Here is a 60,948-nt window from a genome sequence, read left to right on the forward strand (position 1 = left end):
TTGATTTCAGTCCAGTTATTAGACTTTTACCAGTAGTCTGTCGCTGGGATCTGATTGATCCATCAGGGCTGGTAAGAAGTGTAACTGTGTTGTAAGGAATATAAGCAAGGTGTGTGTTTATATTAAACACCCGATTTTGTGTCTGAGTAACAGGTCTCTGACCCACACAGGTATTGTATGTACTGTGCCATACTGCTGTACAAAGTGCTCCATATTATACTTGCCTACTATTGAAAAATATAGAATCTTCTGTATACTTCATACTGTTTCGGTATATACTACAGTGTGTGTGTGTGTGTGTGTGTGTGTGTGTGTGTGTGTGTGTGTGTGTGTGTGTGTATATATATATATATATATATATATATATATATATATATATATATATATGAAAGAGCCAATGAAATGAAGTTAGCATCTAACCAGAAGTGCATAAGTGGCCTGTTTACAATAAATAAATAGCAGTGTGATAAATAAGAGTATGGGGTCCATGTACAGGGTTGAGGGTGAATAATGTACAGAAGGTGCAGTAGGTAATAATATATGTATATATAGTAATATACAATATACTGTGTAAAGATTGTGCATAGATGTCAGGGAAATAACATGATTAAATGACATAATATAGTTATGTAAGTCTGAATGTTGTTTGATACAGTATATTCAGAATAAATATGGGTGGATTATACAGTAGTGTGGTGAAAAGTTATGAATGGTGTGAAAAAGCATAGTGGATAAGCAGTGCAAAAAAATACGAATCCAGAAAGTAACAATACAGTAATGTATTTTGACTTTGTATGATGATCAGCTGTTCAGTGCAGCAACAGCCACCAAAAGCTCATCTTTAGTCTGTTTGTGTTGCTCTGAGGCACTTGTAGCTTCTGCCCGATGGGAGAATGGTGAATAGTCCATGGTTGGGGTGAGAGTTATCTTTGATTATGCCCCTTGCTCTTTACAGACAGCATTTCTTGTAAATGTTCTCCAAAGTGTGTAGCTGAATGCAAATGATTTGTTGGGCAGTTTTCACCACGACCTTCAACACCGGCTTTACAGTCCAAAGCAGTGCAGCTGCTGTACCACATTGAGGATGTAGTTAGTGAGGATGCTCTCAATAGTACAGCAGTATAAGTTTTCCAGTATCCTGTAGCACAGACAGGATTTTTAAGTCTCCTCAGGAAAAGTAGTCGCTGTTGTGCCTTTCTGATCAGGATAGAAGAGTTTAGGGACCAGGTGAGATCCTCAGAGATGTGCACTCCGAGGAACTTAAAGCTGGGTACACACTCAAAAGCTCTGTTGATGTAAATAGAAGCGTGAGTGTGATTGCGTGAGTGTGATTTCTGGCTCATTAAAAGTCCACAATGACCTTCTTTGTCTTCTTGGTGTTGTGTTCCAGGTTATTGTTCTCTTACCATGTTACTAGGTGCTGGAGCTCCTCCCTGTAAGCCGGCTAATCATTACACCTAATCAGGCCTATCACCAAACTTAATAATGCTGTTTGAGGCAGTTGTAGATGAAAAAGGAGTATAGGAGACGGAACAATACACCTCCCTGAGGAATCCCAGTGCTGAAGGTGAGACTAGAGGAGGTGACTGTGTTCAGTTGGACAGACTGTGGTCTGTTTGTAAGGAAGTCCAGGGTCCAGTTGCAGAGATTTGTGCAGATGCCAAGTTGTTTCAGCTTCATGATTAGCTTGAAACATCTAACTGTGTTCAAAGCTGAGCTGGAATCAACAAACAATATCCTAGCATAAGTGCCAGGGTTGTCCAGGTGAGTCAGGGCAGAATGAAGCACTGTAAAAATGGCGTCCTCGGTTGACCTATAAACTGGTATCCTCGGTTGACCTATAAACTGGCATGGGTCCAGAGTGGGTGGCAGACAGTCTTTAAGGTTGGTAAGGACCAGTCTTTGAGACTTGAAGCGGGTGGGGACAGTTGCTTGGGCCAAGGGCTGATCTAAGTTATCCGTGAATAACTCAGCCAGCCACACATGTTCTGTTTACACAGCCAGGGATGCCGTCAGGGCTAGGTGCTTTCCAGGCATTGACCCTGCCCAGGTAACACATACTTCAGAGGTGGATATTGTGAGTGGCTGCTCACCTGGAAATAGCTCTGCCTTGAGCATGGGCTCCATGTTCCCTGTTTCAAAACAAGCGTAGAAGAGGTTGAGCTGGTCGGGAGTGAAGCATAACTGGTTGGTGGTGCCCTGCTAGGTGGTTTGAGGTCAGTGATAGCGTGAATCCCTTGCCACATGTGTTGGGGGTCAGCAGAGTTCAAGTGCTCCTCAATCTGCTGTTTGTATGCTTGTTAAGCTTTGCAGATTTCGCTCCTCAGATTGGCTCCAGCAACGCTGCAGGTTTCCCGCTCTCCAGACCTGAAGGCTGTGTTCTGCTCCAGTATATGAGTAAACTGTTTACTTCAGCTGCACATAGATCTACTTGTTACTACATATTCCTACTGTGTACTACATATTGACACACTGCCCCAGTATATATTTTATACAGTATTATTGACATTTTATATATTACATTCTGCTTCATTATAATCTGTATATTACATACTTTTGAGTATATAATGCATTCTAGACTGTTGCATATAATACAAACTGCTCCTATATATACTGTATAGCAGTGGTCCCCAACCCCCGGGCCCAATTGGTACAGGGCCGCACAGAAAGAATACATGACTTACATTATTTCCGTTTTATTTATTATATGGTTCTGAACAACGTTTTATTTTAGAAAATTATCGGATTCTCTCCGCCACATCTGTCTATGACTTACTCTTGAAGCATGTCAAGATGCTTGTCTCGGTCACATGTCTTACCTCCATCCTCTGCCTTCTTAAAGGGGCTCCGCCGCTAACACATAATACGTTACTGCTAAATTCAAACCCCCAAGCTAGCAAAATGAACAAAAAACAACACAGTGGATTCACGATTATTATTATATTTAGAAAATACCAGTTTTTATGCTGGTCTTATCATTTTATTTTGTTGTATTTACCCACCACTCCTTAAAGGCCAGTCCGTGAAAATATTGTCTGACATTAAACCGGTCTGTGGTATGTATATATATATATATATATATATATATATATATATATATATATATATATATATCATTTCTTGCCCAATATAGTCTTAACTAGGGCTGTAACGATTCCTTGAGTAACTTGATGCTTAATTTAGTCCATTCAAATAAACACGTAGCACTGTGTTTCCCACTGACTATTATTACTGACACACTACCTGCTAAACTCTGGACCGGTAACCCAGAAGATGCTGCAGAACTGAAAAATCGAAGAACGAGGAGAAACTAGTAAGGGTTAAGGAAAAGATTCAGGCCAAAGAAAATGGCAGAAAGTTTCCAAAGTTTGGGATCATTTCAAACTAAAACACTGTACAGTGCAGTTACCGTTTTTAAAGTCATTTGAAATGGATTTTTATATTTTTATTTATATACAGTGCTTCCAAAAAGCCCCTCCGCAGTGGAGCAGACAAGAAAACCACATTGCGATACTGTGGGAGATTTAGTAAATAAATATATGAGCAGGAATTAGTGAGTTACTTGTTAAGAGACCTGTCTGATTTTCTCCCTCTTATTTATTATTGCTTTTTAATAAAGAAAAAAGTACTTTCGATCCGATTACTCGATTAATCGATGGAATAATCGCCAGAATACTCGATTACTAAAATAATCGATAGAAGCAGCCCCAGTCTTAACCCAATCATCCTTTTGAATTTTATAAACAAAATCCATCATCAGTTTCCTAAGAGCAGTTTATACTCCAGCCATTCACATGTCAGCATGAAAGCAGTTCTGATGCTCTCTAATAAAGATTTGTTTGACTCAGCCTGTAAAAGCAGGTGCGAAAAGGAGAAATCAATACTGCAGATGTCTCTGTGGCTCTGTCATAATAGTAAGACTTTTTTTTTTTAGCTGAGAAAAGAAAATTACAGCCTTCACATCTTCCATAATGCAGCAGGTGGGCTTCAGTGAACCTAACATCATCTTTTCAAATGCAATAAACAGTGCTCCATGATGTGAGACGGCTCTGAACAGATACGTAGTTGATGTACTGTAAGAAAAAACAAAGTCAGGATAAAGAAATCTGTGATTTTCATCATTTTATCTTGGTATCTCCTTATAGTTTCTGTATTACTTTTGAATTTAAGACTCAGGTGTGATACAGAAATCAAAAATGTGCCATGGAGTATATTGACTGGATGAATAGTTAAGTACTGCCCCCTTGTGGTTTGAATAAGTGCTTGGATTTTGGATGACATTAAAAATGAGTAAGGATCTCCTTAATATTGAGAATATCATTAAAATCCAGGTATAGTGCTGTAATAGATGTATTTATTTGGTTACTCATATTGTAAGGAATTATAATCCGTTAAAAATAAACGATGATGCAAATCTATGGGTAGATATACAGTACAGACCAAAAGTTTGGACACACTTTCTCATTCAAAGAGTTTTCTTTATTTTCATGACTATGAAAATTGTAGAGTCACACAGTCCAAAATCTAGTGGAATATCTTCCCAGAAAAGTGGAGGTTGTTATAAAAGTAAATGGGGGCTAAATGTGAAATGGGAATATTATGGTCAGGTGTCCACAATCTTTTGTCCATATATTGCATTTTTAAAAGATTATGATGTTACAAATGGAAAATAAAAGATTGTGGAAAAAATATTTCAAAAATCCCCATTTTGCATTTGTAAAGAATGAACGAAGGAATGATCTCATATTTTCTTAATTAGTATGCATAACATATTAGCAAGACCTTGTGAACGTACCTGATTTCGGGAGCCGGGGCAAATCATTCAGTGCCTTTCAAAACCTTCGGGGGGGAAAAAAAAAAAAAAATGTAAAAGTAAAGATAATGATGATGAAAATGAACAGGTCTTCTCCGAAAGCATTAACTGAAATCAGAGTTATTCAGATTAGGGAGAATGGAGACCATTTGTTATCTCGCTTGTCTTTTCCTGACCTCCAGTCATTTTAATCAAATTCCGGAGGGGGGGTTAGTACGCAGGTAGATGTCTAAATTTGGCAACAGTTAAATGATTATGTCTCTCCAATCCCGAAGGTGGAGAAATGATTCATTGATGGTGCATAGCTAATTAACTGTAGATACACACACACACACACACACACACACACACACACACACACACACACACACAATTTCATAGTACTAACTAATCGTAATAGCTTTTACAGTGAGCCTGTGCCTTTGTGCAGCCCTGTTTTTGGCTGGCAGTATTTAAAGTGCTGTGAATCCTGAGATATTTTTCTGCTCGTGTTTGAGAAGAGTGGTGACTGGGTTTACTAAAGACTTCTGATCAGCCCTAACCAGTCTGATCATTCTTCTCTCGTGTCTTTTATTGAGGCATTTCTTCCTGCAGGACCTCTATTTTGCAAATTGCAGTCAGTAAAAGCAAAAGACAACCACAAAAAAAGGCTTTTTTTTTCCCCATTTTAAAATTACCTATAATTCATACAGTGATGACAGGAACTCAGTGAATATCTTACTAGTAATGGGTTCTGGGTCCAGCGCGTTTTGTTCCTCACGGTCACGAATACATGAAATGCCTAGCGCTTTTCAAGGTCCATTCGACATTTCCAGCTCACACCTATTCACACAGTCTATTTTGATCGCTGTCCCAAACTGACCGCTGAAAGGGTTCATTTTCATTCCACTGCCTCAATTCTTATCTGACTGCCAGCTGAGGGGGTGTGTGTCTGCGCATCAGCACCCAGGAGAGAAAATGGCATAAATTTAGTCTGACATGACTGAGCTGAAATCTCCTCGGAGGGTAGCACGAGTAGCCGCTGTCCGAGGCCGAGTGGCCTTAATGATGGCCAGAGAGAGTTTGGGATGTAAATATGGTAAACGGTTGTCCTAGTTTGGTGCAATGAAATCTGAAATCATTTCAGAAATAAAATAACTAAATAAAACTAAATGTTTATACCTATAATATGCATTGATCCATCATATAATAGTGATTTTTTTTGTTTTGCTAATTTTGGCCTTAAAGTATTCTTTCTTTTTTTTTTTATTTTAAATGACCTATAATTTATACAGTAATGACAGGACCTAGTGAATATCAGTAAGTTATGGGTTCCAGTGCCATCGCTTTTGTTCTGCACAATCGCAAATAAAATAATGTTTTTGTGTTAAATCAGTGTTGTTTTGGCAATGCTTATTGTTGTTTTAGTGTTTTTTTAGTTTTTGTGCTTCTTCATTGTTGTTCTGTTGTTGCTTCATTGCGGTTTTGGAAGGCAGTAGCTCAGCGGTTAAGGCAATTGACTCGATGGATCGAAAGGCCTTGAGTTCAAATCTCAGCACAACCAAGATGCCAATTCTGGAACCTTGAGCAAGACCCTTAACCCTCAAATGTCCTGTTAGTCAGGATACAGGCAAATGCTGTAAATGTAAATCTTCGTTGTTTCATTGCTGATTTGATGTTGCTTCCTTGTCATTTCATTGTTATATATATTTTTTTTTTTTGCTTTAATTGTGCTTTAGTGTGGATCCGGTCTTGTTTCAGTATCCTCTCTGTGTTTGTCCGAAATCTTATTGCAACAAGTAAATGATAAATGTTATTTTTATACTAGTTTGTGTGTTTTTGTGTGCTAGTCTTGATCACAACCTTCACTGAACAATTCAGAAAAAGCAATTCTTAGCTTAAAACAGATTGAACTGACCTCAGACTAGGATCCCAAATAAAGAATGGTAATGTGTTCATACAGTCCGATGAAAATCTGCAAAGTATTTGGAGGTCTTTTTTTTTTTTTTTTATGACTGACTTATTTCTTCATTGACTTACAATGAAGAATTGCAATTAAAAAAAAACTTTGGGTTTGCATTGGCTGCCATAAGCTCAGCTCTTAAAAAAAAAAAAAAAAAACACCAGATAATTTTCAGATCCTGAGGCTTTGTTTTGTCCTTCTTATTTTTTTATTTAGTATTTAAATGGATGCCAGACTACAATTCGATACAATGGCACTCAAAAAGGGTTTTTACCACAAAGAGGCATTAAGGAAAATTCTGATATAAAAATCTTATAAGATATTGAAATGAACCCATTCTGAGATGACATGAGGCATCAGGAGCGTACCAAGGAATTGTTTGTAATGTGGTGGTAGAAATGACATAGTGACAAAGTGTTGATAGTGTTCAAAGTGTTCTCAGTTTAACATGTATATGGACTATATTTGGAAACATGTAGTAATAAAAATACAGTCTTTGTGCAATGCTAATTGGTTTTCTGTCATAACTACCCAGGTGTATGTGCTTTAGCTCATTTTGTAGAATTTACTCAGACACTTGGTTCCCTGTGGGGACAGTCTGTGTGCCAGGATATTGGCTCTACTGTGTGAGTGTGTGTTTTGGATGTGTGTTCTGTCTCCTTTGGGCTTTGGCACGGAGACAAGTAGGAAAGAGTCAACCAGACCAAAGAGCCGAAGAAAGCGTGAGGAAGCAATAAAGGGTGTCACATCTGTCAGAGTGTCTACTGTTGCCCGCCCATATGCCCTCCCCAAAAGACCCACACAATCCTCCAGTGCCTCAAAAACACGAAAGTGACCTAATTAAGCACAGGATGAGAGTAAAACACAAAAGAGAGAATGAAATCAGGTGTAACCTGGAGCCGAAAAGGAGAAGGACTGGATTATTAGAGTGCTGAAAGTCAACTCCGTGAGCCTCTTGGTGATACTTTTACTCTTCAAGACTAATGAGATATGTAACGCTACAGATTTGAAATCTTCAATTGAACTCCATTCTTTTTTGCATTATTTTGCTTGAATTATTAATAGACCATTAGTAGGAGATAATTCTTCTTTTGGACAGTTTCGGGAGCCACGGCGAAGATCACGGCAGGAAGGCAATAGCCGAGAAAGGTGAAACCGAAATAGCACAAAGACATTGTAGAGACATGTCTCTGGAGCGCTACAAACAATGACAGCGTGTGAGCTTGTGAATGTGGCAGACAGCGGGACGTAGGCAGCTTCGAGTGAAGACAGGAGGAACTTTTGCCACACATGGGCATCATGATCGTGTTCTTCAAAGACGAGTGGGAGGTGGAGGGTTTGCAGACCGTCAGCATTCTGTTGGTGGTCTGCAGCTCCTTCAGGCTACTGCACTTTTTGGGCTTAATTGATTTTGCCTCTGGAGGTAAGACACTATAGCTGAGATGCCCACAACATATCAGAAACTTGTTCTTTTAGCAGGTTTCTTTTTTATCTGTTTGTATGTCTGTCCCAAATGGCAAAGTGTTGGAAAGGGAAATACTTTTATTTGAGAAGGGGTGTGATGGTAAAAGGAGGTAAAAATGTCTTTTCCGACAAGATACAGATTCCCTAACAAATTAATCTCTTTTGATACGAAAGGTAACTGATACCCAATCATATATTAAACCATTTCCTTCTGCAGAATAAGCTCTCTATTGTTACTTTCCAGCAACCCATGACAGGAATAAACGTAATTTCATTCCCTCCAGGCTCTAAAAGCTGGGATTGATTGTTCGTGTACGGAGCGTTGTGTCTTCTGTGCTTTCAGTAAATTGAAATCGAACACGTCTGAGCAACTGCATGTCCGTTTTATTTCTCAGGACAAGTGGTACACTGGACTAGACGTGTTCTAGGAGAATTTTAACCTGGTCTGGGAAATAAAACGTGCTAAATCAATATAATTTTTTTGGCAGGTATCATGTTTGAATACTGCACTGACATCTCGTACCTCATCGCAGAGGAATAGTGGTAAATAATTACGCTAGAGATTACGCTGACATAGTGGTGAAAATGAGTAACTTTAGGGTTTTTTAGTTTTTAAAGACATTTGGAAAAATCACCAGTCACAAACCAATTAAATATACAAGTTCTTCTTATTTTCAACTTCTTACTTTACTTAAAAGGCTTTAATCCCAACATCATTAAATGAGAAAGCGCTGCCTATAAATGTCACCTTGGACCTTTTGTGTAAATAATTAATATATATATTGTAAATGTGAAAACATTTGAAATATAATAGAACATAAATGATTTTTATTTTAAATTTCTAAATTAAATCTAGAAAGAATATACAGACAATTATACTGGATTTCTTCTAATAATTGTTCAGTTCAATCCGATTTGATTTGTATAGCCATTTAAACAATGGATATTATGCCAAAGCAGCTTTACAGAAATAAATAAATTATAAAATGTGAATTTTTGCCTCATAAAATAGTCCCTAAACAATAATTATCCGTATGAGCAAGCCAGTAGTGACATTGGTAAGGAAAATCATCTCTGATATGGTATGAGGAACGTTGAGAGGAACCAGACTTAAAAGGGAACTCATTCACGCCTGGGAATCCCAGCTAGTCACTAATTCATAACTGTTAATGGTAATTGTAGGTCCTAAGCTATTTTAGCATACTGTGTATATTCATCTTCATGGTTCTTGTGTTCAACCCTAATCAGTAATCTCATGGAATTTAGTCGGTTTATTTGGAACTATTATAAGTTGCACCTAGTGGTCTCCAATTGAAGAGAATTATAAGTGTAGAATTGTAATTCTATACATCATTTTAAAACAGCCTCTTCACCTGTTTATTGCATATTGAGGATATTCATTTGGTCTTTGCTGTAAGTTCAACTCCATGGCTATGTGGTGGTCTGTCTAGACAGATTACTATAATTACATATCTCTTTAAAATCCATTTCTAAATGCTTTTAGTTGTTACATTTGAATCAATAGACATTCTTACTTATTGGAGTAATGGCTTAATGTAATTATTCTTTTTTTTTTTGCTGCATCCTTCAATCACAAATATTAAGTCTAGTCTGCTTCGGCTTCTCATCCTCCTGCAAGCTGCTGCGTATTTATCTTAATTTAATGGCATATTCCTGTTTATAGTTTGTGCTTTTATATTGTGCTTTTTCTCAGATTAATTAGTTCATTCTGTTGAGGGATAATAATTGGTATATAGATTATGTATGCATTGCACTCATTCTAACAACAATACTTGTAAAAATGAGCGCACATGTAATATTGTATTTGCATATTTTAATTCATTAATAATAGTTTGTTTTGTTGTGTTTTTTAGTAGCTGTGTTTATACTGCATAATCTTACATATATTAATATACAGAGTTTACAGACTTATGTACCATACCCTGTCCACGTGATTCTCTCCATGGTATAGGAAGTTTGCTAGATTCAATGTGCACTAATTTGCAGGAAATGTGTGCCAGACACAAATACCCTGATCCCACACCTGAAACGGGACTTCTATTGGATTTTGAAATTAGCTCAACGTTCTTAGACCATGCTAAGGGGCAGTAGGTGGTCTTTATTGCCAAAAGTGACCATCCAAATCCCTGGCAAAAATGGAGTGTTTACTGTAGATGAATGAATTGAAATATAAGCGCTGTTATTTGTATACTGGTTATAGTTTTTAAAGATGATCAGTCTTTCACGGAGGAGAAGCTTAAACGTTCTTGTGATGATATATACATTGGGTTAAGTGCGATGCAAAATAGGCATATTCTGCTACTCCCAGCATCACAGGGTTGCTTTATTCAGGGTTGTTTTGCTGAAGAGTAGAAAAAGTGAATTTAAATAATATTTGGTTTTCAGCCTGACCAAAAATACTTTTCGGGTTACATTTGGAAAATAGATCAGTTGCTCATGAAATGTGATGATATTTCTCTAAAGCCCGGTCAGCAAAGTCCATTGCAGAGTGATGTGCTGCATGTTTCTGACATAAAATACAGGGGGTCTGTGTGTATGTGGGCCTGCATATCATTTTTACTGTTTTTATCATAACTCCTGTTTAAGCTTCAAAGGCAATATCAAGCTTGTATGACATCTTTTAGACCATTCCATAGAAATCACCAAATATCATGAATCTGTGTCATTTCCGACTGCATTTCCCATTTGTGTCCATTTTTTTTCTATACACAAATTGAGTAACTGAACTGAAGTTTGCAAAAAAAAAAAAAAACGGATGCATGTAACCAGTTGGATTTGTGGCATAGTGTCACAGGGTCCTGGGTTCACTTCAGAGCTCAGTTCAAGTTTTGTGAGATTTTTGTGTGCTGGCAATGTGGGTTATTTCATAGGTTTCCTAATATGTGCCATAATATCACACGAATAGACATTGTATTGCCCCTGACTGTAAAAGAATTTGTGCATGGCACCCTGTGATAAACTGGCTTCCTATATCTGGTCAATTTTGCCATTTTACACTTTGAGGACAGGCTCCAGATCAACTGAGCCCTGATTTGGATAAAGCAGTTATTATAAACTCTTTCTAGCCAGAATACCTGGTAATTCTGTCCATTCCCAGTGCCAGCCAGGGTTAGACAGATCCCCCTGTTGAGTCTTGCTTCCACAGTATTTCATGTCCCTCTTGGTCTACTCAGTAAGCATCTCTATATCTGTAATACTGCAAAAGCTTTTTAACCCAACGGTTTTTCCTGCTCTTGAGTGAATTTTTGACTAATCGGATCAACAAGCAAGAACTAGATTGAACAGGATGTGTTAGAAAGGTTCAAACATCATAACCCTTCCTTGAAGCCAAGCCTAGTGGCTAGAGTTCAATCTGATCCACCTTCTGCAAGGTTGGTGTCAAACCATGGTGGAAAAGCCTCAGTTAGATGTTATAGCGTGTCTAGTGGGTTAGGGTTTGGGTTATACATGGGGTTGAATCAGTTCCAGCTCCATACCCTAGACTTCTGGAGGACTATTCTGTGGTCAGTGACACTCCAGGACCAGAACTGAAAAACACTAATCTTTTCTTTATTGGGAACAGCCAGGAATATCAGCCATACAAGACCTACACCAGGTTTTAGTGTGTCTTTCTTGTCTGTCTTCATTGGTGTCCTTGGCAATAGACTTCCATACATTAAATAGTCTAAATGGCCACTAATTGACTCTTGACTTTGACATCCAGGCAAGTTGCGACCAATAGGAACTATAATCTATTTTTATTAATGAATTTCTGAGGGCATCAATGTCATAATACAATTCAATAAACCAGCCAAATTGTTGTATCTTTAATCATATACTGTAGCACGTTAATTTGACCTGCCACCTCAAGCAGAGCCATTTCAAACTATTTTAAAACTCAAGTATTAACTTCATTAGATCATCTGACAAGCAGATGGATTTTAAGACACCTGACATTTCTTGTGGCTCTTTTCCAAACTGTTGCAACAAAGCAAGAGTCACACAATTGTATAGGATGCCTTTGGATGCTGGATAATAAAATGTTGCATTCACATGTACTTGGAAACCCAAACCTGCAGTGCCTCTGTGCACAAAGCTAGCTGCTCAGATATGGGTGACATGGTTTGGAGAGGAAAATCTTGCGTGGCCTGCTATAGAGCGCTAATCTCAGTCCTACTGAACACCTTGGAAATGAACTGGAACACTGATTGCACCCCAGGCCTCCTCACCTCACCTCACCTACATCAGTACCTGACTTCACTAACACTCTTGTGGCTGATTAACACAAATGTCCACAGGCACACTTCAAAATCTAGTGGAACATCTCCCTAGAAGAGTGGTGGTAACAGCAATTTAGGACTAAATTTAGAATGCAATGCTCAAAAAGCACATACTATATCACTTTTGGCAATATAGTGTACCTTCCATACTACAGCCACATTCAGGCAATAGGCTTTAAAGCAATACCACTGTTGATTAATTCACTCCACAATCACTCCTCATAACACCATAAGTCAAAAGTGTGGGCTGCACTCACCAGTCAGTTCTTTCTGTTGGGTCATGTTGTTTCCCAAACGAACTTTACATACAATTTGCCTGTTAAATGAATGATTTTGTGGTATTGTGGTGCATGCATCGTGTGTGTGTGAATGTGTGTGTGTGTGTGTGCACCCTCCGCTGATCTGCATGTGTTTCCTTCTGTGCTCTCTTTTTCTAACCCTCTATTATGGTTGATGACTTACAGGAAACACTCCCAGCCAAAGCAAAAAAAGTATTAAACAGCGGTTCCTCAAGCTGCTGCCCTGCTGTGTGCCCAGTGTCACTCCCTCAGTCAGTCAATGCAAGTGATTCACCACTACCTCACTCATTTTCCTCCATATAATGCATCATATCATTATTACTATCATTATTAAAATATGATTAAATAGCAGGTTCATAATTCATTTCACATTATTTGGGGCCGATATTTAAAAGTCCTTAGTATTTAATTTGTTGACAATTATTTTTGCATTTAAATTTCAGAACAAAGTGTTACAAGATATGTTTTCTCTCCGAGAGGGTGGGCACTTGTAATGACATCCTCCAATCAAAATTTGATTCTATTCATGATACTGGCTTTATGATTTTGATCCGATTCAATTCTCCGATTATTTTGAACAAAATTCGAATGAAGAAACATATACGTTTTTGCAATGTGTATGTATTTGAACGTTTCAATTCAATTCATTTTTATTTGTATAGCGCTTTTAACAATGAACATTGTCTCAAAGCAGCTTTACACAGATAATGTGGTGATTAAACGTAAATATGTTCTTTGTAAGTATGTTTGTCCCTGATGAGCAACTGTGGCAAGGAAAAACTCCCCTAAATGGCATAAGGAAGAAACCTTGAGAGGAACCAGACTCAAGAGGGAACCCATCCTCATCTGGGTTGCACCAAATGTCCATTTGAAGCAGATATACAATGTTGCGGGGTACAGTGATGATGATCAGAAGCAAACTGTATTCCTGAGTCAGTGTAGCAGACTGTTGACATTAACTACAGTCCAATCCGTCCTCAAAGCACCCGTTCTACTCCGGAATAACATGGAACCACCCAAGGTGTTGATGAGAGACCGTCCCAAGCTGCACAGAAGTGTGAAGATCCACGGAGGGGAGAGGGGCAGGAACAGTGGTCACTGGAGCCTCAGGAGCATGTTTAACTCGACCGAGAGAGAGAGAGAGAGAGAGAGAGAGAGAGAGAGGGTGACAGGAAGAGAAGGATATGGATTATTAAGTGTCCCTATTGGTGTATGAAAGTTAATGTCACTGTGCAGTTTGGACTCCGGCAAGACTCGCTATGGCAGCATAACTAAAAGGGAGAACCAGAAGGTAACACAGACATGAGGGATCTCTGGGATAAGAGACGACCCACCACACCACTGTCAACAAACCTGAGTGAACGTGTGAATGTGAGGGGACGACAGCATACAAATATACCAGTTCACCAAACACTCTATATCCATGCTCCCTCCAGATCTGAGCCTTTATCTAAGAAAAATCTACTGATAAAAGGCTTGACTAAATAAATAAGTTTTCAACCTCGACTTGAACACTGAGACTGTGTCCGAGTCCCGAACACTGGTTGGAAGGCTGTTCCATAACTGTGGGGCTTTATAAGAGAAAGATCTGCCCCCTGCTGTAGTCTTCATTATTTGAGGAACCAACAGATAGCCAGCACCTTTTGATCTAAGGAGGCGTGGAGGATCATACTTGTACAGAAGTTCACTCAGATACTGTGGTGCGAGACTGGTTAAAAACAGGGGTGATGTGGTCATATTTCCTAGATCTAGTGAGTATCAAACTATGAGCAGAAGTCAAGTCAGGAGTCAAGAAGCTTTTATGGTCATTTCAACCGTATACAGTTAACGCAGTACACAGTGAAATGAGACAACGTTCCTCCAGAACCCTGGTGCTACATTTAACAACATAAAGCTCTACATAACAGAAAACACAGAGCTGAGGACTAGTAAGTGTCCTCGCCACATAAAGTGCATGGTATGCAAACATTGCAGGACAGACAGTGCAAAGACGACACTAGACAGTGTAGGACAAATACACAAAACACAAAATAGCGCCGCTAGTAAACCTACTGTATATTATACAGTGCGGTGTTTAATGTTGCAAACAAGATACTACGCTGTTGCACTACTTCACCATAAACAAACAAAATAAAAAAAAATACATTTATAAATTTCATCTATTAAAATTTAGATTGTAATGATCAGTGTCCTTCTCAGGGACAATTAGAGTTCCAAAGTCGGCTAAAATGGCCAATTTGTAGCGATACAACGTGTTGAAAATTGCAGTTCAGAGCTACTGGGCTATCTTTTCATTACTGTGGTATCTGTTCAAAGGCTTTTTTCAAAAGAACGGGCTTTTTAGACATTTTAACTTTATGGGTGTGCAGATTGGTACAACTGGTGTTTAAATAGTTCAAATGTATTGCATGTATGGGTAATAGAATTCTGTGTGAAATGCAAATCACACATTTTATACTGAACAAAATTATAAACGCAACACATTTGTTTTTGCCCCGTTTTTCATTTGTGATTTGCAAACAATATTTGAGAGAAATAGGCCTTTTGTGTACATAGAAAAAGTCTTTGAGTTCAGCTCATGAAAAATGGGGCAAAAACAAAAGTGTTGCGTTTATAATTTTGTTCAGTTTAATCTCGCATATTAACTTCGCACTGTTCATATAAAGATGAAATGTATTTGCTGCTGATTAAGGAACATGTAGTCAGTTTATATATTTTATAGTGATTACTAAAATTGCACACACATTTCTATTCAAAGCTCAGACATAAGAAAAAAACATTGCTGTATATATTTATTTGCAAAACAAAATATAGTGTGTGTGAGGTGTGAAGGTTTTATAGAACTGAGGTTTGAAAGTGGTGGTAAAGGTGTGATTAAAATGTTTTTACACAAACGTTGATTTGACTTGCTTTTTTACTCTAAATATGCATTTCCTGCTAATGGACTCTATTCTGATGTTTACCTAAATATTTTTTACTACATTTAAATATGCATTATTTAGCTAGGCACTGTTATATGTTTAATTTTTTTTCAACAAAGATACATAATATTAGTGCTGTCAATCGATTAAAATATTTAATACACAACTTAATCGCACTAAATTAGCACTAAAACTAATACTCTAATCAACATGGGCATGGACAAATATAGATGCCTTTTGTAAATGTATGTTTAGAATAGAATATAGAATAGCCTTTATTTGTCACATATACATTAGAGCACAGTGAGATTCGTTCTTCGCATATCCCAGCTTGTTTGGAAACCGGTTTTAGAGCGCAGGTTCAGCCATGATACGGCGCCCCTGGAGTTTTAAATTACTGAAATCATCAGGACACCAAACAGAACTTTTGCTGTATTTCCATTTGCTGAATGTGCGCTTCATGACTGATTTCGGTGCTTGATTTGAGACTTGGTGCATCAGTAAAAACAAATGTTTAGCAATTAAAATGAATTTTTTGGTGAATTTTATAAATGTTTTTTTCTTTTAGCTTTTTTATGTTTTTATTTTTTAATTGTAAAACGGAAGTGCGTGCCACATTAATTGCGTGTTAATATAATTTGTGAACACGGCAATTTTGACAGCCCTAATAATATATATAATAATATATATAATAAAAGTAAAATAAATACAAATTCTTTTGTAACTGAATACAATAATTTACCTTTTTTAAACATGTGAATTATCTGATGAACTTGTTTGTGTCTCACAGACAGCATCGAGGATGATTTTGAACTCTCCACTGTGTGCCACCGGCCCGAGGGTCTGGAGAAACTGCAAGAGCAAACAAAGTTCACCAAGAAAGAGCTGCAAGTTCTCTACAGGGGCTTTAAAAATGTGAGACTTTCTGCTTATTCATTGTTGGTTACTGTGTCAAATCTGTATTCCAGCGAATTTTCTATTCTCAAAAATACCGATAAGAATTGTAACATGCGTTTCAGCGCGTTTTAACATGGGTGTAGTCGGGAAAATGAGTAACTGTATGTACATGTTCATGAAAAATGCACATCCTTTTTGAACATTCTTTTATTTATATATTTTTGTGGAAACTGCTGCCAATTTGAGGAGCAAATAAGGGACACTGTATCAGTGTCTGCTGTTCATCTATAAGATGTTTCCCAAAGGTGTTCAGTAGGGATGAGATCAGAAGTTAATATCAGGCCTTTCAAGATCTTCCTCTCCAATCCATGTCAACCATATGCAATTCAATTTTATTTGTATAGCACTTTCAACAATGAACATTGTCTCAAAGCAGCTTTACAGAGATAATGTGGTAATTAAAAGTGAATATGTTCTTAAGTAATAAGTTTGTCCCTGATGAGTGAGCCGGTGGCGACTGTGGCAAGGAAAAACTCCCCGAGATGGCATATGGAAGAAACCTTGTGATTAACCAGACTCAAGAGGGAACCCATCCTCATCTGGGTTGCACCGAATGTCCATTTATAGCAGATATACGATGTTGCGGGGTACAGTGAAGATGATCAGAAGCGAAAAGAAATCCTTAGTCAATGTAGCTGACTGTTAACATTAAATACAGTCTAATCAATCATATCTTCATGAAGCTGGCTTTGTGCACAAGGCCATAGTCCTGCTGGAACAGTTTTGGGTCTCCTCGTTCAAGTGAAGGAAAAAGTTAATGCTGCTGCATCCAAAGACGTACTTTACAATTGTTTGTCTCCAAACAATGTCTGGTCACTTTATACGAACTTTTGTCTGTATAGTATAACATGCTTTTTTCGTATAGTATTGTATTGTTAGCTATATAAATAGCTAGATAGCTACATATAAACTATAGTGTTACATACTATATATATTATATATACTATAATATACTTTCTCGGTGAACTATTGTAACATATAATGAAGCTGGTTCCAATTAGCAGCAGTCCAGTCCATGATTCTGGTGTAGCACCTCTTTAAAAAATCCCAGTCATAAGACAATTGTTAATGATGCTCAGAATGTCTAATCTGACAGTATTAAAAACCTGTTTTACGAGAAGGTGGGATGTCAGGAGGAGAACAGTTGGAATTTTAAAGTGATATTCTTACATATCTGAAGGGAAACCAGCTCAAAATCGCTCCATTGTGAGCAGGAAAATCTAGGATCAGGTAGATACTCGGCTAAGCAGAAAGCTCGTGGTGTTAATTTTGTCAATGAAAAGTTTCTACGATTTTCACATTCAGAGGGAGAAGTCAAAAGCTGGGAATTTGCGGAAAGGTTGAGAACGGAGTCAATCGTTGAAAAAGTAGTTTCTTTCAATGATGTCAGTTAAGAATTTGTTCTTTTCTGCTCTGACTGCATTTTTTGAAATGCTTTTAATGAGGCAGTCAGCATTTCAGACAATATTTGGAGCCTGTCTTTCTTCCATTTCCGCCCGAACCGTCGTCAGTGTTGCCGCAATCTTCGAATGTCACTGTATAACCGTGGCTGAGGCTCATGTTGAGAATGAACAAGCTTTCTAGGTGCAATAATATATATATTACAAGTTCTGTCAAACGGAAAAAAAAAAAAGCCATTTTACGTATACAGTACTGTATTACCATTATACTTCATTTTATAATTACGAATTACATTTTGATTAATACATTTTATTATTGCAACATAAAACTCCATAAAAACTATTCCCTATAAGTTTTTTGGTCTATCTTGCCAAACCAATGAGTTATGTGGCAAATGCAAATCTGATAAACCTGGGGGTGCCAGATTCTAACCGCGGTAAAGCGGGGTATTACTGTATAAACACAATTTGTTGCAGTGGTGTAGCTAACCTGTTGCTAAGGTCAGAGCAATGCAGTTTAACTTGTCTGTAGTAATGGAAAGGAAAGCTTAATCAATAAAATTTATTTCTAGTTTTCAATATATTCTTAGATAGAAGAAAATTACATTTTGGATTGTTGCTTGGATTGTTCTCCGGATCTTTTAAAGGTGGAGATCACATTTAAATCAGGTTTAAAGATGATCAAGCCGTATTACCTGGACCTGTTTTCAAATAACCACATCTCACACAGCAGGGAGGAGTTTTAATCCAGTCATGACGTGTAAATAGTCATGCCACTGTGAACAACACTGAACTCCCAGTTCACACATCACCTTCCTGCCTGCTTTAAACAAAGATTCAGTGTCGAATTTGTGTTTCAGGAATGTCCCAGCGGCGTCGTGAACGAGGACACCTTTAAGGTTATCTACTCTCAGTTCTTCCCACAAGGGGGTGAGTCAGCACACAGTACATGCAACTTTCTATGTATCCTCTGAATACTCTTCACTCTGTCTGACCCAACATTATGATAATAAAAAAAAAGACAATTTTTATTTATAACCCTCATGCGTTATTATTGTATAATATTTGTGGTTCCATGGGAAAACCCAATCATTACGAAATGTTGCCATTTTTTGCATGTACCACTAAAAGCTATAGGCATTCATGAACAGAAATATGTTTTTCTTTCTTTTTCAACCAAGATTATCCCCCTCATACCCAACACTGTACTCCAGCGCTCACAGAGTGCATTCTGGCTCACGGCGCACGTCCTGTGCAAACCAAGCGTTAGTTCTGTGTTTTTGATCCGATTATCATGTTCTCGTGCTTTACTTTAGTCTTCTTGTTTGCTGAGCCTGTTTACAATTTTGGATTTCAATTTGAACTTGCATGCGTTATTAATATTATTAATAAAATGTTCTTATGCTGTAGTTGCATCCACGTGTCCTCATATTACGTTTTAAACTATGACTAACCCACTGAAATTTGGTTTAGAACTGCATTTGAATTTATTAGACTTAGGTCAAGTTTTGTGACCTTAATAATGTAAGGAAATCTATGACTGCTTTTAGTTCCATGTAAATTTTATTTTTTAAATCGAAGATTGCTTGAATAAATGTCATAGCAATTTTCGAAAATAGTCAAAATTAATAGAATAAAGTAGCAACAAGATTAAAGTGGTAGTATTTTGAGAAAAATCACAGAATTGCGAGTTAATTTTAGCTGTTTTACATAAAAAGTACGTGGAGGATTTCCCAATAAGGAAATTTGCAGTCGTTTGGCGCATCAGCACAGAGTTATAAATAGTAAATGGACACTGCAGTGGTTATGAAGGAAACTTGAAAAACATTTAAGAAATTGTACCTGTGTGCTGTTTCAAGAGGAGATGATGTTTCTCAAGAGCCTATGAGGATGATGATCAAAGAAATTGACCATGAAGGAGTTGAACACCAGAACGTTTTTCAGTCATTTTCAAGGGCACATGGCACTAAAACGCCATCGTAGTAGAAATTAAACTTAACTAGCATCTTTACGTAGTGCCTGTTTTCACCGCTATATTTGTTCATATTGTTTGTTATTTACATAATGCAATTATTTACCTAAATGCAGTGAGGTCAAGTTGGTGAAATCCATATTATGCTTTTCCGCAGATTCAAGTACGTATGCACATTTCCTTTTTGAGGCATTTGACACCAACAAGAACGGATCGGTTAGTTTCGAGGTAAGTCCTGTTCAGTCACTGTTCTAGGTCAGTAGTTCTTAAATCTTTGTAAATTCTTGAAAATGGGTATCTGCAATACCCGTGCTCTACTAGTGTTCTAATTAATTATTTCATAATTGATAATGTTTCATATCAAACAGTTTTGCATGTTTCTCGTGCGTAGGATACGGGAACCATATTAATCATAACCGCCATTTTCTGCTCTTTTTAGGACTTTGTCATCGGCCTGTCCATCATCCTCAGGGGGACCATAATCGATCGGCTCAACTGGGCATTCAATCTCTACGATCTCAATAAAGATGGTTGTATCACCAAAGAGGTGAAACTAACATCGATATTTGACAATGACGCCAAATTGATGGTGGACGAATAGAACTTGTTCATTTTTATGTCTTTGGCTTTTAGGAAATGTTAGACATCATGCAGTCAATCTACGACATGATGGGGAAATATACGTATCCCTGCATGCAAGAGGACGCTCCCAGAGAGCACGTCGAGAGCTTCTTTCAGGTGAGCCACACAATCCATGGTATTTGTCAAATGCTGTAACTATTCTATACCGATTTGTTCTTAGTTTGTATTGAATACATATTAAGGTACAAATACCTTCCTGAATGAATGCTTTAGTCTTCAGATTTTTTTCAATCTACTATTTCTTTGCATATAAGGGTAGATAAACAGTTGTTTGTCAACCCCAAATAACTTCTTAGTTTCTAGGAATTTTCTCAAGCATATGATTTTATACTGTTTATTTTTCCCAGAAAATGGACCGTAACAATGACGGCGTGGTCACCATTGATGAGTTCATCGAGTCATGCCAAAAGGTTTGTAATTACACCAAAACAGAACATAACCGAAATCAATTCATCTGTTATCATCTGCCGAGAGAAAATAGGAGCAACATTACCTCACAATATTATTTTTTTTATCCTAAATCTGCAACAAGCAAATATAAGAATATACTGTATATACAGTAGATCAGCCATAACATTCAAACCACCTTCCTAACAATGTGTAGGTCCCCATTGTCCCCCTAAAACAGCTTTGAGATATCGAGACATATTGCTAAAAGTTTGCGGACACCTGATCATTAAGTATACTATGTGCTTTTTAAGCAATGAACCTCACATTTCATGGAGATGGAGTCAGTTTGTAGGGCCATTTACCTCTCTGAATAAACATGTCACACCTTAAGCCATTTCTGAGCAATATTTGCAGTGTGGCAGGGTGGATGATCTTGTCATTAGGGATGAAAATTATATCAACAAAAATGGCAAGATCCAATGTCTTCCAGAAGATACCGTTTTCACCATCACACTGCTTTTCAGGCCATCTTTTTTCCCCTGACAAGCAATGCACATGGACCAGAAAATGTTAAATGAAAGATGATAAAGAAAATGTGGTTTTACCAGATCAGGCCGTACCTCGTTTTGTTGCTCAATGGTCCAGTTGTAATCCTCATGTGCCTATTGTAGGCACTTTCTGCAGTGGACAGGGGTCAACATCAACAAAGGTACTCAGAGCCCTACACTTCAAATGATGTTTTCTTTTCAGAATGGATTGGTTACGTGCAGCCTGAAAGTGCCCTTGCAATGAGCTAATCAGTTTTTATTCCTGTCAGATGTAGTGCTTTAATGTTCTGGCTGATCAGTGTGAAAGTCAAAAGTCTGTTGGGACTCTAAGTTGAGTTGATCTAGACCTAAAATATCACAAACCAAAATGTACCTTTAGAAAGGTTTACAAAGTGCTACAAGATATCAAATCATACATCATTTCACTGTCAGTAAATCAGCTTTTCCACCTGACAAATTTCATTATTATATGGCAGGAACATTCAGGTGTCTCATGTGTCAGCATAGCAAATAGTATAAGCTTTAACTGAACTGTAGGTATCGGTGCCTCAATATCAAGTAAACCTTTCAATGTCGCTCTACCATTTCTTCTCTACTTCTGTCTGTTTCCTCCACCCATTTCTCCAAGGACGAGAACATCATGCAGTCCATGCAGTTGTTTGACAACGTCATTTAGGGCCACGCTCTATTCAACAGGACGGTGCAAGAGCCTCAGAAAGGTGATCACGACCTCCAAACTGGTCACCTGGAAAGCTACACTCCTCCATATCTCCTCTTCACCCAGCCAGAGGCCCACCGTCATTCGGTTTTCTTTCTTTCTTTTTCCCCCCAGAGACATTGTGGAAGATGATGCACCAATTCTGGCTCCTAGATAAACTTCAATAACTTGTTTTTCTTACATTCCTGAAAGCATTAAACACATTAGCTGGACTCGTGATGAAGCCAGCTGGACACTTTCACATTTAACAGGAAACTCGGAGGAACAAAAAGTGACGATAGAAGAGAAAAAGAAGCGACCAACATCTAGCTAGAATCTATGGCCGATGGTGGAGTTTTTAATTTGATATGGTTTTTTTTTTTTTTTTAATCAACAGACATTTTTCTAACCGCATGATGTCAAATTATCTACACTATGTAACGTATCTTTTTGCCGAGCTAGTCCAAAGCTTGTCTGTTGTCAAACGGCCATCCAAATGTGCCTCGCTCAGACGGCGTGTTGTATTGTGCACCATTCGAATCCCTCCATTCAGCAGCCAATTCAAATAGAAACGTACACTTTGTACATTCCTGGAAGAGTCTGTAAGAAAAGAAAGGGGCTCCTTGGCCTTCAAGATCTTAGCAGTTCAGGGGTTTTTTGTTCCCTTTTCCTGGTAACAGAGGTTTTGTCCTTTTCAACCCATGAAGTGTCTCATTAGGTAGAGCAATTCGTCATGTATCTTTGTAAAAACAGCGGAGTGGAGCTACGCTGCGTTAACGCTACCCTGCGTCAACGCATATTAAATATAAATCGTGAACTCATTGCTGCTGGTAGGAGCCACTAATGATAAATTCAGTATATTACATCATCCAGGCTTTTTTAAATGTATTATTATTAATAACAATCATGTATCACTAATTCGAGCATAGGAAGCTTTGTGATGCCTAGGGACCAGAAAGCTTGTCTAACATCAATATTAAAAAGGGTTTTGAATTAAAACTATGAAATAATATTTATAGTGGAGCAACAAATGAGAAAAATGATATATTACATAATATATAATACAAAATTGAATCTCATTAGATTGGAAATTTAAAGTCAAGCTTAGTAATGTGTTTGCATTTTTGGGAAAAATGTGCAATACCTTACCTTGCATATGTCTTCTTTTTGTCATGTCACAACCTGTAACTGAAATGAGATCATTTTGGAATTCTTACCGTTTGAGATGTGAACTCTGCACATCTGTATTCTGAGATTTTCTTTTCTTTGGCAAAAGTTCAATCAAATGGAGACAGATGTTGTACAGCGATTTTTAAGTCTTGTACACAAATCTCAATCAGTTTGTGATCTACATTTGCACCAACACACCTTCTTGGTTTTGAACTGCTATAGTACACCTTTTGGCTATTCACAAGATGAGCCTCCAGCCCAAGTCCAGAGGTGGAAAAGGTTTTCCTTTTGGCTTTGTCAAGTATTCAGGTCCATCTATCTCACTAGTTTTCTGTCCTTGTTGAAGGAAAAGCATCTCCACAACATGACGCTCCCACCAGCATGCTTCATTGTGTGGATGGTGTTCTCAGGGTGATGAGCAGCGTTCATGTTTTCATCAAATGCAGAGCTACAAGGCCACAGGGTAAGACCAAACCAGACTTGGTTGCTGCTCTGGCTAATACCCTCTTTACCTGGTCAATCGATTTCAGTGTGGTTTTTAACCCGAGATTCTTTTCAAAGCGATATCTCAAGAACGATTGTTGAAAGTATGCCGAACTTATGATTGTTTAGGATTTGTCATTGTAATGCTGTTATTTTGATAGCTCCTTGGTCTTTATGACGCTGTTTGTTTGGGTCTGCGTTACAACAAATTCTTTCCGATCAGCTCTACACAGGTTTTGAGACGAAAGGACACCAAAAAACACCATAGACTTCAATATTTAAGCAATAATTTTGAACGAATCTCGTCCAGTATGGCCACTTTATCAATTCACATCAGTGTGGAGTGGCGATGTTTAGTTATCTTTCGAAGAGCCAATCGTGAGCACCATTTATTTCGAGGTTTATGCAAATGTTCTTTTCAAAATGCCACAAGAAATGAAGAAAAAAAATGAATAAAATAAAGACCGTGTCCTCATTAGAACATTTTCCCCTCCTGAAAGGTCAAACAATGGCAGATGCTCCAACACGGTCCTGTCAACATTTTTCTCTCGGCTTACAAGGACAGAGAGGGTGCGTGAAAGGTTTGTTTAGAATGTGGAGACTTCCTTTCATTCCAAAAGAGGAATGAAGGGAAAATGTTTACCCTTATTTAAAGGTGTGTTACTGACATCAGTCTCTCATAATTGTGTGTCAATGTCCTTTTAAGACATAAGAAATAGTATTCCTATTAGGAAGGAATTTCATAGTAACATCAGTCCAAAGAATTTATTTGCCGCCATAATCAGAAATAACAGAACAAATTTTACTCACAAATTCACTGACCAAACATATATTAAGGTTGTCGTTCATCTACCAAATTTATTGTCTGAAGCCTATCAAGAACATGTTCTTGCGTTCACTCCGATATGTTCGTGTGTCTTCTGTAATGGAAAGAAAAAAAAAAAAGCTCATTCGTGTCGACTAGAATCGTCTGCAAAAAATGTAATTGGATCTCGATTTTTGTTGGAGCACAGCTTCTTGTCAGAGTTTCCCAAAATGCATTAGTATTTGTATTTATTTCCTTTTAGATCCCCCACTTCAGCATCAATGGACAGTGTTGTTCATACTCGCATGAAAAGTAATAATCTGCTGTATTAACCATTTCTTAGGTAGATTGTGCTGCAAAACGAGTAAAGATATCCTTGTATATTTTGTACAGAGAGTATAATAAAAAAAAAAAAAATAACTACAACTGCTATGCAATGACGGGCGAAGTGTCTAAACTGTTGCAATGTCTTTGTAGTAAACCATAGTATTAAACGGATATCATATGATCACATTACTACTGATGTACTGCTTCCACTTTCTCACATTTCCCAGATCCTCAGACACTCCGTCGTGTTGCTGTGTGAACCCATTAGAAGCATGACTGCTTTAAAATTGATGCGATACACAGCTGGGAATGATTTTAGGAGAAAATGTGCTGTTACGGGAAATTAATATGGCAAATATCTGCAAAGATACAAGAGCCAATTAACAAGAATTGGGGATGTGCATATTTTGGTTGCTTTGGAGCGTTTCTCGATCGTTCATAATATTTGCAAGCTTGTAAGTGAATTTCTCAAAAACTGTGTGTACAAACAGCACAACACTGGATTTCTTTCATTCTTTACTTTTCTCAAAATCTTCAGTTCATCTGTCCAACAGTAAGTATTTGCGCCTTATTGTTCACAAACAAGATCATCAAAATGTTTATTACTTCTTGATGGAAACTCTAGTTTGGATTTCAATGACAGAAAATGCACGAGTCTGAATTTCTTCTGTGTTGCATCTATGAATTTCACAGCACAAATGTACACATTACTGTATGTGGCCAGGCAGGATTCACTTTGTACTGTACTTGTGTTTATTGTTTTGTTTTGTCTGTATTCGCTCGCCAATTGAAGGTTCACGAGATTCGTCTTTGAACTGTTTGAGAGAACCAGTTGATCATTGGTTGATCTGAAGCCGTATACTCGCCTTTATTAGTCACATTTAAGATTCATCTGTACATTTTATCAGTTTGAAGCCACATTTACATGTGAAATGAATTGTGAAGGGAAAAAAGCTTGACTGATGATTTAACCTGGTTTAACCATTTTGCATTTATCGATGCCGAGATGTTTGGGGGGTTGAAACTAAGGTCGGGTAAACTCAGGTAAAAACCAGTATCATATATTTTAAGGAATCGCTTGAATAAATGTACCGAAGCGTTTGAAATGATGTGAAGGGTTGAACAAATAGTTTTGAGAATTTCATTTCCGATCTGGGAAACGCTCTAGAGCAACTGTGTACAAAACAAATGACTTCTTGCTATTTCTCTCCCTTTCTCTTCAAGATTAGACAAGAAAATGGAAGTTTGTGTGTCATGGAGTCTCTCCTGTGGTTAAAAACTAATCGTTACACAGGATTCGCACTCGAGACCCCTTCCATAAATGTTAAATGAGACCTCTCTATACAGAAGAAAAAGATGTGTTAAACAAACAACAACAAAAAAAACACTGACCCATCAGGAACGTAAATTGAAATTCCATTACCATGCTTTTATTTCAACCAAAAACATCACTTAGATACTGTACATTGTTCTTGATTGTAAAATTGGTGCATGGTTAAGAACTGCTAGAGGTGTGTGTGTGTGTGTTCATTTTAATTTAGAATACAATTTACAAAATAACTGTCCCATTTAATACACTTCAAATATTTATTTTGTATAAGTTACTATTGATTGTAAAAGTAGACACACCCTAAATTTTGCAAGAAGGTAATGGGCATTTAGAGGTACACTATATGGACAAAAGATATTGAGATCTAAGACCTAGTAAAGACCTTTGGGATAAATTGGAACGCTGCTGTAGATCAGTAACTGACTTTACTTGTGCAGAATGAGCACAAATCTCCAACATCTAGTGGAACATTGCAGAAAAGTGGAGGTTATTATAAAGAGCGAACGGGGACTGATACTTTTGTCCATATGGTGTAGCTGGGAATATGAATACATTTACATTATGTTAAGAAAGGAAATGCAAAGTGGGACGGGCGTTCAAACTTTTGCATCTGCGTAATAAGTGCTATTAAAAGAAATTGTGTAATTCTGACATATGAGTGGCTCCGATCTTCTGAGGAAGAACATTTATGTGTATTTTGCACTTTTACCTGTTGGTTGACAGCAAACAGCTGCATGTTTCATTGTAATAAACTATAAACTGGCAGTTGACGCCAGAATCTGAGGTTTCGTTACCAGAGCAACTTTAAAATGCAGGTGAAAGATTGTGAACTACTTTTGGAAATCTCTCTCGAAAGAAACCGGTGTTTGACACAATAACAGTACAAAGTCTTGAAGAAGGAACTGAGGAATTATTTGGCCACTTTTCGTAGTTCTGCAAGGACCCAAATGGCGAAAGTAAGCAGAGCTACGGAGCCGGATTGGTGTGTGGCTGCCAGGGAAGTTGGCACGTACAGGAGCAAAGTGCTGATCCCAAGGGCCACCTACAACAACAACGACAACAGGCAATCAAAATGAGGCGGGATTAGGGTCTCATACAAGGCTTGCTTTTTGATCTCTTTACTTCTGATTCTATTCTGATAAGTCACATCCCTCATGAGGCCTGTTCATTTTGTTCTCCCTCTCGCTCTCTCACATACATACATTTTTTTATTTATTTATTTATATAATGCGCATAGATATTCGTATATATGCATATATATTCTTAGATATTCGTATATATGCATATATATTCTTAGATATTCGTATATTCATAGATATGCAAATATATGCTTAGATATTCGTATATATGCATAGATATTCGTATATATGCGTAGATATTCGTATTTATGCATATCACAGTGCTACAGGTATTACCTTCATTATTAAAGGAACATAGAACACAACAAAACCATGGCCTGCTTTATATATATATATATATATATATATATATATATAGATAGATAGATAGATATAGATATTCATATATATGCATATATATTCTTAGATATTCGTATATTCATAGATATGCAAATATATGCTTAGATATTCGTATATATGCATAGATATTCGTATATATGCGTATATATTCGTATTTATGCATATCACAGTGCTACAGGTATTACCTTCATTATTAAAGGAACATAGAACACAACAAAACCATGGCCTGCTTTATATATATATATATATATATATATATATATATATATATATATATATATATATATATATATATATATAAAAATCTCAAGTCGCACAAAAATATGCAAAAGAAAAAGAAATGTAAACTTAAGCAGCCTGAAGAAGTCTATTATACTCCATGTTCACATCGCTGTGAGGATTTCAGCCACTATTTTAACATTGCAGAGAAAACTGTTGGTTCTGATTGCAGTGTCCCATAGATGTGACCCTTTAACTAAAAAGGATGATTCAACCCACAGTAGTTCTGCATCTTCAGTCTCTACAGTTCCCACTTACTGCCCCTCTGGTCTTTGCCCTGTCACTTCTCAATCTTTGTGACAGCTTACCTCAGGGGCGAGGCCATATATACACTTAAGTGCTGTCTTAATAAATGAAAACTTTGTCAAATTCTTCAAAGGTATAACCTTTGATAATCTTTGAATGATGCTATTTAATTGGTTTCTGAATTGTTACATCAAATGTTTGCTTATATAATGATATTACAGGTTTACCTGATTGGTACAACGCGAGGTACAACGTCTGAAGCTACAGATATTACCGTCATTATTAAAAAAGGAACATAAAAAAAAACCATGGCCTGCTTTTTTTATATCGTTTGAGTTGATGTTCTATGTTCTGAAAAGTTCCCTGTTCATGTCCATGTTCATCATTTACACAAAAAGTCAAACTCAAATGAAACAAAACCTGTTTGTTAATTGTCCATTCCTTTTCCGTTCATATTTAAACTAAAAAAGCAGAGTAGCGGGGAAAATCGTCTTAAATTTTAATCGTCTTAGACTGAGCATCAAACTTAAGCTTAAGAGTCACCTAAATATTTAAAATCACTCACTTCCTTCCTTCATTTCCTCTTGAACAATTTTGGTTTTGAATACATCTGTGCTTTGTTATTCAATGAAAAACACATTGATACTGTTTTGTTGTAATTGAAACAATTATCCTGCAGCCACTGGGAAACAATTCCGCAGCCATGAGAAGATTTAGCAGTTACATAATAAACTGTGTCATCTGCACCCATTTGACAGCCAACCTCCATGGAACTTCCAGGTAAATCGTTTATATATAAACAAAATGGTAGCGGACCCAATATTGAAACTTGTGAGACACCTAACTTGGATTCTTGTTATAATGACCTTGCACCACTAATTTTAATGCACTGCTGTCTATGACCTAGGTACGATTTAAACCATTTCATTTGAATAAGTTTATTTTAGATTCTAAGTGAGAGTGCCTTTTTTTTTTTTTTTTTTTTTTTTTTTTTTAAAGTTACCAAAATGTTCTATTGGCCTTAATGTTTTTAAGATATCTTCGATATCTTCACCTTTTGAACTGTTTCATTGATTAATAATGTTACAGATTTTATCTTTATTAACCTGGAGAAATATAAAAACATGAATTTCTTACATCATGTGATTAAAAAAAATTGAATTCAAATCACGGTAAGTTCTTCTACTGAGTTGACAAAAAAGGTATTTTTCAAAGCATCAGTACTAAACCTTTCCATTTATATTCAGATTTGTTGCTGTTACTTTGACTACATTTCTGGTTAATTTATTCATATGCTTCCAAATAAGTGGAGTCAGCAAATAGCTGCATTAAATCAGATGACTTTGCTTTTCTAAGTTCACTAATCACTTTGTTTCTTAAACCTTTTAAAATTGATATATCTGAATGAAGATTATTATTTATTCAAGGAAAAAAAAGTTTCTCCTGTTACTTTTAAAAAAACATGTAAACTTCTGGTTTGTATTTGAAAGTGGGTCCATGATAAAATAAAATAAAAACACTCATTTAGATTATCAATTTAAAATGTAACATTACATAAACAAACATTTTCTGCTTAGGAATTCCATACCCTGCTTCTGTTGACCATACCCTGAACTACCCTTTTTGTGGCATGTGTTAACTTTGCTCGTACACACACAGTGGTTCTTGTATTTCTGTTTGAGGCTTATCTTTTGCAGGCTCAGCATAACCTTGTGGAGTTGTCTCTCCTAACTTTCTCTTCTGTTCTCACACGCTCACACACACACACACACACACACCTGGCAGCCCACCCCATTTTATTCTCCGTCTCTTTGGAAGTATATCTTCATGTGTGAGACAATAAACTTTGGAACTTCTCTCTGAAAGCCGACTCGTGTGTTTCATTGAGACTTCCCCGTATACGTAGAAGAGCAGGGATCGAGCGGAAAGGCTGAATTCAAGGGTATCCTGTCCGGGCGACAGAAGGCAATCCTGCCCAAGTGGCAGAGGATAAAACACTTTCTTACAAAATCGTTGTTTTATAAATTTTCTGAAAGTCAGTGTCGACCTATGATCAGCCAAACTTGTTAACAAAATTATCAATAACTGGCTCTGGTTTATTCGTAAAAATGAAATCCATCGGTATATTACTATTTTGTGTAATTCTGTAGGGCTCGTCATCATTGATGCAACATATTTAGATGCAATTTAAAAAAAAGGTTTTTCTTACTATTATCCAACCAATTTCTATTAAAATCTCCCAATTGATTTGTTTAATGCATCAATTAAACAATTTAAGCAGTTTATGGAAATCATGGAAAAACGAGGCAATATGAGAAGGGCGGGTTGGGGGTAATAAGACTATAATATCATGACCAATGGGCCAAACCAAAAAAACATTCCAGGAATCCAATATACAGTATGGGAAGAGACTCATTACATTTGTTTTACTCATGAATCCACCCGTTTTCTGGCTTTTATTGATTTCCAGATTCAGTTACAATTTTAGCCACTAGAGGTCATATGTTGTATTGTAATGTGATTGCATTTACACTACACAGACATAACCATCTACTATTTGGGGGAAAGGTTCCTCCCGATTTGTGGACGTTTGTGCCTTTAAAATCAATTGTTTTCACTCCTACCCATATAAAAATAAATAAATAAATAAATAAAAATATCTTCATGGAGCTGACTTTGTGCACAGGGGTATCATCATGCTTGAACAGGTTTGTGTCTCCTAGTTCAAGTGAAGGCAAAATATAATGCTCCCACAATCCTGTACAATTGCCGCCTTCAGCTTTGTGGTAACAGTTTGGGGAAGTACCACATACGGCTGGGAAAGGACAGGTGTCCCAATACTTTTGGAAATAAAGTGTATATTCCTGAAGACATTTCTTTTTTCATTTCCTCAGCTCGGGGTCCGAAAGTGCATGTAAGCAAGAGGTTATGTAATCTGCACTGTGTTTATCAATACAAAAAAAAAAAAATTAATTATAAATAAATTATTTATATATAAACAATCACAGCACTGAAGCCAGTGATTAGACCAATATACACCCTTGTATGTGTGTATTATTATGCAAATATGATTTATCCAGCCACTTTGACCTCATAGTAGGTATGAACCTCAGCGAACGATTTTCTCGCACTTTGATAACGGCGAGCGTTTTAGAGCCGGCTGTGAAAAGAACATTCGGAAAGCAATGTGTCGAAACTGTAGCTTAATCTCTAATTATTTTTGTTTGATAGGTCTTTATTCAGAGTCGGATTTCAGAATAATATATTGTCGAGATGAAGGGCGTTCGGAATCTCACGCATCAAACCAGCGTGATGTCGCTTCTCTAACGCACCTGAAAAGAGTAGTAAACGCTTGTAATGATCTATAATCCCGCTATTCACTGTCCCTTGTTACTCGCACTGTAGTTACCCGGTTGTTTATTTCAGAATGTGTGAAATGAAGCACTGACCTGTGTGTATGCCATGGCAGTCAAGCAGCTGATTGCAAGCTTTGTCCTCCTCGGCAGCTGCATGCGTCTGGAGAAGAGGAAGAGGCCGCTGATGGCTGCTAACGCGCTAATTCCCTGCCGAAAGATAAACGATTTTTTTGGGACTAAACAGGAGGAAAACCAGGCTACAGCGAGACAATTAGGATTTGGACTTAAGTGGGACATTGTGCATAGTTTGAGATCTTTCTCTGGCGCGTTATGCCGTGTTTATATTCCTAAATAATAAAAATCAAGATGTTTGAAATGGAAATAAATGCAACTGGTTAAAAAAAACAAAGATACAGACAAGTGGATGGATGGATGATCACTGAACACTGAAAATAGTGGAACAGCATAAAAATAGCTGTACGAGTGAATAAATGAGAGTCCAGATATGAGTCAATGAGCAAATAAGTGTTAAATGTCCCCAAATAGTGATAACCAGGTAAACATTGTGATTACTGTCGATACAAATGACCTCCTACATCTTCCACTGAAGGAGCATCAGTGGAGTGGGTCATGGAGGGGATGCAGTTTATTGTCCAGAATGGCTGTGAGCTTATTGATTATCCAGTGAGCATATCAGCCTCCTTCATCAGTTTGTTTAAAAGAACCTGCTTACAAGTTTTACTGGCTTTTCTTCACCTTATTTTGAGGGATAACACACTGTTAGATTTGTGCATTTATTTCACAGAGTTCTCTTCACTTTAGTCTCACAAAAAACATTACCTTTTATTTACTGGTTGTTGATTTGTGAATGGAGCAGTCATGTGCACTCACCAGTATGCGGTGGTCAAACTGGACAGTGGTGGGGTTCTCGAAAACGTTCTTGATTGTAGGAGAGAACGCCAGAAGATCGTCTGGGATCCAATATTCACCCATTTTTGGGAAAGAGTTGTAGACTAAACCAGCGTCGAGACCGGCGACAAAGGCTCCTGAAAAGAAAACATCACACTCATCCTCCTACTTATCCTTCTAATCCTCTTAGTCGCCCTCATACCCCTTTACTCTGCCTTATCCCCTTTACTCACCCTCATCCCCCCCTACTCGCCCTCATACCCCTCTACTCACAATCATTCTCCTCCCTTAATCAGCCTCATCCCTCTACCTATCCTTCTACTCCTCTTACTCGCCTCACCCCCCTACTCACCCTCATCCACCTTACTCGTTCTCATCCCCTTTACTCGCCCACATCCCCTTTACTCGCCCTCATACCCCTCTACTCGCCCTCATACCCCCACTGCCTCATCCCCTCTACTCGCCTCATCCTCCTCTCCTTACTCGCCTCGCCCCTTACTCGCTCTCATCCTCCTTACTCACCCTCCTCCCCTTACTCGCCTCGCCCCTTACTCGCCCTCATCCTGCTATCTAGCCTTCTACTCCTCTTACTCGCCTCACCCCACTACTCGCCTCATCCACCTTACCGCCCTCATAACACTCTACTCGCCTCCACCTCATCCTTTTACTCGCCTCCCGTGCCCTTACTCGCCTCGCCCCTTACTCGCTCTCATCCTCCTTACTCACCCTCCTCCCCTTACTCGCCTCGCCCCTTACTCGCTCTCATCCTCCTTACTCACCCTCCTCCCCTTACTCGCCTCGCCCCTTACTCGCCTCGCCCCTTACTCGCTCTCATCCTCCTTACTCACCCTCCTCCCCTTACTCGCCTCGCCCCTTACTCGCCTCGCCCCTTACTCGCTCTCATCCTCCTTACTCACCCTCCTCCCCTTACTCGCCCTTATACCCCTACTTATCCTTCTACTCCTCTTACTCGCCTCACCCCACTACTCGCCTCATCCACCTTACCCGCCTCATAACACTCTATTCGCCTCCACCTCATCCTTTTACTCGCCTCCCGTGCCCTTACTCGCCTTATACCCCTCTACTGCCCTCATACCCCTCTACCGCCTCGCCCCTTACTCGCTCTTATCCTCCTTACTCACCCTCACCCTCCTCCCCTTACTCGCCCTTGCCCCTTACTCGCCATCATCCCCTCACGCCCTCATCCTGCTATCTAGCCTTCTACTCCTCTTACTCGCCCTCACCCCACTACTAGCCCTCATCCACCTTACCGCCCTCATAACACTCTACTCGCCTCCACCTCATCCTTTTACTCGCTCCCGTGCCCTTACTCGCCCTTATACCCCTACTTATCCTTCTACTCCTCTTAGTCGCCCTCATACCCCTTACTCACCCTCATACCCCTTGCTCTGCCTTATCCCCTTACTCGCCCTCATTCCCTCTATTTGCCCTCATACCCCTCTACTCGCCTCATCCCCTTACTCGCCTCGCCACCTTACTCACCCTCCTACCTATCCTTCTACTTCACTTACTCGGTCTCACCGACCTACTCACCCTCATACCCCTTACTCGCCCTTATCCCTCTGACTCGCCTCATACCCCTTACTCACCCTTATCATCCTCCTCCTTCCTCGCCCTTATACCCCTCTACTGCCTCATACCCCTCTACTCATCCTCCTCCTCCTCTTACTCGCCTCATACCCCTTACTCTGCCTCATCCTCTACTCACCCTCCTCCCCTTACTCGCCTCGCCCCTTACTCACCCTCCTCCTCCTCTTACTCGCCCTTATACCCCGCCCTCATCCCCTTACTCGCCCTTATACCCCTTACTTGCCCTCATACCCCTTACTGCCTCATCCTCCTACCTATCCATTTACTCCTCTAACTCGCCATCACCCCCTTACTCGCCTCATCCCCTTACCTGCCCTCATCCTCCTACCTATCCTTCTACTCCTCTTACTGCCTCATCCCCTTACTCGCCCTTATACCCCCACTTATCCTTCTACTCCTCTTACTGCCCCTCATACCCCTCTACTCGCCTCATCCCCTTTCCTGCACTTATCCCTCTTACCGGCCCTCATCCTCCTCCCCTTACTCGCCTCATCCTTCTACCTATCCTTCTACCTCTTACTCGCCTTCATCCCCTCTACTGCCCTCATCCCCTCTATTCGCCCTCATCCTCCTCCCCTTACTCAGCCTCGCCCCTTACTCACCCACATCCTTCTACCTATCCTTCTACTCCCCTTACTCGCCTCATACCCCTCTACTGCCCTCATCCTCCTCCCCTTACTTGCCCTCGCCCCTTACTCGCCCTCATCCCTCTACTCACCCTCCTCCTCCTCCTCCTCCTCCTCTTACTCGCCTCACCCCCTTACTCGCCCTCATCCTCCTACCTATCCTTCTACTCCTCTTACTTGCCCTCACCCCTAATCGACCTCATCCTCCTAACTATCCTTCTACTCCTCTTACTCACCCTCATACCCCTTACCCACCCTCATCCCCTTACCCACCCTCATCCCCTTACTCGCCTTATCCACCTTACTCGCTCATCCCCTTTACACGCCCCCATCCCTTTTATCCGCCTCATACCCCTCTACTCGCCCTCATCCTCCTCCCTTACTCGCTCTCATCCCCTTACTCACCCTCATCCTCCTCCCCTTACTCGCCTCGCCCCTTACTCGCCTCAACCCCTTACTCACCCTCATACTCCTACCTAGCCTTCTACTCCTCTTACTTGCCCTCACCCCCTTACCCGCCCTCATAACACTCTACTCGCCTCACCCCCACTCGCCCTCATCCTCCTCCTCTTACTTGCCCTCGCCCCTTACTGCCTCATACCTCTACTTATCCTTCTACTCCTCTTAGTCGCCTCATACCCCTTACTCCCCTCATCCCCTTACTCTGCCTCATACCCCTCTATCCGCCTCATCCTCCTCCTCTTACTCACCCTTGCACCCTTACTTGCCCTAATCCCCTTACTCGCCTCATCCTTCTACCTATCTTTCTACTCCTCTTACTCGCCTCACCCCCTACTGCCCTTATCCACCTTACTCGCCTTCATACCCCTCTACTGCCCTCATCCTCCTCTTTCTTTACTCGCCTCATCCTCCTCCCTTACTCACCCTCATCCTCCTACCTATCCTTCTACTCCTCTTACTCACCCTCATCCCCTTACCGCCCTCATCCCCTTACCTGCCCTCATCCTCCTACCTATCCTTCTACTCCTCTTACTCGCCATCACCCCCCTTACTCGCCCTCATCCTCCCACCTATCCTTCTACTCCTCTTACTCGCCCTCATCCCCTTACTCACCTCATCCTCCTACATATCCTTCTACTCCTCTTACTCGCCCTCATCCCACTTACTCGCCTCATACCCTCTACTCGCCTCATCCTCCTACCTATCCTTCTACTCCTCTTACTCGCCTCACCCCTTACTCGCCTCAAACCCCTTACTCGCCTCACCCCTCTACTTGGCCTCACCCCCTACTCGCCCTCATAACCCTCTACTGCCTCATCCTCCTACTCCCTTACTCGCCCTCATCCCCTTACTGCCCTCATCCCCTTACCTGCCCTCATCCTCCTACTCCTCTTACTGCCCTCATCCTCCCTTACTCGCCTCACCCCTTACTCACTTTCATTCCGTCTACTTGCCCTCATCCTCCTCCCTTACTCGCCTCACCCCCTTACCGCCTCATACCCCCACTTATCCTTCTACCTCTTACTCGCCTCATCCCCTTACTCACCTCATCCTCCTACATATCCTTCTACTCCTCTTACTCACCCTCATCCCCTTTACACGCCCCCATCCCTCTCTATTCACCCTCATCCTCCTCCTTCCTCGCCCCCTTACTCGCCTCAAACCCCTTACTCGCCTCACCCCTCTACTTGGCCTCACCCCCTACTCGCCCTCATAACCCTCTACTGCCTCATCCTCCTACTCCTCTTACTCGCCCTCATTCCCTTTACTCACCCTCATCCCCTTACTCGCCCTTATACCCCTCTACTTGCCCTCATCCTCCTCTTTCTTTACTCGCCTCACCCCTTACTCACTTTCATTCCGTCTACTTGCCCTCATCCTCCTCCCTTCCTCGCCCTTATACCCCTCTACTCGCCTCATACCCCCACTTATCCTTCTACTCCTCTTACTCGCCCTCATCCCCCTTACTCGCCCTCATACCTCTACTTATCCTTCTACTCCTCTTAGTCGCACTCATTCCTTTACTCACCCTCATCCCCATTACTCGCCCTCATACCCCTCTACTTGCCCTCATCCTCCTCTTCTTACTCACCCTCACCCCTTACTCACCTCATCCCCTTACTGCCCTCATCCTCCCCTTCCTCGCCCCCTTACTCGCCCTCATCCCCTTACTCGCCCTCATCCCCTTACTCGCCTCATCCTCCTCCCTTCCTCGCCCCCTTACTCGCCCTCATCCTCTACTTATCCTTCTACTCCTCTTACTCGCTATCACCCCTTACTCGCCCTCATCCCCTTTCCTGCCCTCATCCTCCTACCTATCCTTCTACTCCTCTTACTGCCCTCATCCCCTTTACTCACCCTCATCCCCTTACTCGCCCTTATACCCCTCTACTTGCCCTCATCCTCCTCTTTTTACTCGCCTCACCCCTTACTCACTTTCATTCCGTCTACTTGCCCTCATCCTCCCCTTCCTCGCCCCCTTACTGCCCTTATACCCCATTTATCCTTCTACTCCTCTTAATCGCCTCATACCCCTTACTCTGCCTCATCCCCTCTACTCGCCCTCATCCCCTTTACTCGCCTCGTCCCTCTACTCGCCTCGTCCTCCTACCCATCCTTCTACTCCTCTTACTCGCCTCATTCCCTTTACTCACCCTCATCCCCTTACTTGCCCTTATACCCCTCTACTTGCCCTCATCCTCTTTTTAACTCGCCTCATCCTCTTTTTAACTCGCCCTCATCCCCCTCTACTCAGCCTCGCCCTTATACCCCTACTTATCCTTCTACTCCTCTTAGTCGCCTCATAACCCTTACTCTGCCTCATCCCCTTTACTCACCCTCATCCCCCTACTCCTCTTACTCGCCTCATACCCCTCTACTCACCCTCATCCTTCTACCTATCCTTCTACTCCTCTTACTCGCCTCACCCTCCTACTGACCTCATCCTCCTACCTATCCTTCCACTCCTCTTATTCACCCTCATCCCCCTTACCCGCCTCATCCCCCTTACCGCCTTCATCCCCCTTACCGCCTTCATCCCCTTACTGCCTTCATCCCCTCTACTCGCCATCATCCCCTCTACTCGCCCCTCTACTGCCCTCATCCCCTCTACTCGCCTCATCCTCCTCTTCTTACTCACCCTCATCCTTCTACTCCTCTTACTCGGCCTCTCCCCTACTCACCCTTGTACCCCTTACTTGCCCTCATACCCCTCTACTCGCACTCATACCCCTCTTACTGGCCCTCATCCCCCTTAATCACCCTCATCCACCTTACTCACCCTCATCCTCCTACCTATTCTTCTACTCCTCTTACTCGCCCTTAAACCCCTTACTCGCCCTCATACCCCTTAGCTTAGCTTGCTATTCGAACAACTGTTTCACCTGTTTTAAGTGCTCATTTTGACCCAAAGGTGATGGTCCTAACCTGAGAGAGCTGTAAGGAAGACCAGAGCCCCTGTGCCTTTGGCGAACCTCCTGAGCTGCACAATTCGTCTGGTGTCAGGAAGCTGTGTAAAAGAAATATTTTGTAATTAAAGGGTGTTTGGGCTTCATGTAGAACCTTGTAGGGGTGTGTGTGGGTGTGTGTGTGTGTGTGTGTGTGTGTGTGTGTACCCTGTTCACAGGAAGCATTAGTGTGAGTCCTGTCCAGAGACTGCCGCAGTACAAAAGAAGAGCTGAACCCAGATGAGACGCCAGTCTGTACTGACTGACACGGGGAACGTCATACGAGTCTGGTTTCTCCTCCAGTCCACTTTTCACCATGTACCAACCCAGCAGACCCTATGAGCAAACAGAAATACACATTAAACCCACAAAGCAGTATGACATATTCAAGGGGTAATAGTCAATATATTGATACAAACACGGCTGGACACACCATGCTCGTGTGTACCAACATCTGAGACCATGTAATGCTATGCAGAGTATAATAGTAGTAGTATACCCTGAGAGCATTTCACAATTATATGAATTATAAAATAAATAAATATAATGTCAATAATATAAAGTACAAGGGCAGTGTCTACCAGACCTGAGATCCCCTACAATAATCTGTCTCATGAATCCCCTGAAAAATCCCTACAATTCCACATATTGAGGGAGTGAATGAATGACGGATAAAAGGAATGACATGAAAAGACATGTTAGTTTGCTAAAATAAGTAGAACAATTAGGTAGATCATATCTTTAAAAAATGTAACATATATACACACACACACACACACACACACACACACCTGTATTACCCAAATGTGGTCTAACGAATGTACAATAATGAATTAAATATTCTAATTTTTATATTTTATTTAATCAATTTAATTTGTGCCAATTTAATTGATAACACAATTTAAATCAATATAATAATATGTATTGCATTGACATGATTTTTTGTATTTTATTTTTTATAAGACATAATAAAATATAAGAAGTGTATATTTTATTTAAACAGGCATTTTATTTTTACTTGTCTCAAAAATGTAAAATGCTAAGATTCACAAATGTAAAAATAAACTGTGTTAATAAAAAAACTTTTATTTTTGCATTTATTCCTCCTACATGTACAGAAATGTGACCTAAAAACGCGAGAAACGCACTGAACCATTAATTTTGTGTACCATTACAACTTATATATATACGTAAATTGCTGAAGCTGTAACAGTTTTGCTTGCTAGCCTTCAGTATATTAATAAAACAATAACAAAATGTGTAGTTCAATTATGAAACTCTACTCAGGTGGCAACTTGTCCACGTCAGTGATGTGGCCTATTCTTTTTTCTCCATCCATGTAACTCGTCATATACAGGAATAATCTTAACATCTGTATATTAAAACATGCTTGAGAAAGCTGTCTTTAGCCTTAAGCACAGCAGCAGCATTCGACACCAAACCCTATCTACAATCCATAATCATTACATAAACTCAATGTCTTTCATATATTGTTTTTTAAAAGTATGGTTTATTCACTGACAGGTATATACAATATAATCGGGCAATGGAGCTACCTTGGGGTAACCATGGTTACAAAGTTCCTGCAAATTCCTGAGACTCATAAAACACAACAGATTTTTATCCGTTTTGGTTTTGGGCTAGAAAGTTTTCTTTCAGCATTTTGTTAAACTAAGGGCAGAAATCTAAGGACACTTAACTCTGACCCATACGAGGGCTAAAATGGATAAAAACCTGCCTCGGAAGGGAGTTCACAAGATTCTTTGCAGATTGTTCAGATTTCTAATGAAAAAGTAACTACAGTGGAACCCGGTTATCTCGCCCTCGGTTATCTCGACAACCCTATTAAGTCGACATTTTTGAAGTGGAACCGCCAAATTCTCGCTTTTTCTAAGCATTTTTTATCGGTTATGTCGACTTTTTTTATGTCGCCGAACCCTAATATCTCGAGCACAAGGGGGGAAAAATTAGAAATTTTAACGTCAGTTATGTCGATCGGCGCTGTGCAGCCGCAGAAGAACTTCATGAGTGGCGGAAAAATCAAACCTTACAGATACTACAGGTGTTTGTATTGTATACTGGTGAATCTCTGCTGTTAGTAAGTGCACATATGCATTTTTTTTGTTAAATGTTATGCGATGAACGGGAGCGCGGCGCTCCCGGCTTCAACTCCTTACGGCGCGCGTTGCTCCTTACCGAGAGAGCCGTGCTCCTTACCGGCGCGGGCGAGCAGGGTAAGGAGCGCGGCTCTCGGTAAGGAGCACGGCTCTCGGTAAGGAGCACGGCTCTCGGTAAGGAGCACGGCTCTCGGTAAGGAGTTGAAGCCGGGAGCTTCAGAGAAAGCGGCCGAGAAAGCACCTGCCACGCCCCCTTCGGCCATTCACGTTTGAGACTTTTCTGTCCCTCGTTTTTGGTTTCGGGTTCGGTTTTGGATCTTCCGGGGGTTTTTTTCCGGCTTCGCGCCGTGCCGCCGGTCCGCGATGCCGAGGTAAGTTTTTTCGGACACTTTGCTTTGTGTGTTTGTGCGGATTACTTCAGCCTGATGGTCATAAGTTTTCAGAAACTTAGTTACTGTTTTTTTTCTTTTTTTCCACATGTGGACTAAATGTGAGACGGCACGGTGCAGCCGCTGGTTTTTTTTTTTTTGAGCGATCTGTGTGTTTATAATGTTGGAGAATATAATAAAGGTTTGTATGGAGAATGGACGGTGGTTTGTATTGTATACTGGTAAATCTCTGCTGTTAGTAGGTGCACTTATGCCTTTTGTTGTTAACAAACGTATGTACATTTTTATAGCATGCCTTCATCAAACAAATCGCAGCAACGCTGTTGTGTAAAAAAAACCCTTCAAAAACACGTGCATGCACATTCTCATTTATTAACGCACATCATGTACATAAAGAAATTTCAAGCACGTTAATATACTGCCACCATTTTGTTTTCGTTTATCTCGATCATCGGTTACTTCGATGCTTTTTGGCGACCCCCTACGACATCGACATAACCGGGTTCCACTGTATTTTCCCTTGCCAAATATGTTCTTACATTTACAGCATTTGCCAGATGCCCTTATCTAGAGCGACTTACAATTCATACAACTGAGCAGCTAATGGTTAAGGGCCCAGCAGTGTCAGCCTACTAGTGCTGGGATTTCAACTCATTATGTTCTGATCAGAAGTCCAACATCTTGACCACTGAGCTACCACCTCCCCCAAATGGTCTTCGCTAGTTGGAGATTTTTTTCCTGATTTTGTGATCCAGTTCATCAGGATTTAAGTGCAGTGACTGAACAGGCCTTTCTGAATAACACTTACAGAGTTTGGGCTTCGGGGTTATAGTTTGTTTTTTGTGTTTTTGGTTCCAATTATCTGCAGTCCAGTCGGAACTGCATGGCATCTCGGAGTTTTTCGTTGCCACCATCAACACTAGCTTGCTCATTAGGGACAGAAATATAGGCACTAAACTTACAGTCACTATAACATACAAGCTGCTATACAAGCTGCACACTGGCTACTCTAAAATAAATCCATGATTCATTTCTATAATATTGTTCCTTGAGAGGAAAATACTAAAATGGTGATGAAATTTGAGGGGTGCACTCACTTGTGTGAGAGTCTGCATATATTAAACTTGATCTGAAATTTTGAAAATTAACCTTTTTTTTTTTACAACAATACCTGGAAGACGACGAAGCCGCACAAGCCCAAAACTTTAGCCTTCATTGACCGGTTGAAGTAGCCTTTCTTCCAGAAATACACAGTGGGCAGGATGTAGGCTAAGCCCACTAGCCTTCCCCACATACGGTGTCCCCACTCCATGTAGAAGATGAACTTAAACTCAGTAAGGGTCATGTCATGGTTCATTCTGTTGCAAATAATGAGATCAAAGTAAACAGACACTAGGCATAATAACAGAGCAATGGGTTCTAAACAAGAGATTTTAGTGTATTGGTTTTCTCAAATAATGTCATTGTCATAAGTAATGAAATATTAATGACTGAGACCAAATTCAAGGGTGTATGTGGGAGTGTGAGAGATTGATCAGAAGTGTGTACAGGATTGTGGGAAATTGGTTAGGGCTGTCTGTAGGAACAGGTGAAATGTTTAGTGTTAGTCAGGGATATTGTTTAAGACTCTCTGTGTAAGCAGGAATAATTAATTAAGAGTGTTGGATCAGAAGGGATTGGTCAAGAGTGTTCGTAGGGATGACGATGATCCGAGTATCAGCAGGTGTCGGCAGGAATGGTGGAGAAGGTCTGAAGGAGAGGATTGTACTGGTCAAGAGTGTTTGCAGGAGCAGGTTTGGTCAAGAGTGTAAAACGTGGTGGGGAATATTGATTACGAGTGTCTGTAAAAGCAAAAGACACTCGTTCGAAGTGTTTGTGAGAGCAGGAGGGATTAGTTAAGCATGTGTGCACAAGTGGGAAGTATTGGGTGGTGGGGATATTCGGATAAATATAGATCGGATAAATATAATTTGTATAAAAACAGACTATATTAGTGTGGGTAACCACATGAGAAAACCAGACTCACATTTTAAACTCAGGAAACTGTTGGTATTTAGAGAACTCTGCCTCCCACTCGGCCTGGGTCTGAGGTGGCTTCATCTCCTTCACCAAGTGCCAGTCCACCATGGAGAGGCCTGACTCAGTCAATCTGGATAAACAAATCAGCTTTCTTTAAATTCAATTTTATTATATATATGATTGGGCAACTACTGCAGGAGTGATATGGGTGACAGCTAGAAAGTTTCTTGGTGTGACAGCTAGAAAGGTTCTTGGTGTGACATCTGGAAATAGAAAGGAAGACAAAGAGACATGGTGGTGGAATGAGGAAGTGCAGAACCGCATAAGGAGAAAGAGGATGACAAAACAGAAGTGTGATCGACAGAGCAATGAGAAAAGTAGGCAGAAGTACAAGGAGATGCAGCAGCAGGTAAAAAGGGATGTGGTGAAAGCCAAGGAAAAGGCGTATGAGGAGCTGTATGAGAAGTTGGACACTGAGGAAGAAGAAAAGGATTTGTACCGATTGGCAAGGCAGTGGGACCGAGCTGGGAAGGATGTGCTGCAAGTAAGAGCAATAAAGGATGGAGATGGAAATGTGTTGACTAGTGAGGAGAGTGTGTTGAGAAGATGGAGGAAGTATTTTGAGCAGCTGATGAATGAGGAAAATGAGAGAGAGAAGGTTGGATGGTGTGGAGATGGTGAAGCAGGAAGTGGATAAGATTAGTAAGGAGGAAGTGAGAGCAGTGATTGAGAGGATGAAGAGTGGAAAGTCGGTAGGACCAGATGACATACGGTAGAAGCATGGAGATGTTTAGGAGAGATGGCAGTGGAGCTTTTAACAAGGAAAGTGGGAGGATGCCTGAGGAATGGAGGAGAAGTGTGCTGGTACCGATCTTTAAGAATAAGGGAGATGTCGCCCAAGCAGACATTTTTAGTTTTAGAACTCTCTTGAATGAAAAAAAAACAATATTCAAGTGTTGTCTGAATAAGATTATACTTCAAACACCATGAACAGGCAACCCTGAGGGTTTCTGCTTGGGGTTCTGTAATTGTCCTAAATTTTTGAAGTATAATATATTTAATTTGTAGCTATTTAATTTTTTTTTTTTAGTAAATCAACCTGAACTGGTCTAAAACACATACTCACAATCAACATTACAATAATCGAAAGAATTAAAAAAATATGAACGACTGACTTTTTTTTAACCCAGCTTTTCACCAATCAATCCCGTGCAATACAAAAGGCTTTACAGCCGGCTCTGTACCATCTTTAGAATGTAGTGATGATTACACATGCCATTACTGTCAGGAGATTTCCCTCCATTTAGAACACTTTCTATTTACGACACCTATTGAAACCATCTCAGCACATACTAAAAGGCTTAGAGAAAGGTTTTTCTTTTATGGTCACTGATCCGCACAGAAATTTGATGTTTGAAAAGCCTGTGAAGCATGTACTTATGTGCTGGCTGAGAATTTCAGTTCTGTTCAACTTACCTAAAAAACTAATTCATATGCATCCATACTGGAGCATATGAATGTATGAGTCTACACTGATCAGGCTAACATTAATAACCACTGAGTGGTGACGTAACACTGATTATCTCATCATGGCACCTGTTAGCGGGTGGATTTATTAGGCAGCAAGTGAACATTTTATCCTCAAAGTTGACGTGTTGGAATCAGAAAAAATGGATGTAAGGATTTGAGCGAGTTTGAGAAATTGTGAGACGTCTAGACGACCGGGGCAGAGCATCTCCAAAACTGCAGCTTGTGGCATGTTCCCAGTCTGTAGTGGTCAGGATCTATCAAAAGTGCTCCAAAGAATGAAAAGTGGTGAACCGGCGACTGTTTTGGCAGCAAAAAAGGGGCCAACACAATATTAGGAAGGTGGCCATAATGTTATGCCTGATCAGTGTGTAGATCTTTTTAAATGACCTGTGGCTTACACAAGGGTTAGAGACCATATGGAGCATATGATTGGTCTTGAACCTTACTGACCTGGTTACTCCTCCCAGAACTACAGCGCCCAGAACGAGGCCACTGCATCCCACCAGCCAGCGTCCTACAATCCGGTCTGATGCTGCATTGGGGAGTGTGTTGGAGGAACACTGTGCAGATATGGTCTGGCTCACAGCTGTGTTCTGCCCTCTCTGATACAGGCATTGTCTCAAAGGTGAGAGCTGAAATAGAAAAGTACAAACAGAAAAGGTGAGCAACAGCAAAGTAACGGAATTAAGCAGATTTGTCTGAAATTAATATCGATCCACCCAACTAACTAACCAAATCAACCCACTCACCCACCTACCTACCTACCTATATATCCACCCACACACATCTACCTACATAACCTAATTACCCACCTAATTACCTACCTACACAGCCACCCTCCTACCCACCCACACATCTACCTACATAACCACCCACCCACATCTACCTACATAACCACCCACCCACACAACCACCTAATTACTTACCTACATAGCCACACTCCTACCCACCCACACAATCACCCACCCACACATCTACCTACACAATCACCCACACCTATCTACCTACATAACCACCCACCCACACTCCCACCTAATTACTTACCTACATAGCCAAACTCCTTCCCACCCACACAATCACCCACCACACATCTACCTACATAACCACCCACACACCTATCTACCTACATAACCACCCACCCACACTCCCACCTAATTACTTACCTACATAGCCAAACTCCTTCCCACCCACACAATCACCCACCCACACATCTACCTACACAATCACCCACCCACACAATCACCCACCCACACATCTACCTACATAACTACTCACCCACACAACCACCTAACTACATACATATCCACCCACCTATCTACCAATCTAACTACCTAATGCTACTATAGCACTATTTCTGTCTCCCAGTACCTGATTTTGGATTAGTATCTGTGTTGAATTTTATCCGTATATCGCTTTCAACAACAGACAAAGGTAAAAAGGTTATATAGTTTAAATGTATACATTTAGTGCCTATAAGTTGGTTCCTTATAAATGTAACCCTAATGAGTGAGCTAGTGGGGACAGTAGCAAGGAAAACCCCTGAGATGGCATGAGGAAAAAACCTTAAGAGGAACCAGATTTAAAAGGAAACCCATCATCATCTGGGTGGCACCAAATGTCCATTCATTACAGTTCCATCATTGTTGATTAGTACTATTCAGTGATAGATGCTTAAATGCAAAACTGTTAATGCAAACTGTAGTCCTAAGCCATTGTAGCAGATCGTTGATATTAATCGGTCCTCAATCAGTTGCTCAGTAACTTCATGGATCTTCAGTCTATTCATTTGGAACCATCCTCATGTGCACAAAATGTCTCCAATTGAAGAAAACTCTAAAAGTAGGGAGTCGGGATATTTTCGGGTTTCTGGGACATTTTCCAGATTCCACCAATTTTTGAATTTCATTTAGAACAAATGTAAAATGGGCACCAAATGTAAAAACTGTTAGAGTTAAACGAACAACAGAAACCACCAGACTATGAACTTTGAACAAAATAAAGTACTATGAACATCCTCCTTTATAGAATAGCCTTTATTTGTCACATATACATTACAGCAGTGAAATTCGTTCTTTGCGTAACTCAGCTCGTTTAGAAGTTGGGGTCAGAGCGCAGGGTCAGCCAGGATACGACGCCCCAGGAGCACAGAGGGTTAAAAGCCCTGGCTCAAGGGCCCAAGAGTGGCAGCTTGGCGATACCGTGGCTTGAACCCCCAACCGTCCGATCAGTAACCTTGCGCCTTAACCACTGAAATACCACTCCCCTATAGTCCTCTCTTGCACAGTACAGTATAATCAGAGTATACAGGAGGTTTACCGGTCGGTCCTATTTTGTATTGTGTGATATACATATTTGTCCCACACTGTCTTGTGTTGTCTGTCTGCACTGTTTGCACTCAATGCACTTGCTGTTGTGTGCTGAAGCTCGATGTTGTTTAATGAAGCACCAGGGTTCTGGAGGAACGGTGTCTTATTTCACTGTGTACGGAGTCAACTGTATAATGGTAGAAATGACAAAGCTTCCTGACTTGACTTGATAAACAGCTCCTTACACTGAACATATAATACATCAGCACTGTATATCCTTCTCAGTGAAGATAAAGGGTGCTGATGTGTGTGTACCTTGTGTTCATCTTCATTTCAAGTCCGCTGGTGGTCAAAACGGCGACTGATGTAAAGGGGGGTATATGGATTACAGTCTGTGCATCTAATAAAAGGGTCAGTTTGTGTATGTTTGGGTCAGAAGCACGTGTTTACATATCAGATATTTTCACACAAATGCCACTTTCTATAATAGATTACGAAATCAACAGAGCATTACAACTTGACCGATGGCATCAGCAGCACAAACCCCAAAAGATCCCACATGATTATATACTTCAGAAAGAAATCAAGGTCTTGAAGCTCTTACGTGACTCTGTTGAAACCCTCTCCCTGCGTTTCTGTAGCCGCACCGGACTACATGCCTCAGCGTGGGGAGCAGCATCACCACGCGTGTCCTCTCTCGGTTCTTTTTTTTGTTTGTTTGTTTGTTTGTTTGTTTGTTTTTGCTTTCAGAGAAACCACCTGCTAGTGTAGTGCATTTCTCATTGAGGGCTTCTTCAGTGAGACGCCATATTGCTTTACGCCTCCGCGTTCAACTTTGACCCCTAGTCAACGTCATAGCCGCGCGCCGGAACACGTGGAAAAGCTTAATATGGTTTAATGCGACAAAAAAAAAACGTTTTTTAAAACACCAAACACATTATTAATATATTTATAAAAAACACAGCGTCCAGAAACTTTCAGAGTACAAACGTAACGCGTTTAATGAGTAGCTAAGCATTTTTCTTAAGTTTTCTATGGAAGAAAAGCGTTACGTTCGTCTTCTTGAGTCGCATGTACACGGTGTGCTTTATTCACGTGTTTACTAAATTTGCTCTTGTAAAAACGCTGCATTAAACCACGTAAAGCGTTTTTATCGGAAACTAGTGACTTGTCAACGCCTACATGTGTGTCTACAAACATATTTACACTTTGCATAGGTTTTATACTCATCATCTGCTTGAAACAATAAACGTCTTTCAAAGCACAGGCACAATATCCCCTGTATGAGCCACGGGAGCATCCTAAACAACCCCCCTGTAGTAAACATGAAGGGCACTAGATAGTGCACATGTGTAGGGAGTAAGAAACTGTTTGGGATGTAATCAAGCCGTCGTGACTCTTGGACGCTTGAAGCCAAAAGAGTAACAAGGTAATATTCATATCAACACTGTTTTTTTGTAACTTTAGCTCAAATTTTGAAGCACAAACCGCCTTTTTATATCAATACTGTATCACAGAGGCAGAACCGAGCAAGTGCTAAAGGCTTCCAGAATCCAGTTAAATCGGGATTTATTTACAGAATTTATACACAAGAGTTCACTATTCCTGCAAATGTTGGTGAATAGTGAAGACTTGGAGAAAATCAGTATAAAGTGAATCTTTCAATCCTCCCAGATACTTAGTAAATACGCAATGACACATCACACCATGTGTTGTATAGTTTGTTTGGTGCGCATGCGCAGTCAGAGGCTACCTGCCATAAATGGTAAGGATGAGTGATGCTCCTTGTTTTCTTTTCGACCTCATACCAAGTACTTCCATTAGATCCATGAGGATGCATTTGGACTGTAATTTATATCAACTGTCTCCTACAATGACTTTGGAACTGGAGTTTGCATGGATAGTTCACTAAATTTAACAGTGATGGAACTGAAATAAATGGACTAGATAAGGATGGGTTCACTTTTCAGTCCAGGTTCTTTTAATGTTTCCTCCTCATACCATGGAATGGTTCAGGCTCTGGGTTAACAATCAGGAGGTCAGGATTTAAGCCCCAGTATCGCAAAGCTGCCACTGTTGGGCCCTTGAACAAGACCCTTAACCCTCTGTGCTCCAGGGGCGCTGCATCATAGCTGATTTCAACTTCCTAACATCGCAAGGATATGCGAATAACTTTATATTTGATTTTATATGCATTTATGGGAAGTCATTAGAAATGTGGGGAAATGTATAAAAAATGTATCATATACAAACAAATAAAAACCTTTTTTTTGTTCATAAGCTGACAAACATACAATAAAAAAAAAAAAAAAAAAAGGTTTGACTGATTTAATTGTTAGTATAATTTTGTGTTATGATCTCTCACACACAGCACAAAGATGTTTTAAACGAATGTATGTAATATTGGGGGAAAATAATTGGGCACCCTAAATTGTCAAAACATTAACCCTGTCGCACATACATTTAAAAAATATTAAATAAAAAAATATAAATACTAAAATATATAAGGATAATATTATAAAAAAATATGGATATATATTAATAGCTGAAATATTTTTATATTTAAAAAAAATTATATATCTAAAAATATGTGTATGTATATGTGTATATATATATATATATATATATATATATATATATATATATATATATATTATTATTATTATTATTATTATTATAAAAAAAAAAAAAAAAGAATGAACACTTATTCCTGAGGTACTTGGTGCATCTTCTCTTCCCTCCACCATTTTGAATGTATGATATAATATCTCAAGACAACAGTTTAAAGGAATTGTGAACAACACTTTGAGTTCTGGACATGGTGGTTTGAGACATGATTCTGAACTTTAATGGTTATAAATGGCTTTCAAAATATTTGTCCACTGTAGTGGATGCAAGGGTTAAGTATTGGCAGGTATCTCAGCTTGTAAATACTTTAGGAAGCCTTTAATTTTTTATTAAATTATTTTTGCCCAATCTTTCTCAAAGAAGGCTCCTCATTCTGTGAGATTCTTGGCTCGTCTTGCGTGCTCTGCTCTTTTGAGGTTAATCCACAGATATTTTTTCATTTTGTTTAGGTTCTGGGGAAAACCTTCGTCTAGTGTGTCTTGTAGTAATCCATTGTTGATTTTGAGGTGTTCTAAACCTTTCCTGTTTTAAAGGGAGACATTAAAAACAATCAATGCTAGCTTACATATAAACTAGATCTGGTGGGTGGGGTCTTAATACCAGTCCCCTTATCTATGGTTAGTGTGCTTTTAAAACCTACACTACAGTTTAGCATCTGTCATGGGCCTGAAGGAACTTGAGGGGGGTTCCTCATTTTTTTTGTTTATTTTTTCAAGAATTTGCTGCTATTGAATTAAATTCATTCTTTTCTCTCTAAGTAAAATGTTCCCTCTGCCACTGGTTGCAAAACAAACCCAAAGTGTGTTCGATCCAACCCTGTGGGAGGTGTTTTCCTTTCATGAGATTCTTTGTTTATTATGTCCAAAAAAATGAAAAGTTTTCTCAAGACAGTTTATTTGGTATTTCTCTCAAAGATTTCAGCGTTTTTTCTTTCAAGATGTTTTCTTTGTCTTCCTCTCAGAACGATTTCTTGGTGATGTGTTTTTGGTTCTTTCACTCAATGTTTTCTTTAATGCTTTCTCTCTGAAGGTTTCCATGGTTCTTTTTCTCAGAAAGTTCATCTTCTTTCTTTCCTCTTCTTAGGAAGTTTTCATTGAGTTGTTTTAATTGTTCTTTCTCTCAAAAAGTTTTAAAACTCAGCCGAACCCCCAGTGTTCCAGTTCAATAAAATTTCTTAAATACGAACTGAGGAAGCTGCTAACACTTTGCTTTGGTCTTTTATGGTAACTTGCTCCTGCTTTTTGCCCATAAACGATTAAAAGTTTTAGAGTGCTAGGCATCAGCTCAATGGCACATATCGCCTCTGATTGTTGGGAGAAAGTTTTGAAATTTGCATCACCTGGCCTTTTCTAATAATGATTGTGAAAAGGCCATAGCTCCAAGGAGCTAATTAAGGTCTGAGACCTCAGTAAAAAAAATAAATTGCATGGTCAGTTTCCCATTTTGGTGTACTTTAAAATGATACAAAACTAAAATAATACTTTATACTTTAACCTTGTGGCTTTTGGAAATTATTCCTCTTCTTCATCTTCTAAGATTAAGCTTAATGGAAATTGTGACCAGATGTCCCCAATCTTTTACATGCACCTATATATTAATGCTTATGTACTCTTACTAATACATGAATGTTCCTTAAAAGCAAGTCATACCCAGTTACATTTTTTTTAATTGGGACACCTTTCCAGCCATACAGTGCCCTCCACAATTATTGGCACCCCTGTTTAAGATGTGGTCGTGGACTTCAAAAAATTCTCTTTTTTTTAAAAACAACATAGAACCCAAATGCAAAAAAAGAGAAAAATCCAACCTTTTATTTAAGTACATTACTTTGGTGGTAAAAAAAATCACACATTTAGGGGAAAAAAAAAAAACTTGAAATCATGTGTGCCACAATTATTGGCACCCCTAACAATTCCTCTGAAAATTTTAATTGTTTTTTTTTTTTTATATATATATTTTTCTGTAGTTGCTAAGGTTGGTCAGGGTATCTAGGGACTTTTAATTAGTAATTCATGATTTCCTGTTTCCCTGGGGTATAAATATGACGTGACACAGAGGCCTAATTCTCTTACCCATTTGTCAACATGGCAAAGACAAGAGAACACACCATTCAAGTAAGGCAGATGTGTGTCGACCTTCATAAGTCAGGCAATGGCTACAAGAAAATAGCCACTCGCCTTAACTTGCCGGTATCTACAGTCAGAGGAATCATTAAGAAGTTTAAAACAACTGGAACAGTGACAAACAAGGCTGGAAGAGGTCCCAAGTTTATCTTGCCACAACGCACAGTGAGGAGGATGGTAAGAGAAGTAAAAAAATTTCCCAAGCTCACCGTCACAGAATTGCATCAAAGAGTGGCATCTTGGGGTCACAGAGTCTCCAAAACAACCATCAGACGCTCTCTACATGCCAACAAGCTGTTTGGGAGGCATGCAAGGAAAAAGCCTTTTCTCACTAACACTCACAAACGTAAACGTCTGGAGTTTGCTAAGCGGTACTGGGACTTCAACTGGGATCGTGTGCTTTGGTCAGATGAGACTAAGATTGAGCTTTTTGGCAACAAACACTCTAAGTGGGTCTGGCGTAAAACAAAAGATGAGTATGCCGAAAAGCACCTCATGCCCACCGTGAAGTATGGTGGAGGATCTGTGATGCTGTGGGCCTGTTTCTCTTCCAAAGGCCCTGGGAACCTTGTTAGGGTGCATGGCATTATGAACGCTTTGAAGTACCAGGATATTTTAAATAAAAACCTGATGGCCTCTGCCAGAAAGCTGAAGATGGCCTCAACCCAATCGAAAACCTGTGGAGCGAGCTAAAGAGAAGAGTGCATAAGAGAGGACCCAGGACACTGGATGATCTAGAAAGATTGTGCAAAGAAGAATGGTCAAAAATCCCTCTCTCTGTGTTCTCCAATCTTGTGAAATGTTATAGGAGGAGATTAAGTGCTGTCTTGTTGGCAAAAGGAGGTTGTACAAAGTATTAACATCAGGGGTGCCAATAATTGTGGGACACATGATTTCAAGTTTTTTTTTTCTTTCTAAATGTGTGATTTTTTTACCACCAAAGTAATGTACTTAAATAAAAGGTTGGATTTTTCTCTTTTTTTGCATTTGGGTTCTATGTTGTTTTAAAAAAAAGGAGAATTTTTTGAAGTCCACGACCACATCTTAAACAGGGGTGCCAATAATTGTGGAGGGCACTGTATGTGCTTCTTCCCATTCAATTTTCTCTTGAACTAGGAGATTTAAACCTGTTCCAACATGACAATGCCCCTATGCACAAAGCCTGCTCCAAGTACCTGACTTTACTAACACCTTTGTGGCTGAGTGAGCTCAAATCTCCACAACCACTCTCAGGAATCTAGTGAAAAAATCTTCCTAGAAGATTGGAGGATATTATAATGCAAATGGAAACTAAATGTGGAATGGGATGTTCAAAAAGTACATACAAGTCTTATGGTCAGGTGTCCAAAAACGTTTGTCTGTAGTGAACATGTGTAGTGAGTCTGGTCTTAACTCTGGTCCTGCTCATTTCATGGACCTAAATGAACCTTCTCTATTTTCTGTGCTTATGCAGGATGGCAGAAGGCTTTCTGATGGAGGTATGTGTGGATTCAGTCGAGTCGGCAATAAACGCAGAAAGGGGAGGTATAATTGCAAAAAGCCTGTTCGCACCCACATCGAATAAATAATCATTTAAATTATATTCATTGTCAGTTCTCGAAACCGAGTGTTGCCATGACCAAATGTTTTCCATCGTATTTACTAATAAATCTTAACATCGTTCTCATTACGGATGCAGGTGCTGGCCGTATCGAGCTGTGCTCCAGCCTTATTGAAGGTGGCATCACACCCAGTGTCGGTGAGTAAACCTGCATGTGTAATTCACTTATCATCATTATTAACATAATTTTCTGAAGGCGCCACAAGTCCTCGCAGAACTACCCCCGTTGTTACAGTAACGTTAAAAAGGACTGCAGTAAACTCAACATTTGGAGATTCTTTTTCTCCATCACTTCTTATCTTGATTTTTCGGTGTATTTTTATAAATTGTTTATTCCATTCGGCAGACACCCCGTGATCACGGGAAAACAAGAAAGAAATATAATTATAATGCATGGCCTCTTAGGACTTCAGTACTAAAGCCGACATAGCGGAACTGCTCGTTCATGTTTTCTAAGTGGTACCATTTACAGTCTCATGTACCGCATCTTTAGGCTGCCCATGTGTGACCATCCTCATCCGACGTGAGTGGTTTTTTCATTTGGATGGGAACTCCATCCATAAGTAGTGCATGAGGATGGATCAGACAGGTCCGTGTAAAAACTGCCCGGGCCCCTCACATCGCTGCTCGCAGCTCTGTTAACACACATGGACTCGTCTTTCCTCAGGTCTGCTGCAGGTGGTCAAGGAGAACGTGCAGATCCCTGTGTATGTGATGATCCGACCTCGAGGAGGTGACTTCCTCTATTCCGAGCGTGAGGTGGAAGTGATGAGGAGGGACATAGAGCTGCTGAAGAGACACCGAGCTGACGGTTTTGTGCTGGGGGCACTGACCGAGGATGGACGTGTCGATGCCGAGCTTTGCATGGAACTGCTGGGTAAAATCCACATTGAGGGTCCTGGAAGGAGGATTAAAAGGAGATTTTGAATGCTAATGTGGCTATCAATGGCATGTAGTGAGCAGTTACAACTTGTCTATTATATGAAATAGACAGTTGTATAATTCCTTTATATATGTGTTTTGTTTATTGCTTGAGTTGCAATAATAATTAGATTCAAATTGTATTTGCTTGCATTTTAAACCCACAGTTTTCCCATATATTCAATTTTAACAGTAGGCCGAGCACGTAATAAGTATTTTGGAGAGCCTGGAACTCCTGCTTTACTGTTTCAGACAGATTTCTACTTGTATAAACAGAAACAGCAAGACGCATTTTAAAGCAATTTGTAGATTTGAGGAGTAACGCAGGCAATTTCTTGACCTGGCAAGTACATATAGCAAAGAGAGAATGTTATATGCTGTGAGGACGGGGATGCTGGAGATATGAATCTATGGCCCAAGCAGGACTCCAGTTTTTGCATTTGTTTTGTATCCATATGATACTGATAGTTTTGGTTTTATTGATCGTACAACTTCTTCTGAAATTATCTTTGTTAGTCTTCTGGTTTCTGTCTTCAGTCTTCCTGTTTGAAAAACGCAGAATCACAACCCAGCATGCAGAGTATTAATGACATATTTACCGAGTATGTCTCATTTCCTTTTTCAGCTACCTGCAGGCCTTTGCCAGTTACATTTCATAGAGGTAGGTATCTCTGTTGTTCCTTATCCTTCTGCTAAATGTTGAAGGAAATAAGATTCTTAATAATTAATATGGTGATTATAACAGGTATGCATTGGCACATTTCTGAATGAGACATTCCTTTTCTGTTTCAGCATTCGATATGGTTCACGATCCAGCTGTTGCTGTAGAAACCCTGATCTCCCTTGGCTTCGAGAGGATCTTGACAAGTGGATGCGACAGCTCAGCTTTGGAAGGTTTACCCGTCCTTAAACGCCTCGTGGAACAGGTCTGTAAAACAGGATGTTGTCTGATATCGCGCAAAAGGGATTGACAAAATGTCCATTATAATTATGTACATAATTTGATTTGATTTGATTAAGTATTAAGAAAGCCTTCTTTCGCTTGAGCTATAAGCGGAGTCAGTTCAATCCTCTTTAATGGTGTGTTTACTCTTAGGGAAAGATCACAACTGGTTTGAAAAAAACATTTACTGAAATCCAAAGCAATTTGACCAAACATGGTTGGCTTGTGGGCATTTTTTTAGGTATACTTCAATTGAAAAAACAATAGAATTGTTTTAGGGATAAAACTAATTAAGTTAAACCACTTTTTTACATGTAAACAGTACTCTGTACTTTTTGGTAATACCCCACATCTTTATTTGGCTATTATATTCCACTTTTTCACATATCGTGCTGAAAAAATATCTTCATCCTCACTTTTCTAACAAAAGTCCCATTGCAGTATGAATAGATATTTGCATCTATCCATGATTCTCTCTCTCTAAACTGGAGGGCCAGTTCTAGCTGACGAGAAACAGCCCCAAAGCACAATGTTTCCACCACCATGCTTCAGCATGCTTCATATGATGTTATTTAGGTGATAAACATTCTTGTACACACAGTGCCTGTGAAACGTTTGGAAAACACACGTGTGTGTGTGTGTGTGTGTGTGTCCCTTTTGTTTATGTGCAAAAATGTTTACTTTGGCCAAACAAATATCAACGTAGAGTGTGTATGTTGGTACAAATAATCAGCAAAATCCTCCCTTCTCATGAAAAACAGCTTTTTTTGTGTAAAGACAAAAAAGGTTTTTTAATATTTATTTGTAAGTTCTGCACATATCATTCGATTTTGGGGAAAAGACTAATAATGCAGCACATTTACAACCAATAATACTAAGGATCTGAGCAGAGTTTGTACATTTTTTATTTATTGAAGCTTTGCAAGAATTCTAGCAGGTTTCCTATATATATGTTAGGTAACCTTGAGTCGAGGTGACCGGTGGTCTTTTTTCATTTCTTCATTTCTTAATTCATTTTTTAAAAAGACAGTCTTACACAGCTTACAAAAAAAATTCACAATGCTAGGGGAAAAAATGCTAAAGTAGAACAAAAAATATTTTCCACAAATCGCTATTTGTTATAACGTAAATGCGTGAGTTTGGTGACATTTGAAGCTGTACATGTGGAAAGATTTTTTCGCCCATGCAGTTTGTCTTTTGAGTCTAAAATATATAAAAGCTGTTTAAACCCATCTCTCTTTTAACCGCTTGAACTTATACCATGTCTCTCGCAAATGTAATTGGTGAAAGCGTTTTTTATGTCTTGCCTCTGTTGTTGTTTTTTTCTGTGGTATGGAACTTTCTTGCTAAATGATTAGTTTTTTGCGTGTGGGTGTTTTTATTTTTTAATTATTATTATTATTATTATTATTTTACCCTGCATGTCGTGTTCAGCTGAATCACAAAGCTTTTCATCTTCTTCTTCTTTCGGCTTCTCCCACAGCAGATCATCCGTCTCCATACCCCCCTGTCCTCTACATCTGCCTCTTTCAACCCAATGACCTGCATGTCTTCCCTCACCACATCCACAAACCTTCTCCTTGGTCTTCCTCTTTTCCTCCTTCCTGGTGGCTCCATCCTCAGCATTCTCCTACTGATATACCCCATGTCCCTCCTCTGTACATGTCCAAACCATCTCAATCTCACCTCCCTCACCTTGTCTCCAAAACGTCCTACATGCGCTGTCCCTCTAATAAACTCATTTCTAATCCTGTCCATCGTCATCACTCCTTAACATCTTCAGCTCTGCTACCTCCAGCTCCACCTCCTGTCGTTTACTCAATGCCACTGTCTCTAATCCATACAACATCTCAGGTCTCACCACAGTCCTATAAACTATCCCTTTCACTCTCACAGATACTCTTCTATCACAAATCACTCCTGCTATCACTCTTCTCCACCCACTCCACCCTGCCTGCACTCTTTTCTTCACTTCTCTAACATACTCTCCATTACTTGATGGAGCTTATCAATTTATTTATAGTCATTGTGGAGAGACGTTGGAAGTTTCTGATTTTGTAAGTTTGTGAAATTGGCCAATTTTTGACTAACATCTGACCTTTCAAAACCAAACCACCTCCATGCTAGTGATGACGATCCAGGTATTGGAATGAATTTTTGCATGGATTTGAGGTTGCTCTTGTGAATTCGTGAACATTTCGTGAACACTGCAGCATCTGGATTGGTTACAGGAATTGCATTCGATAATATGTTTTAGCGCATCATTAAAACAACAATTACGATTTTATCCCACACGATATATATCGCACGCCCCTAAGGCGTACTTGTTTAGGCCCTCAGGCCTGAGCAACTAAGACTGGCGACTCCAATCGCTCAAATGGATTAGAAATGCCACAGTCATGGAATTGACCTTTTGTCACCCGATTTAAACAATAAAACCGAGAGTGCAAAGGGTGAATGAATGTGATCAGTTCTGTTTGAGTGTTGAATGTGAACTACTTAAAATAAGGAATTTAATTTAGAATGTAAGGTTGAAAATCTATTTATTTCTTTTTTATTTAAATTTTATCTAATCAATTTCATTAAATTTTTTTTTCAAAACACTATATAAAATTTATATATATATATATATATATATATATATATATATATATATATATATATATATATATATATATATATATAATATATAGTGGAACCTCGGTTACAATTTAATTGGTTCCGGTACTTTATTCGTAACCTAAAAGTTCGTATCCTGATACGCGTGGATAGAGCGTGGGTGGCGATAAGAAAAGAACCGACTTGCCTGTGATTTTTTGGTGCGCGACGTTCATATCCCGAAATTTTGTTCGTAACCAGGGCAAAAATTTTGATGAACTGCGATTCGTAACCTGAATTATACGTATGCCGGGCGTTCGTAACCCGAGGTTCCACTGTATGTATATATATATATATATATATATATATATATATATATATATATATATATATATATATATATATATATATATATATATATATATATATATATATATATATATATATATATATATATATATATATATATTTTTTATATATATTTTTTTTTTATATATATAATTTTTTTTAAACACTATTTAAATATATCTATACATTCCTATTTCTGTGTGTTTTGGTAAATAATGGTGCACAGGTTGTGTTATCCTGCATAGATGTTCATTCCTGAGCTGATGCAGGAATTGATTGTCACTCTTGTAGTTATTTCTTTCTCATCAAGGTTAATAATGTGCACTGGAAATCTTGGCCCTTTGCAGGGTATTGTTAGGTATTGTGAGAACATTGAGACAGTTGCCCTAGCTCTGGGTATTCACATGGGCCAAGGACAACAGAGAGAGAACAGCGTGAGAACATTGTGGTACCACTACTGGAGCACTGGCAGTAATACAAGATAAATGGCTGAAAAAGCAAGTAAACCTGGAGCAAAATCAGCCAAAACCACAGGCATTAATGTCCAGCTTAGCTTAATAATAGACATTGCATTATATTATTAGAAAATCACACACATACAAAATTAAATGTTTTCTTCTTTTATTAACTGTGTGACTTTTATTGACTGTGTGACTTCATCATGAATAACGTGTGCCGTCTTCTGTCTCTTTTCCTCCGACAGGCAAAAGGCCGGATAATTATAATGCCAGGTAAGAATTAAAATTTGCTCCAAGAGCCTTCCCGCACCTTTGTTGTTGCATATGAATTCACATGTCCTTCAGTTTAATCATTGGGATGAATAAGATGTTCTTAATAAGTGTAAGTTTGTCCCTGATGAGCAAACTGCTGGTGACTGTGGCAAGGAAAAACTGCCTAAGATGGCCTAGGGAAGGAACCTTGAGAGGAACCCAACTCAAGAGGGAACCATCCTTATCTGGATGGCAGCAAATGTCCATTTATTACAGCTAAATGATGTTGAGGTGTAGTGATGGTGATCAAGTTTAAACTGTAGTCCTGAGTCAGTGTAGCAGACTTTTAACATTAAGTACAGTCCAAATCCATAGTCATATGGAGTTTCGATTTAGGAAATTGGGACTGAGATTTATTCCTAGTGAAAAAGCTTTCCTAATACAATATATGGACAAATGTTTGTGGACCATAGGATTTGTAAGTGCTTTTTGAACATCCTAATACACATATAATGCCTATTTTGCTCATTCATCCAAAAAGGCGGTAGTAAAGTCAGTCAGGTGAGGAGGTCTGGGGTGCAGTCAGTGTTCATATTAAATTTATTCAATAAGGTTGAGGTAAGAGCTCTAAAGCAGGTTACTCAAGATCTTCCATTCAAACCCATGTGGAGCAGATTTTCATGGAGCTGGTGTTGTGCATAGGTGCAATGTCATGCTGGATAACCATTTATAATGGTATATTTGATTGTTCCTCAAATGATTAAATACAATTCAATAGGATGAAATAGGATTTAGATTATTATCTATTACCCTTCTGTCTCCTGTTCTCTGGCCTCCACATGATATGCACAAGAACATCACGCTTACCAATTTATTTGTGCAGATCAGGGAACCAACTGTGATTTCAAACAGGGTTTCAGTATTAGTTCGAGGCTGTGGGTTGTGTTTAAAGCCAGTTGAAGACAGTTAGAGATAAAGGCCACCTTTCCTTCTATCTTTTACCTTCAGTATATCGATTAAGTGAAGTTGTACCCACTGTAGCCTCTTATTCCTGTTTCATACTGATTGAGTGGAACCCGATGTGCCGCTGTAATTTTTTTGTAATACACTAACAGATGGCAGCACAGCCACAGGGAGCACCGACCTTCATAAGTCAGTGTGAAAAAGACATTGTCCAGTGTATTTCAGAAGATGCTATTTTGACCATGGTACCACGTTCTGACCACCTGCGTCACAGAGTTCTCCTCACTGAGTTTCTCACCAGATACAGCATTGATCTCACTTTCACACCCACCCTACTGGCCAGATTTGGCTCCGGTGCACTTTACCCTCTTCCACCTGAAGATGAAGATCACGCTTTAAAAAACTAGGAGCGCTGTATTGCTGTTTAAGGGGACTATATTGAATTCTTTAGACGGGTGTAAGTGTAAATTACAGATCTTCATTTTCTAAAATGCTTAAACCAGTCTATCTGAAGTCGAGGGCACTAAGGTCACATTTCTTCTCCATTAACTACACAGGTCTATATCTGTATGATTTTATGCATTGTTCTGCTCCAACATTATTGGCAGGATACAAAGCAAACAGCATGATAACAGTGACTTTACAAACTATTTTCTGACAGCCTTCATTCTGCTTTCTTGTGTCAGGTGGAGGCATCACCGAGCGTAACCTGCAGAGGATACTCGAAGGCTCCGGTGCTCAGGAGTTCCACTGCTCGGCACGTTCCACTAAAGACTCGGCCATGAAATTCAGGTAAAGGCTGCAAAAATAGGAATTTTTCGTTCACGTCCCGTCACGCCATGCCTTTTAATGTCTCGTTGTTTCTTCACTACAGGAACTCCAGTGTGAGCATGGGAGCCTCCCTCACAGCACCCGAGTACTCGCTTAAGGTTGCCGACGTAGGCAAAGTGCGCACTCTTAATGCCATTGCCAAGAATACACTCTAGTGGCACTATGAAACGGGCTGGGCTCTTTTTAGGGAGCAGGTCCTCCTTGAACTGGAGACAGTCCCTATGTCTGTTGTACTATTTCAATTCAGCAGGTCATCATTGAACCGAGTTTTGTCTTTCAGTTTAGACCAAAGTAACCATGAGCCAAGATGCCCCTAAAACTTGTAATAAAAACCTTTATTTTTGATTTTTTGATGGCATTTGATTATTTTGAGCCACAGCAGGTTCAAACACTCGCATTTGATATTCTTGCTTCACCGAGGTTTATTGACCCGAATGTACTTACTTCGTCTCATCGACGTCGTTACGACCCGAAATGGCAGCAAATTATTAAGTAATTCAACGTAGCCTCGCTTTATCCACTCTCCCAATGTTATTTCCTTTCTCGAATGAAAATTCAATCGTTACTATA

General features: G+C 39.6%; 3 protein-coding genes across 7 annotated transcripts in view; 2 read left to right on the forward strand and 1 right to left on the reverse strand.

Annotated features, from left to right (window-relative positions):
* LOC124381155 (Kv channel-interacting protein 2-like) overlaps window positions 1-25,299 on the forward strand; it is a 189,133-nt gene extending 163,834 nt beyond the window's left edge. For 3 of the 4 annotated variants that reach the window (XM_046842572.1, XM_046842571.1, XM_046842570.1), the window contains exons 2-8: window positions 16,510-16,634; window positions 18,937-19,006; window positions 20,206-20,276; window positions 20,488-20,595; window positions 20,682-20,786; window positions 21,038-21,100; window positions 22,257-25,299. In XM_046842572.1, the coding sequence (XP_046698528.1) occupies window positions 16,510-16,634; window positions 18,937-19,006; window positions 20,206-20,276; window positions 20,488-20,595; window positions 20,682-20,786; window positions 21,038-21,100; window positions 22,257-22,304 (590 nt within the window). In that variant the 3' untranslated portion in view covers window positions 22,305-25,299. Of the gene's footprint in view, window positions 1-12,963; window positions 13,060-16,509; window positions 16,635-18,936; window positions 19,007-20,205; window positions 20,277-20,487; window positions 20,596-20,681; window positions 20,787-21,037; window positions 21,101-22,256 lie in introns of all 4 variants that reach the window. The other variant, XM_046842569.1, reaches the window with a different exon arrangement.
* A 1,215-nt stretch (window positions 25,300-26,514) lies between these two features.
* LOC124381154 (cytochrome c oxidase assembly protein COX15 homolog) lies at window positions 26,515-47,536 on the reverse strand. 2 transcript variants are annotated; one of them, XM_046842567.1, is made up of 9 exons: window positions 47,318-47,535; window positions 44,858-45,039; window positions 42,885-43,007; window positions 42,030-42,216; window positions 38,521-38,688; window positions 38,333-38,414; window positions 32,691-32,845; window positions 31,893-32,006; window positions 26,515-27,482 (listed from the first exon to the last, which is right to left on the reverse strand). In XM_046842567.1, the coding sequence occupies exons 1-9, from the start codon at window positions 47,390-47,392 to the stop codon at window positions 27,351-27,353; spliced, it is 1,218 nt and encodes a 405-aa protein (XP_046698523.1). In that variant the 5' UTR covers window positions 47,393-47,535; the 3' UTR covers window positions 26,515-27,350. The 2 variants fall into 2 exon arrangements, with proteins under 2 accessions (XP_046698523.1, XP_046698524.1); XM_046842568.1 differs by lacking the exon at window positions 26,515-27,482 and adding an exon at window positions 30,864-31,775 and having other exon boundaries at window positions 47,318-47,536.
* A 473-nt stretch (window positions 47,537-48,009) lies between these two features.
* On the forward strand, window positions 48,010-60,723 carry cutc (cutC copper transporter homolog (E. coli)). The gene is made up of 9 exons (XM_046842573.1): window positions 48,010-48,142; window positions 52,918-52,988; window positions 53,143-53,202; window positions 53,732-53,941; window positions 54,611-54,646; window positions 54,778-54,911; window positions 58,578-58,605; window positions 60,234-60,339; window positions 60,422-60,723. The coding sequence occupies exons 2-9, from the start codon at window positions 52,919-52,921 to the stop codon at window positions 60,531-60,533; spliced, it is 756 nt and encodes a 251-aa protein (XP_046698529.1). The 5' UTR covers window positions 48,010-48,142; window position 52,918; the 3' UTR covers window positions 60,534-60,723.
* The last annotated feature ends 225 nt before the right edge of the window (window positions 60,724-60,948 follow it).

The sequence above is a fragment of the Silurus meridionalis genome, chromosome 28, assembly GCF_014805685.1.
Source record: "Silurus meridionalis isolate SWU-2019-XX chromosome 28, ASM1480568v1, whole genome shotgun sequence".
NCBI lineage: Eukaryota > Metazoa > Chordata > Actinopteri > Siluriformes > Siluridae > Silurus > Silurus meridionalis.

What these genes read in the sequence shown, in the direction of transcription:
- cutc (XM_046842573.1), top strand. Translation starts at nt 52,919, where the DNA reads ATGGCAGAAGGCTTTCTGATGGAGGTATGTGTGGATTCAGTCGAGTCG. An exon ending in TTAAACGCCTCGTGGAACAG is followed by an intron (nt 54,912 to 58,577) that starts GTCTGTAAAACA and finishes TTCCTCCGACAG; the next exon opens with GCAAAAGGCCGGATAATTAT. An exon ending in CCGGATAATTATAATGCCAG is followed by an intron (nt 58,606 to 60,233) that starts GTAAGAATTAAA and finishes TTCTTGTGTCAG; the next exon opens with GTGGAGGCATCACCGAGCGT.
- LOC124381154 (XM_046842567.1), bottom strand. Translation starts at nt 47,392, where the DNA reads ATGCTGCTCCCCACGCTGAGGCATGTAGTCCGGTGCGGCTACAGAAAC. An exon ending in CTTCCTTACAGCTCTCTCAG is followed by an intron (nt 32,846 to 38,332) that starts GTTAGGACCATC and finishes TTTTCTTTTCAG; the next exon opens with GAGCCTTTGTCGCCGGTCTC. An exon ending in CTGCCATGGCATACACACAG is followed by an intron (nt 27,483 to 31,892) that starts GTCAGTGCTTCA and finishes TTGTTGTTGTAG; the next exon opens with GTGGCCCTTGGGATCAGCAC.